We start from the raw sequence: 72089 nt of genomic DNA, 5'->3' as shown, positions 1-72089 counted from the left end.
GCTCTAGAGAATAAGCCATGGGCTGAACTGATAAACAAGCTGTGAGGAAAGTCATGTATCTATCCAGGCTGGATAAGAAATGGCCTACTTAACGTATCCAATGACAATTAAGATCCTCAGAGGAGGACAACCTAAGATAGGCACAGCCACCTGGATAAGAGATGGCCTACTTAATGAAGTTTCATGATGAACTTTCAAACAATCTGTCCTTGATCATGTAACATCCTATGCTTACTGCAGGAGCTTGGGGACATAAGTAGCTTAAGATTATTAACATTGTTATAACTTAGATGATATGTGATGCATCGTGCATGTCCTATATAAACCATTTTCTAAGAATCAATAAACAGAGAACTGCTTTGCTTCTCTCTGCACAGTGTTCGTGTGTACATGATATCACACCACTGACAGAGTATCCCCCTTTTTATTACTTAAAGCAAGGAAACATTCCTGTTGCACAGAAGCAAGCAATCCCATCATAACAAGAGTTTGTTGTTGAGCTTCCTGTTGCTTATGTAAATCACATATTCATTTTAAAAGATATAACAAGGTAATACAGATCAATATAAGCATGCCAATATTAATAGAAATGTGTAAATTAAGCCCATTAAACCAATTTTTAGGCTTAAGCCAATGCAATCCATTTTCAATTTGCTCAAATACATTTTGTGCAAAAGCATCATGGATATTATGTAACTGAGTCTCCAATTGATCTTGTAAAGAGTTCCTATGTTTTCCCAAAAAATCATTAAATGTTCCTTTTAAATGTTGTCTAGTCTTATACCATGGTGTCTCTGTTTTATTATATTGAATAAGAGTTACACATTGCATAGAGAATTGCCAGTCACATTTCAATTTTAATTTTTTTTTGATAATGTTTCTTGTTCTCCAATCCATTTTACGGCAGCCTCAAGAGCCTGTAGTCTAGCAATGATTTCACAATCAATGTCAACCTGTGTTTGTAGCTCTTGAGTTACATTAGTCAAAACCTTCTCAACTGTATGGGCAGCATTAATAGAAGATATTAGGGCTGTTGTAGCAGCTGCAGCCATGGCAATTATGATTATAGCTGATACAGTAATAGCAATGAGTGTAGCTATAAATCTTTTTGGCCTAACTTTCTTGAAAGTCTCTAATAGCACATATAAACTTTGCTCATTAGACCAAGTTCTGTTTAGGGTAACTGGTAGCCATACATGAGCTAGTCGTTTTAGTAGCATAACATAAGATACATTATAGTCACTAATATTTTATGACTCAAACGATCAGAATACCAGAAAGGAGGAAATAAATTGGTGCTAAAATCATGGTCAGTAGTAATATTAGGAGGGAAGGGACCCCAAACTTAAACATAAGGTTGTGCAGTGCAAATCATTACAGAATCAGAAACATTGGTAATTAATGACATAGAATAATTGCCTGGCCCATTAACATAGTCTCCATGATAAAGAATTTTGTCAATAAAAGGCAATCCGAGTATCCAAATGGTCTTATGCATAGGACTGAAAATAGTGTTGCCATCAAACAGTTGTAAAAATGGGTCCAAAAAGCCGATGTTCACTCCAAGTAATTGGTGCTGAAGAATTTTGTCCAAACTGAAGAGACATGTTATTACTTAACAAATGTCCATGGGGCCCCCAATCCAAGAGAGTTTCATTGAACAAGGAGCTATTACGTGGACACTGTATCCTGCAGGGTGACCATTGAACAGAATAAAACTTGTATCTCCAATCAGTTTTTGGTTTACACATGGGAACAGGTTGTACTTGTGATACATTCATAATTTTATAAGTAGTAGTTGATACAGCTGTAATAAAAGTTAAATTAGCTGCTTGATTCCACTGTTTAGGTTGATAATACAAGTACAATTGCTTCCGTAGATTAATACAATCAATATGTGACATATTATATACAATACATAAAGGTGGATTATGAGAATATAGTGTCAATGTTTGGCTGCTGTGCAGATATTCTTGTGTTGCCATGGGAGGTATCCATGTGCCACCTGTCCAAGCAGAATCGTTAGAGGCAAGAGGGGGATCTGCATGCCACCAAGTTAAAGGTGTGAATAAAGGAGGGTTTAGAACATAAGCCCAATAAGATAGATTAAGCTCAACATCCAAGCATGCAAATAAGAAAGAAGTATAAGGGTGTAGAACCATATTTTACCCATCTTCAGCTGTTCTTTTCAATGAACTTCTTAACGTTCTTCTGGGGTACCCATTTTAATACAACATACATATTATACATATATATATATATATACATAATATATCAATAAATAAAAACCCCTTCTCACAACATTTTACATCAAAATTCCGTTCCCAAATATCAGTAAATGGTTTTCTTACTTATACCTTAACTCCTTTTACATCTAAAGGTGGGTTTATAAACTTTTCAGCTGGTGTAAATCTATTTAGTCCTCGATTTAAAAAATTAAGTGTAAAAAGCTCATGATGTAATATATTATGGCATTCTTGTATTCTATAATTATCCCCCCTTTTAATTTATGTAAGTAAGATTTTAGTGTTTGATGACATCGTTTAACAATAGCTTGACCAGTGGAATATAAGGAATACCAGTAGTATGGTTAATTTCCCAATCTGGACAAAACTGTGAAATAATTTTTGCAGAAAACTCAGGACCATAGTCAGTTTTAATTTTGTGGGGTTTACCTAAAACATTAAAAGTAAATAACCAATGTCAAATGACATTGTGGGCATTACATTTAGTATGTAACATGGCATATATAAAATTAGAAAAAGTGTCCACAGAAACTATGATATATATTAAACGCCCAAAGGAGGGAAACAAGGTGGTGTCGGTTTGCCAAATTTGATTACTCTGAATACCTCTTAGATTAATGTCCTCTAAATTATAATTTGGTTTAGCAATTGTAAATTGATTACATTATGAGTATGCCTGTATGACTTGTTTTGCTTGTCTTTTAGTTATATCATAAATAGCTCTTAAGGCCTGGACATTGCAGTGGTGTAAGGCATGAAACTGTCTAGCCTTTATAAATTTACTAATAACAGGTTGGGTTTGAACGTAATTAAATATTATTTTATTGACATAATTGTTGTTTTTTGACAATGGTCCTGGCAAATTAGTATGAGATTGCATATGAGCAATAAAACAGGGATATTGTGTATTGTGTGGCCTAATAGTTTGTGTGTTAATAGTAATCCCAAGAAATTCCCAAGGATGCATTTTTTTTGTACTTTATCTTGAGCAACAAACAGTCCCTTAGTTTGTAAAATTGTAACAGTCTTTTGAAACAGAAGGAGATTAGGTTTGTTTTTCATAGCCAGTAAAATATTATCCATATAATGAAAAATATATGCCTGAGGACATTGTTGACGTATAGTTTCTAAAATTTTTCTTACTAACTGCTGACATATAGTAGGACAATTTTTCATACCCTGAGGAAGGAATTTCCATTGATAATGTTTAGGAATCTCCTGATTGCTATAGGTAGGAACAGTAAAGGCAAAAAATTTTTTAATTAGCTTTGTGCAAAGGTAATGAGAAAAAAACAATCCTTTGTGTTAATAACAAGTAAGGGCCAAGATTCAGGAATAAGTGAAGGATTAGGTAGACCCTTTTGTAAAGGTCTCATAGGTTGCATTTCAGCATTTATAGCATGCAAATCTTACAATAACTTCCATTTTTTAAAATTTTTTAATTATAAAAACAGGTATGTTTTAAGGACTAGTAGAATGTTTTAAATGACCACACTTTAGTTGTTTTGAAATCAACTTTTGTAATGCTTGTAGTTTTCCTTTAGGAAAGGGCCATTGTTCCACCCAAACAGGTTGCTGTTGGGTCCATGTTAGAGCAATGGGAATAATATTTGGGATAGTAGCAGCAGCCCCTATTAAAAAGGATCAACCTTTAAGGTCAGGTTTTACTGAGCAAGAAGATCCCTGCCCCATAGAGTGCAGCGTATTGGTAATATAAAAGGAGTTACAAAGGCCATTTTATTTTTAGACCCTCAGACCTTTAGTGGGAGAGAACTTATTTTAGGTGCCATCAGTTCATCAACTCCTTGATAGTAACATCAGATTTGTGTTTTTGCCAATCAGAAGGCCAATGAAAACTAGAAATAATAGTTTGGTCCTCTCCTGTGTCTAATAACCCTGCAAATTGCTTTCCTTGTATTGAAACTGTTAAAACAGGTCTGTTATCGGTTAATGAATGTGTCCAAAAACTTGCTGTCCTGTATGTCCGAAGCCTTTATCTCCTCTATTATATTCAGCAGTTTTGAGCAGGTAAATAAGGAATCAAAATAATTTGAGCAATTTGAGATTGCTTAGGAATAATGTAATAAAAAGAGGCATGAACCATAATTTTACTTTCTCCAGTATAATCAATATCAATAATACCAGGTAAAACTGTTAACCCTTTAAATCCCATAGATGATCTCTCTATTAGCAATCCAAAATACCCAGAAGGTAAAGGTCTCCAAACTCCAGTAGAGATTAAGTAGGTTTTATTACTGTCATTTATCAACTCATTTTCAATAGTCATTAGATATAAACTTGAGCTCCCATGAGAAGCTGTGATGAGATCAGAAATGGTGAGGTGGGACTTTGGCTGACAGTGATTTTCTACATTTGTTTTTTGAAGGGCACTTGGGAGGGTGCCCTGCTTTGAAATAGCCTTTAGCAATTGCTGCAGAATACGGAAATAAATTCTCTGCTGTACTGTCAGCTGCTGTCCCATGGTTACATTGTGGCACGCCTGATAGGCTGAAAGTCCCCGATATAAATTTTTCCCTTTACTTACACTTAGTCATGGCACTGATATCACGTCGGGGTCACCATCTGTCAGTGGCGCGATATAATGTACACACAAACACCATGCGGAGAGAAGTGAAGCAGTTCTCTTTCTATTCTTAGAAAACAGTTTATATAGGACATGCACGATGCCTCACATATCATCTAAGTTATAACAATGTTAATAATCTTAAGCTATTTATGTCCCCAAGCTCCTGCTGTAAGCATAGGATGTTACATGATCAAGGACAGATTGTTTGAAAGTTCATCATGAAACTTCATTAAGTAGGCCATCTCTTATCCAGCCGGCTGTGCCTCTTAGGTTGTCCTCCTCTGAGGATCTTACCCGTCATTGGCTATCCAGCCATCCATACTGGATACATTAAGTAGGTCATTTCTTATCCAGCCTGGATATGTGACATTCCTCACAGCTTGTTTATCAGTTCAGCCCATGGCTTATTCTCTAAAGCCTTCAGATGGGGGCCTACAGATAACATGGATGAAATTATTTTATAAGGACCCAAATAATGAAAAAAATGGTATTAACTTTGTTCTGGAATCTAACAAAGCAGATTAAACTGTCTATCCCTAGAGTGGGATAGGAAAAGAGTAAAGAAAAGTGTGAGAAGCCTTAAATATATATTTATCAAAATCATGTTTACTAATAACTTTGAGGAAATATCTACCTTAAAAGAAAAGAAAAAGAAGCAATGTATTATTTTTTCTAGGAGGTAGTAGAAATTCAACAGAAAAACATTATTTCTAGGGTTCTCTGAAACTTCAAAAGGAAAAAGAAAATTAGCTCAGAGATAATAAGAAACTGCTAAGAAAATATATAGCATCATAATCATGAATGAGTCAAATAATGTTAGAAAATAGAAATATGTTTTTAAAAACACACATGGCTACAGTGATGACTGCAATAAATCAGATTACAAGGCTAGAGAGGGAGAGGAGTATTTCAAGGCAGGAACACAGCAAAGAAATGTGCATGATGTATGTAATATATAATGTATATATAACAAAATTATATAAAGATTAAGCAAATATGACCTGAGTCTTACAGAAGTTTTAAGGGAAAGCCAATGGTTGCAATTATGTGTAAAATATCTATTTTGAAGAGAATGGTCCATGAATTATAAACCCTACAACATAAGTATTTGAAATACATAAAAGTCCTATGTCAGTGAGGAATTATCCAAATGGAATCAATTTTCAAATATCTGATAAATATTATCTAAAGGCAGAATCGAAAAATAATAACAAATGGCAAAAAATAGCCCATATTTCAAAGAAGTATAATCACCAAAATTCAAGAACTCAGGAAACGTTGGGAAAGTACAGGTAAGCAATTTTTCTTCTGATACAGTGTGAGCTGTTTATATGGGACCAAGAGCACTGATATAAATGACTAGTAAAATTCTAGAATTATTTAGAAAATATACTTTAGTTGATTTTTTTTTCTAAAAAGATCAATGAGTAATACAGTTTTACTAAGTAAAATTATGCCAAGCATAATTTTGAGTATGTATAAGATTATATTTAGATAATGAAACCTATGATATAGAGGTATATAGGTATAGTTAAGATTGTAAAATACAAGGTCTCTAATAAGACATTCCAGGACAAAATGAACACTCTAAAATTGGAGTTAAGAGTTTTAGTTATCTTCTGCAGGTCTATTCTTGCCTTTCATTTGTTCATCATAGTCAGAAACAATAAAAGTGTACAAATAAAATTTAAAGCTGATGCAGAATTCATAAAATCTTCATATTTTGGATTGGGCATGTCTAAACAACAAAACATGTGCTCCAATTAGAAATGAATCAGCTTAAAAATGTTACTTAGGAAGTTGCTAGTATCAGAGTTTTACCTCACTGAGACAAAAATATATATATAAATTTGTAGCACACATCTTATTAAGCAAGTGCATTTTATTTTAAATATCTTTAGTATATTTGATATATCATGGGCATTTAGCAAAGTGATATGGAACTTTCAACAAAGTGAGAATTCAGTATAGCTTTCTAAATGATTATAAGAGTTACTCTTGTGTATTAAAAGAGAAGAAATGAGAATAGAAAGCAACAGCAGGTAGATGTGAGACAGATCATGGAGGTGTAATCACCAAAATCAGTTTCCTGCCTCAATGTCATAGCAAGAAAAGCTGAGAAGTTAAGGCGATTCTTAAGTTTCAAGCCTTGATAAATAGAAGCAGTATAATATGCACTTTTAAACTACAGCAGAACTGAAGGAAGATTATTTTAGCTTGTGTTATTGTGTGTTGAATATCGCATTATTTTTTAATATTTTTTATTGATTTATAATCATTTTACAATGTTGTGTCAAATTCCAGTGTTCAGCACAATTTTTCAGTTATTCATGGACATATACACACTCATTGTCACATTTTTTTGTCTGTGAGTTATCATAACATTTTGTGTATATTTCCCTGTGCTATACAGTGCAGTCTATTCTACAATTTTGAAATCCCAGTCTATCCCTTCCCACCCTCCACCACCCTGGTAACCACAAGTCTGTATTCTCTGTCTGTGAGTCTATTTCTGTCCTTTATTTATGCCTTGTTTTTGTTTGTTTGCTTGTTTATTTTTGTTATTGTTTTTTAGATTCCACATATGAGCGATCTCATATGGTATTTTTCTTTCTCATTCTGGCTTACTTCACTTAGAATGACATTCTCCAGGAGCATCCATGTTGCTGCAAATGGCATTATGTTGTCGGTTTTTATGGCTGAGTAGTATTCCATTGTATAAATATACCACCTCTTCTTTATCCAGTCACCTGTTGATGGACATTTAGGCTGTTTCCATGTTTTGGCTATTGTAAATAGTGCTGATATGAACATTGGGGTGCAGGTGTCATCCTGTAGTAGATTTCCTTCTGGATACAAGCACAGGAGTGGGATTCCTGGGTCATAAGGTAAGTCTATACCTAGTTTTTTGAGGAATCTCCACACTGTTTTCCATAGTGGCTGCACAAAACTGCATTCCCACCAGCAGTGTAGGAGGGTTCCCCTTTCTCCAGAGTCTCTCCAGCATTTGTCATTTGTGGATTTTTGAATGACGGCCATTCTGACTGGTGTGAGGTGATAACTCATTGTAGTTTTGATTTGCATTTCTCTGATAATTAGTGATATTGAGCATTTTATCATGTGCTTTTTAATCATTTGTATGTCTTCCTTGGAGAATTGCTTGTTTAGGTCTTCTGCCCATTTTTGGATTGGGTTGTTTATTTTTTTCTTATTGAGTCATATTAGCTGCTTATATATTATGGAGATCAAGCCTTTGTAGGTTTCACTTGCAAAAATTTTCTCCCAGTCCGTAGGTTTTCTTCTTGTTTTATTTCTGGTTTGTTTGCTGTGCAGAAGCTTGTAAGTTTCATTAGGTCCCATTTGTTTATTCTTGCTTTTATTTCTTCTAGGAGAAAAATTTTTAAATGTATGTCAGATAATGTTTTGCCTATGTTTTCCTCTAGGAGGTTTATTGTATTTTGTCTTATGTTTAAGTCTTTAATCCATTTTGAGTTGATTTTTGTCTATGGTGTAAGGGAGAGTTCTAGCTTCATTGTTTTACATGCTGCTGTCCAGTTTTCCCAACACCATTTGCTGAAGAGACTGTCTTTATTCCATTGTATATTCTTGCCTCCTTTGTCGAAGATGAGTTGACCAAAAGTTTGTGGGTTCATTTCTGTGCTCTCTATTCTGTTCCATTGGTCTATATGTCTGTTTTGGTACCAATACCATGCTGTCTTGATGACTGTAACTCTATAGTATTGTCTGAAGTCTGGGAGAGTTACTCCTCCAACCTCTTTCATTCTCTTCAGTAATGCTTTGGCAATTCTAGGTCTTTGATGGTTCCATATAAATTTTATTATGATTTCTTCTAGTTCTGTGAAATATGTCCTGGGTAATTGGATAGGGATTGCATTAAATCTGTAGATTGACTTGGGCAGTGTGACCATTTTAACAATATTGATTCTTCCAATCCAAGAGCATGGAAAATCTTTCCATTTTTTAAAGTCTTCTTTAAATTCCTTCATCAATGGTTTAGAGTTTTCTGTGTATAATTCTTTCACATCCTTGGTTAAATTTATTCCCAGATATTTTATTACTTTGGGTGCTATTTTAAAGGGGATTGTTTCTTTACTTTCTTCTTCTGTTGATTTATCATTAGTGTAAAGAAACGCAACTGATTTTTGAACGTTAATTTTGTAACCTGCTACCTTGCTGAATTCTTCAATCAGCTCTAGTAGCTTTCGTGTGGACCTTTTAGGGTTTTCTATATATAGTAACATGTCATCAGCATATAATGACACTTTTAACTCTTCTTTTCCAATTTGGTTCCCTTTTATTTCTTTATCTTGCCTGACTGCTGTGGCTAGGACTTCCAGGACTATGTTGAATAGGAGTGATGATAGTGGGCATCCTTGTCTTGTCCCAGATTTTAGTGGGAAGCTTTTGAGTTTTTCACCGTTGAGTACTATGCTGGCTGTAGGTTTGTCATATATAGCTTTAATTATGTTGAGATATGTTCCCTCTATACCCACTTTGGCGAGAGTTTTTATCATAAATGGGTGTTGAATTTTATCAAATGCTTTTTCTGCATTGATTGAGATGATCATGTGGTTTTTGTCCTTTCTCTTGTTGATGTGATGTATTACAATGATTGATTTGCATATGTTGAAATAGCCTTGTGTCCCTGGGATGAACCCCACTTGGTCATGATGTATAATCTTTTTTATGTGTTGTTGGATTCTATTTGCTAAAATTTTGGTGAGGATTTTGGCGTCTATGTTCATCAGTGATATTGGCCTATAATTCTGTTTTTTTGTAGTGTCTTTGCCTGGTTTTGGTATCAGGGTGATGGTGGTTTCATAGAATGAGTTTGGGAGTATTCCCTCCTTTTCAATCGTCTGGAAGAGTTTGAGAAGGACTGGTATGAGTTCTTCTTTGTATGTTTGGTAGAATTCCCCGGTGAAGCCGTCCGGTCCTGGACTTTTATTTGTAGGGAGGATTTTAATTGCTATTTCTATTTCCTTTCTAGTCATCTGACTGTTCAAGTGTTCAGATTCTTCTTGATTCCGTTTTGGTGGACAGTATGTTTCCAGAAACTTGTCCATCTCCTCTAGGTTATCCAGTATGGTTCCATGTAGTTTTTCATAATATTCTCGTATGATATTCTGTATTTCTATTTTGTTTGTTGTAATTTCTCCATTTTCCTTTCTTATTTTGCTAATTTGTGCTCTTTCTTTTTTCTTCTTTGTGAGTTTGGCCAGAGGTTTGTCGATTTTATTTACTTTTTCAAAAAACCAGCTTTTGGTTCGGTTGATTTTTTCTATGGTCTTGTTAATCTCTATTGTATTTAATTCATCTCTGATCTTTATTACTTCCTTCCTTCTGCTGCTTTTTGGGGCTTTTTGTTCTTCTTTTTCTAATTCATTCCAATGGTGGGTTAACTTGTTTATTTGAGATTGTTCTTCTTTTTTGAGGAAGGCCTGTATCACTATAAACTTCCCTCTTAGCACTGCCTTTGCTGTGTCCCATACGTTTTGAGTGGTTGTGCTTTCATTATCATTTGTCTCAAGGTATTGTTTAATTTCAGCTTTGATTTCCTCATTGATCCATTGTTTTTTCAATTACATATTGTTTAATCTCCATGCTTTCCGCTGTTTGTCCTTTGTTTTTCTGTTGTTGATTTCCAGTTTCATGGCATTGTGGTCAGTAAAGATGCTTGAGATAATTTCTATCTTCTTAAAATTGTTGAGGTTTGTTTTGTGTCCAAGTACATGATCGATCCTGGAAAATGTTCCATGTGCACTTGAAAAGAATGTATATCCTCTATTTGGGGGTGTAATGCTCTGAAAATTTCCCCAAATCTAGTTTTTCTATTGTAGTATTTAATTTCTCTGTTGCCTTGTTTATTTTCTGTCTGGAAGATCTGTCTAGTGATGTTAATGCAGTGTTAAAATCTCCATCTATGATTGTATTCCCATCAATATCCCCCTTTATCTCTTTTAGTAATTCTTCTATGTACTTAGGTGCTCCTATATTGGGTGCATATATATTAACCAGTGTAATATCCTCATCTTGTATCACTCCTTTAATCATTATAAAGTGTCCTTCTTTATCTTTCTTTATGGCCTTTGTTTTAAAGTCTATTTTGTCTGAAATCTTTACTGAAACACCTGCTTTTTTGGCTTTTCCATTTGCATGGAATATCCTTTTCCATCCTTTCACTCTCAATCTGTATGTGTCCTTCTACCTAAAGTGGGTCTCTTTTATGCAGCATATTGAAGATTCTTCTTTTATTATCCAGTCTTCCACTCTGTGTCTTTTGACTGGAGAATTTAGTCCATTAACATTTACAGTAATTAATGATAGATGTGTGTTTATTGCCATTTTGAACTTATTTTTGCAGTTGAATTGGTATATCCTTTTTGTTCCTTTCTTCTTCCTTTTGTGGTTTGGTAATTTTCCTTTGTATTATCATGGATTTTATTTAATTTTTGTGACTCCTTTGTAAATTTTTGCCCTGTGGTTACCCTTTTTTGTAAGTCTATCAACCTATTACTATAACTGTTTTTATTAAACTGATAGTAACATGATCTCAAACCCATCCTACTGTTAACAAAATTTTAAAAAGAAAGAATAAATATTCTATATTTCCCTGCCTCCCTCTCCCACTCTCAGTGATTTGTATGTCTTCTTTTATATTTTCATGTTTACTTTATTTGTAATTCATGAGTTATCACCTTTACAGTTGTGTGTTTCTCATTTCTGTAGCATCCTGCTGCTTTTCTATTTAAAGTAGCCCTTTCTATATTTCTTTTAGCATGGGTTTAGTGTTGCTAAACTCCTGCAGCTTTTTTTTGTCTGTGAAACTCTATTTCTCCTTCTATCCTCAAGGATAGCCTTGCTGGATAAAGGATCCTAGGCTGCATCTTTTTTTCATTCAGGGCTTTGACTATATCTTGCCACTCCCTTCGGGCCTGTAGTGTTTGTGTAGCGAAATCAGCTGAGAGCCTTATGGGGGTTCCCTTGTAACTTACTCTTTGCTTTTCTCTTGCTGCCTTTAGGATCATTTCTTTATCCTTGACTCTGGCCATCTTGATTATGATATGTCTTGGTGTTGGTCTATTTGGGTTCTTCCTGTTTGGGACCCTCTGAGCTTCCTGTACTTGGATATCTGATTCCTTCTTTAAGTTTGGGAAGTTTTCAGTCATGATTTCTTCAAAAACCTTTTCAATCCCCTTTGATCTTTCTTCTCCTTCTGTGACCCCTATTATGCGAAGATCGGGATGCTTTATATTATCCCATAGGTCCCTTATGCTATTTTCAACATTTTTTATTTGCTTCTCTTGTAGTTCTTCTGAATGGGTGCTTTCTATTGCCTTGTCTTCTAGATCACTAATTCGTTCCTCTGCATTATCTAGTCGGCTTTGCACAGCTATTAGATCATTCCTCATCTCTGTCAATGGGTTTACCCATTCTACTTGGCTCTTCTTTATAGCTTCAATTTCATTTTTGACATATTTTATATCTCTAAACACTATCTCTTTTAATTCCTTCAGCAATTCGATCACTCCTTTTTTGAAATCTTGATCTAGTAGGCTATCGATGTCTATTTCATTTATCTTTCTTTCAGGGGATTTCTCTTGTTCTTTTAATTGGGAAATGTTTTTCTGCTTCTTCATCTTGCTCATACCTCTTTGGCACCGTGGTTTATGGAGTATCAGTTGTTTATTTTGGTCCTTAAGGATTTTATCTATCTGATGCCTATTTAGGAATAGAACTTAGGAAAAAAAGAAAAAAAAATAAGAGAGAGAGAGAAAGAATTTTAAAAGAAGGGAGAAAGAGGTTTTGAAAACAGTGTATAATGAATAATAGAAGAGTGAGTTGAAGCAGAGTATTAATCGGGTTGAGACATCCTTTTAAAACCTTTACAAAAAAGGGGGGGGTGATGAATAGATGTATTTGAAACCTGTGTCTAATCAATACCAAGACATCAAAAAGCAAGAGAAATAGAAATGAATTAAGAAGTAAAGATTAAGAGAGTAATAGAAAAGAGAACAGGTAAAAACAGATTTAAAAAAAAAAATAAGGAGGAGGGGTTTGTCGGAGTGCTCCTGGAGTCTGTGTGCTTTTAATGTGAAGTCTTTCTGTCTTTGTCCTGTTTTGGAAGCTCAGCTTGCTGTTTTCAGAGGCCCTCCTTTGGCGCCCTCTTCTGTGCTGCTCCCAGCAACTGTCTGCAAGCCGATCGCGCCTCCTCCTAAAACTGGGTCAGGTGCAGCTCTCCTTTGCTGTGGGCGGGCAGGTTGCTTCCCCTCCGGATGCCGCAGTCAGATGTTGCAGACTGGCCATGTAGGAGGGCAGGTCGTGCCCTCTCCCAGCACCTCGGTCGGGGCTGTGTTCCTGCCCAAACGGCAGGGGGGCCGCTCTCCCTCTACCTGCGCCGCCGCCGGTAGCTCCGCTGCTCTGTGTGGCTGCGCGCTCCGCCCTGGTCGGCACTCCGCAGCTGGGCTCGGGGAAGACCGAGGGACAGCCTTGTCCCTGCTCTGAGCCAAAACCCAGCTCCTTGTTTGTTTTTGTGGAGCAAGTTCTCTGAGGGACCAGGATGGAAGGATCCTATCTGCCCCAGGCTGCAGGCCAGGCTCAGTCTGGCCTTTGAGGCTGCTAAGCCCTTCGCTGCGGATGCAGGTTTCACACCCGCACCCGCCTGATTGCTAAGTGCGGAGGATATGGCGGCTGTGCCTGAGCCCCGCCTCTCTTTCCCTGAAAACTTTCTGCGGGTTTTCAGAGATGGGGGTGTGCACCCTTCCCCCGAGAGCACATCAACCTTGCTGTTTTATGGAGGGCCAGGTTGTTCTGCCCTGTGCACCCACAGCCAATGCACGCAGCCCCTTTTGTTCCCCCAGGGCTGCCTCCGTGCAGCCACTTCCATCCTCCGCCCGGGTTGTGCAGCCTGTCCCTGCCCGCCGCTGCTGGCCCGCGTCTCAGGCTGGGTGTCGGTGGGACGCTCTGTGCCCGTTTAACTTAGTTCTGTTAGTCAAGGGCTGCTCTGTACAGATTCGAGCCTCGGAGGCTCCCCCTCCATCCCGCTGGCCGCTTAGTTGGAGAGGGGAGACCCAGCGAGCGAGCGCCAGTCCTCCTTTGCCGTTCCCTCCCCTCAGGACCCGTCCAGCGCTGCTTTGCCTTTTGTTCTTTCTTTTTTCCTTTTCTCCTACCAGATTTTTGGCGTCTTTATCTTTTGAAGAGGGCGATGTTCTGTCGGAGTTCCACAGGTGCTCTGGTTGGCTGAGTGGGTCTGTAGATGTGGGTCTTGGTGTATTTGTGGGAGAGGGTGACCTGTGAACATCCTTCTACTCCGCCATCTTCCTCCCTCCTCCGAATATCGCATTATTAAATGCACTGAATTTGCTAAGCTATGGAGATAACTAGACACATTCATCATTAATTTAATAAGCCAATTTATGTAACTTTCATGAATAACTCACTATGTACAAAGAACCCTTGTATGTATCAGAGTGGGAAAATACAAAATTTATTAAGAGTTTAGCACTTACAAAGCATCACAAATTAACAAGGGTAGGATTTAAACTCCTACCTATTTGACTCCAAATTTCATGTTCTTTTTCTCTAACCTAGAATTAATTGTTAAAAATATGAGTAAAATATGTATTCATTCATTTCTTTATGTCTAAATTGTAAGCTTTTATCCTGGCATACATAGAGTTAATTCACCTTTTATCAGCAGCACAATGTCTTTGGAGCCTTCAAAGCTCAGTGTGGAATTCCTTTCAAGTCATATGTGAGTTTGAAAACAGACTTCCTGTTAAATAGGTTTATGACTTTAAGCAACTGCCTTAACTTCCTTAAGTTTGAAAAAAGCTGTTAATGATCTCACAAGAAAGGACACTGAGGGGAGAGAGGCCAATATGGCAGAGTAGAAGGATACACATCGCTCACCCTCTCCCACAAATCCACCAAGACTCACATCCACAGATCCACTCAGCCAATCAGAGCACCTGTAGAACTCCGACAGAACATAGTCTTCTTCAAAAGATAGAGATGCCAAAAACCTGGTAGGAGAAAAGGAAAAAAGAAAGAAGAAAAGGCAAAATAGAGTGGGATGGGTCCCGTGGAGAGGGAGCTGCAAAGGAGGACTGGCGCAGGTTCGCTGGGTCTCTCCTTTCCAACGGAAAAGCCAGCGGATCAGAGGGGGAAAATCTGAGGCTCGCATCTGTACAGAACAATGACCTACAGAACTAAGTTAATCGGGCACAGAGGGTCCCCATGACACCCAGCCCGAGACGTGGTCCAGCAGCTGGGGGCAGTGCCATGCTGCCCAAGACAGGTGGAGGATGGAGATGGCTGCACAGAGGCTGCCCCAGGGAACTGCAGGGGGCTGTGCGCCATGGCTGTGGGTTCACAGGGCACAACAACCTGGGCCCTCCATAAAACAACACAGCTGATGTGCGCTGGGGGGAAGGGTGCATACCCTCATCTCTGAAAACCCATGGAAAGTTTTTGGGTGAAGAGAAGCAGGGCTCAGGCACAACCCCCATATCCTCTGGCACTTAGCACACAGGCAGAGGTGGGGAGAAACCTGCATCTGCACCTAAGGGCTTAGTAGCCTCAAAGGCGACACAGAGACTTGTCTACAGCCCGAGGCAGATAGGATCCTTCCGTCCTGGTCCCTCAGAGAACTTGCTCCAACAAGACAAACAAGGAGCTGTGTTTTGGCCTGGAGCAGGGACAGGGCTGTTCCTCAGTAGTCCCTGAGCCCGCCTGCAGAGCTCTGACTCGAGGCAGATCGTGCAGCGGCACAGAGCAGCAGAGCGACCGGCAGTGGGAGAGGGCAGGCGGCCCCCCGCCTGTTGGGTGCTGGAAGGGGCATGACCCGCCCTCCTACCTGGCCAGTCTGCAACATCTGACTGCGGCATCAGGAGGGGCAGTGACCCGCCCGCCCACAGCAAAGGAGAGCTGCACCTGACCCAGTGTTGGGAGGAGGTATGATCTGCTTGCCGACAGGCACTGGGAGCAGCACAGACATGGGCGCCAATGGAGGGCCTCTTGAAACAAGCTGAGCTTCCAAAACATGACGAAGACAGAAAGACTTCTCATTAAAAGCACACAGTCTCCAGGAGAACACCTACCCGCCATTTTTCTTTTTTTTAAATCTGTTTTACTTGTTCTATTTTCTATTACCCTTTTAATTTTTACTTCTTAAACAATAATATATACACCCAGTTTTAATCTGTTTAAAATTCTTTAAAAATATTTTTATTATTATTATTATTTTTAAAAATTCTGCTTCAATTTGCTCTTCTATTATTCATTATACACTGTTTTAAAACCTTTTTTCTCCCTTCTTTTAAAATTCTTTCTCTCTCTTACACTTTTTTTTCTTTTCTAAGTTTTATTCCTACATAGCCGTTAGATAGAATCCTTAAGGACCACAATAGATAACTGATACTCCATAAACCACAGTGACAGAGAGGTACGAGCAAGATGAAGAAGAGAAACCATTCCCAATTAAGAGAACAAGAGAAATCACCTGAAAGAATGATTAATGAAATAGACATTGATAGCCTACTAGATCAAGACTTCAAAAAAGGAGTGATCAAAGTACTGAAGGAACTAAAAGAGATAGTGTCTACAGATGTAAAATATGTCAAAAATGAAATTGAAGCTATAAAGAAGAACCAAGGAGAATTGGTAAACTCATTGGCTGAGATGAGGAATGATCTAAAGGCTGTGCAAAGCAGACTAGATAATGCAGAGGAACAAATTAGTGACCTAGAAGACAGGAGAACAGAAAGCACCCAATCAGAACAGCTACAAGATAAACAAATAAAAACAAATGAAAATAGCATAAGAGACCTAAGGGATAGTATAAAGTGTGCCAATCTTTGCATAATAGGGGTCCCAGAAGAGGAAGAAAAATCAAAGGGGATTGAAAAGGTTTTTGAAGAAATCATGACTGAAAACTTCCCAAACTTAAAGAAGGAATCAGATATCCAAGTACAGGAATCTCAGATGGTCCCAAGCAAGAAGAACCCAAATAGACCAACACCAAGACATATCATAATCAAGGTAGCCAGATTCAAGGATAAAGAAATGATCCTAAAGGCAGCAAGAGAAAAACAAAGAGTGAGTTACAAGGGAACCCCCATAAGGCTCTCAGCTGATTTCTCTACACAAACACTACAGGCCAGAAGGGAGTGGCAAGATATAGTCAAAGCCCGAATGAAAAAAAAGGTGCAGCCAAGGATACTCTATACAGCAAGGCTATACTTTAGGATAGAAGGAGACATAAACAATTTCACAGACTAGAAAAAGCTACAAGAGTTTAGCAACACTAAACCCATGCTAAAAGAAATATTGAAAAGTCTACTCTAAATTGAAAAGCAGCAGGATGTTACAGAAATGTGAAACTCACAACTTGAAAGGTGATAACATGAATTATAGATAAAATAAACACGAAATTATAAAAGAAGACATACAAATCATTGAGAGTGAGAGAGGGAACAGGGAAATATAGAACTTTTTTTCTTTCTTTTTTAAATTTTTTTAACAGTAGGATGGGTTTGAGATCATGTTACTACCAGTTTAATAGAAACAGTTATACTAATGGGCTTTACAAAAAAGTGTAACCACAAGCGAAAAACTTACAAGGGAGTCACAAAAATTAAATAATCCATGATAGCACAAAAGAAAATTACCAAACCACAAAAGGAAGAAGAAAGGAACAAAAAGGAAATACAAAATCAACCGCAAAGATAAGTTCAAAATGGCAATAAACACACATCTATCATTAATTACTGTAAATGTTAATGGCCTAAATGCTTCAGTCAAAGGACATAGAGTGGCAGGCTGGATAATAATGCAAGAACCTTCAATATGCTGCATGCAAGAGATCCACTTTAGGGAGAAGAACACGTAGAGATTGAGAGTGAAAGGATGGAAATGGATGTTCCATGCAAATGGAAAAGCTGAAAAAGCAGGTGTTTCAGTAAAGATTTCAGACAAAATAGACTTTAAAAACAGGTTATAAAGACAAAGAAAGATATTTTATAGTGATTAAATGAGTGATACAAGATAAGGATATTACACTGGTTAATATATATGCACCCAATATAGGAGCACCTAAGTACATAAAACAATTACTAACAGAGAAAAAGGGGACATTGATGGGAATACAATCATAGTTGGAGATTTTAACAACACATTAACATCACTAGACAGATCTTCCAGACAGAATATAAATAAGGCAACAGAGAAATTAAATAATACAATAGAAACATTCAATTTGGTGGATTTTTCAGAGCATTACACCCCCCAAAAATAAGATATGCCTTCTTTTCAACTGCACATGGAACATTTTCCAGGATTGATTGTCTACTTGGTCACAAAAGAAACCTCAACAATTTTAAGAAGATAGGAATTATCTCAAGCATCTTTACTGACCACAATGCCATGGAACTAGAAATCAACAACAGAGAAACAAAGGAGAACAAAAGGAATACATGGAGATTAAACAATATGTTATTAAAAAAACAGCGGGTCAATGAGGAAATCAAAGCTGAAATTAAAAAATACCTTGAGACAAATGATAATGAAAGCACAACCATACAAAATTTATGGGACACAGCAAAGTCAGTGTTATGAAGGAAGTTTATAGAGATACAGAGCTTCCTAAACAAAGAAGAACAATCTCAAATAAAAAATTTAACCCACCAGCTGAGTGAACTAGAAAAAGAAAGACAAAAATCCCCAAAAGTCAGCAGAAGGAAGGAAATTATAAAGATTTGGGAGGAAACAAATAAAATAAAGGTTAAAAGGACAATAGAAAAATTCAATCAAACCGAAAGCTGTTTTTTTGAAAAAGGTAAATAAAATCAACAAACCTCTGGCCAAACTCACAGCAAAGAAAAAAGAGCATAAATTAGCAAAATAAGAAAGGAGAATGCAGAAATTACAACAAATAAAATAGAAATACAGAATATCATATGAGAATATTATGAGAAACTATATGCAACCAAACTGGATAACCTAAAGGAGATGGACAAGTTTCTGGAAACATACTGTCCACGATGACTGAATCAAGAAGAAACTGACCACTTGAACAAACCGATCACTAGAAGTGAAACTGAATTAGCAATAAAAAACCTCCCTATAAATGAAAGTCCAGGACCGGACGACTTCACCAGGGAATTCTACCATACATACAAAGAATAACTCATACCAGTCTTTCTCAAACTCTTCCAGAAGATTGAAAATGAGGGAATACTCCCAAACTCATTCTATGAAGCCACCACCACCCTGATAACAAAATCAGGCAAAGACACTACAAGAAGAGAATTATAGGCCAATATCACTGATGAACATAGATGCCAAATCCTCACCAAAATTTTAGCAAATAGAATCCAACAACACATAAAAAAGATTACACATCATGACCAAGTGGGGTCCATCCCAGGGACACAAGGGTGATTCAACATATGCAAATCAATCAATGTAGTACACCACATCAACAAGAGAAAGGACAAAAATCACATGATCATCTCAATAGAGGCGGAAAAAGCATTTGATAAAATTCAACACCCATTTATGATAAAAATTCTCACCAAAGTGGATATAGAGGAACATATCTCAACATAATAAAAGCTATATATGACGAACCTACAGCCAACATAGTACTCAACAGTGAAAAACTCAAAAGCTTCCCACTAAAATCTGGAACAAGACATGGATGCCCACTCTCACCACTCCTAGTCAACATAGTCTTGGAAGTCCCAGCCACAGCAATCAGGCAAGAGAGAGAAATAAAAGGGATCCTAATTGGAAAGGAAGAGGTAAAAGTGTCACTATATACTGATGACATGTTACTATATATAGAAAACCCTAAAAGGTCCACACAAAAACTTCTAGAGCTGATCGAAGAATTCAGCAAGGTACCAGGTTGCAAGATTAATGTTGAAAAATCAATTGCACTTCTTTACACTGATGATGAATCAGCAGAAAAAGAAAGTAAAGAAACAATCCCCTTTAAAATAGCACCCAAAGTAATAAAATACCTAGGAATAAATCTAACCAAGAGGTGAAATATTTATACACCAAAAACTATAAACCATTGATGAAGGAAATTATAGAAGACTTTAAGAAATGGAAAGATATCCCATGCTGTTGAATTGGAGGAATCAACATTGTTAAAATGGTCACACTGCCCAAGGCAATCTACAGACTTAATGCAATCCCTATCAGATTAACCAGGACATATTTCACAGAACTAGAAAAAATCATAATAAAAGTTATATGGAACCATCAAGGACCTAGAATTGCCAAAGCTTTTTGAAGAGAAATAAAATGGCTGGAGGAATAACTCTCCCAGACTTCAGACGATAGTATAAAGCCTCAGTCATCAAGAAAGCATGGTATTGATACTAAAACAGATACATAGACCAATGGAACAGAATATAGAGCCCAGCAATGAACCCACAAACTTTTGGTCAACTAATCTCCAACAAAGGAGGCAAGAATATACAGTGGAATAAAGACAGTCTCTTCAGCAAATGGTGTTGGGAAACCTGGAGAGCAGCATGTAAAGCAATGAAGCTAGAATACTCCTTTACACCATACACAAAAATCAACTCAAGATGAATCAAAGAATTAAACATAAGACAAGATACAATAAACCTCCTAGAAGAAAACATAGGCAAAACATTATCTGACATACATGTCAAATAGTTCTCCTAGAAGAAATAAAAGCAAGAATAAACAGATGGGACCTAATGAAACTTACAAGCTACTACACAGCAAAGGAAACCATAAGTAAAACAAAAAGATAACCTACAGTGTGGGAGAAAATTTTTGCAGATGAAACCACCAAAGGCTTGATCCCCAGATTATATAAGAAGCTTATACGACTCAATAAGAAAAAAAATAAACAGCCCAATCCAAAAATGGGCAGAAGACCTAAACAAGCAATTCTCCAAGGAAGAAATACAAATGATCAATAGACACATGAAAAAATGCTCAACATCACTAATTATCAGAGAAATGCAAATCAAAACTACAATAAGGTATCACCTCATACCAGTCAGAATGGCCATCATTCAAAAATCCACAAATGACAAATGCTGGAGAGGCTGTGGAGAAAAGGGAACCCTCCTCACTGCTGGTGGGAATGCAGTTTGGTGCAGCCACTGTGGAAAACAGAATGGTGATTCCTCAAAAGACTAGGAACAGACTTACCATATGACCCAGCAATCCCACTCCTGGGCATATATCCAGAAGGAACCCTATTTTCAGGATGACACCTGCACCCCAATGTTCATAGCAGCATTATTTACAATAGCCAAGACATGGAAACAGCCTAAATGTCCATCAATAGATGACTGGATAAGGAAGAACTGGTATATTTATACAATGGAATACTACTCAGCCATAAAAACTGACAACATAATGCCATTTGCAGCAACATGGATGCTCCTGGAGAATGTCATTCTAACTGAAGTAAGCCAGAAAGATAAAGAAAAATGCCATATGAGATCATTCATATGTGGAATCTAAAAAAAAATAATAAAAACGTAAATACAAAACAGAAATTGACTCACAGACATAGAATATAAACTTGTGGTTGCCAAGGGGGCGGGGAGTGGGAAGAGATAGACTGGGATTTCAAAATTGTAGAATAGATAAACAAGATTATATTGTATAGTACAGGGAAATATATGCAAGTTCTTATGGTAGCTCACAGAGAAAAAAATTTGACAATGAATATATATATGTTCATGTGTAACTGAAAAATTATGCTCTACACTATAATTTGACACAACATTGTAAAATGATTATAAATCAATAAAAAATGATATTAAAAAAAAAAGTCACTGAGTGTAGTCTTCACAAAGTGAAATTAGGGAGAGGAAGCAGGCCAATTATTAACCAGTAATTGGAATTGATTCAAATAAGCATCAGAGAGCACATTCCTGGGTTATGTTGATCAGTCAATCAGTCTGGGTTAAGAGAGGAGAAAGAATCATGAAAGGTCACTTGGAGATGTGTGTACTAATTCTGACTTCTTTTGTATCTTAACTCCATGTCACCTGTTTTTAAGGAGTGTTTATCTGTGATGCAGTGAAGTATTTGAAAAACTAGTGCACTGAACTAAGTGTAAACAATGTAATTTACCTTAAAATATGATTTGCTCATTGTCAGTATTATGGATTAGATTATAGAAATAGCAATGGATTGGAAATAAATTTGCTTCCCAGTATTTATCTATTAGGAATATCTCATTGACCTCAACTGGCTGACCTTGAATATCTCTGAACCCTATATTTATCTACTGTATAGAATGAACGTTTTGGATAAATAATTTCCAAAGACCCCTTAGACATAAAATTTCTGATTTTATTCTTGGGTTCTAAAAAGTCACAGAGATAGAAATGAAAGCTTTAAACAACTAAATACATGCAAATATTAAAGATAAGCTGTAATTGAAAAAGAATAGTCCCACATTAAGAAAATGATTTTAAATAAAGTTGTCCTTTAATCAATCATTCTACTGTCGATAAAGAGTGCGTTTTATTTATAATATACAAAAGATATATAGATGCAAAAACCCAAAAGTTGATATTTTGAGATATTAATTGGATAAGTATAAGAATACTTACAGAAATGATGTGTAAATTTGTAGCAGATTAAAAAAAATCCTACCAAATAAATAAATATAAAAAAATTACTGTTATAATTAGCATAAAAGGATTTAAATATTATTATATGTAAAATAATGGTACACATGCTATGGTTTATCACCTTTAAATGAAAAGATTAAAGCTTCTGACTAGTAATAGAAATAAAGATAAAACAGAGATCTAAAATTTTAGACGTCTTTAGTAAAATTCCACTGAGACATAAAATGGTATCTAAAATTGTGTTTCCTCATTTTATCACATAATTCTAAGAATTAAAAAAAATCAAGTGCACTGCATTTCAATCATTTTTTTTTCATCATTTTATGAATCACATAATGCCCAAACATGATACTTATATTCTGGGGTTGTAAGATGTTGACAACGAAATATTTGTCACCAGATTGCAATTTCATTATTCAATACTTACTTTATTTGCTATACATGGGATTTCTTTTTTCTTTCATCCTATTTAATTCAACATGAAAGAGTTGTTAAAAATGCTATGCTTGCTATTCCTGTACCCTACCAGCAGGGTTGGCAATGAGGCATGGTTTGAAATTGAATTTCATTAATAACTCAGCAGCCCATTATTACCCTATCTATATGAAGGCATGTCAGATATACAGAACAAGCAGGGACTGACTTAGTTTAATCTCACAAGAACTGTCCCTCCTAAAATAAGGTAAAATGCATAATCAAACCATGGGCCTTGATGCGTCCTTCTTTCTGAAGCCCCAAACCCCAAGCATATGAGTTTGTCTCATTTTTATTTATTTATTTTATTATTAATATACTTTATTCTTTTAGAGCAGCTTGTTAGAGCAGATAGCTAGATATGAGCAGAGAAAGGGAAACACAGACCAAATGGCAGGAATTGGGCAGAAAGGAGGGGCACAAGCCAAATACACACATCATGTAAGCACCAGGTGTCCCAGGGCAGAGAAAGAAAAGCAGGAAACTTTGGGCTGATAAGGGATTACACATTTTGGGGTGATAAGTGGCCTGGAGACAAACAAAGAAAGGTGAGAAAAGGCAGGAATTTCCAGTGTCCAAATGTAACCCAAACACTTTTGTGGAACATATTGTATTTGCAAGCCACTTTATTAGTCAATCAGCCCCAATACCTGTAGAAAGCTTCAAAAACTTGCCATAGGGCCCCAAATCCCTCTTAACCATCTTATTGACATAGCCTTCATGGTCTTTAATAATAGAGACCTTGCTGAGGAGGAAAAAAAGGACAGCATGACTTAAGAAGGGAATGACACCAAGCCAAGCTTTTGACAGCTGTCATGACAAGACATAACCCACCTCCTCATCACCCTGAAAGTACCCCCAGAAGATCCCCATCAGAAAGGGGAGCCTGTTTTGGCTGTGAGAGCCCTGAACACTGCAGCAAGGAATGCCCCAGAAGCCAGTCTCAGCCTCCACCCAAGATGCCATGTCCACTCTGTAAAAAGATGGGTCACTGGAAGAGGGAATGCCCTCAGCTCTGAAGGGAGAAGGGAAATGCCCCCACACCACTCATGACAGTGGTTGATTGATGGGACCCAAGGTCTCCCAAAACTCCTGAGAAGACAGTCATCATCACACAGGATGAACCACGGGTGATCATTGATGAGGCAAGTAAGCTTGTCCAATTTTTGTGGACATAGGAGCCACTTACTCTGTCCTGACTTCTCATGCTTGGTCCCTTTCCACTAAAACCTGCTCTATTGTTGGGGTAGAAGGAAGGACAAAGCTAAAAATCTTTCAACACCCCTCTAACTTGCACCGGGGGAAATACCCTTATAACTAATAAGTTTCTTGTCATACCTGAATACCCGAGGCCATCAGAGGGAAGAGATTTTCCTGTCAGCCTTGAGGGCAACTCTTTCTCTCCCTGAAAACCAAAACCAGGGCTTATTTTTGGCTAGACTTTATATTATACAAGATACAAACAGTCCAGCCAAGAGTATTCCCCCAGAAATGGACAAACTTGTAGATCCAAGGTCTGGGACCAGGGAATCCCAGGGAAGGCAAAGTTTGTCACTCCTGTAAAAATCACTTTAAAAGAAACTAATAAATTCCCTTCCAGGTGCCAGTATCCCATAAAACCAGAGGCTCTATGAGGCCTCCAACCACTAATCTCAAAATTCATTAAATATGGGCTTTTGTTGCCATGCCAATCCCCCTGTAATACTCCAATACAACCTGTCCTCCAAACAAATGGTGAATATATAACTGTCCAAGATCTTCAAAGCTTAAATGAAGCCGTAATTCCTCTCCATCCAATTGTTCCCAACCCATTCACAATCATCACTCACATCCCTAAGGGCAAAGTTTCATTTACAGTCCTAGATATTAAACATGCCTTCTTTTGCATACCCATTCACCCTGATTCCCAGTACCTTTTTGCTTTTGAGTGGAATGATCCAAACACTAATGAAACCCAACAATATACCTGGACTGTCTTTCCTCGGGGATTCCAGGATAACCAACACCTGTTTGGTAATGCCTTAGCAAAGGAACTAAGGGTACTCAAGTTGGAGATGGGGGCATTATTATAATATGTAGATAACCTCCTTATCTTCAGCCTTTCAAACGAAGCTTCAGACCGAAACACTATACAAATCTTCAACTTCCTAGGTTACAAGGGATATAAAGTATCTCCACAAAAAGCCCAAACTTTCTCCCAGAGGATTACCTATCTGGGACATGTTTTAATCCGAGGAAGGTGTGCCCTTATGATCCAGCACAAAGAGGCAATCCTCCACTTACAGCCACCACACACAAAATAAAACCTCTTAGAACAATCTTAGAAATGGCTGGGTTTTGTAGAATTTGGATCCCAGGGTTTGGTCTCATGGCAAAACAATTATATGAAGACTTAAAGGGACCAGATATGGAGCCTCTAGAGTGCACTAAAAATTTACAAAGAGCATTTGATCAGATTAAGACTGCCCTTACTTGTGCCCCAGCCCTGGGGATTCCAGATCTAAACAAGACCTTTACTCTGTTTACCTCAGAAATACAGGGAATAGTCCTGGGAGTTCTCACCCCAAAAGTAGGGCCAATTCCTAGGCGAGTGGCATATCTCTCCAAGCAATTGGACCCAGTCATCTCAGGATGGCCAGACTGAGAGCTGTGGCAGCCATAGCCCTGCTAGTTGAAGAGGCCACAAAACTTACCATGGGCCAGCCTCTGGAAGTACCAACTCCACATCAGGTACAGGGAGTATTAGAAATTAAAGGGCATCAGTGGCTGACTGGGGGACACCTCACAAAACATTAGGCCTTCCTTCTTGACTCTCCTGAAATGACTTTTAAAACATGTCAGACGTGAAATCCAGCCACCCTTATGCCAATAGAAAACTCAGAGGTACTGGCTCATTCTTGTAATGAGACCATCAAGCAGGTATATTCTAGCAGGCCAGACCTTAGGAACCAGCCCCTTGAGGACGTCAATGCTGTCTGGTTTACTGATGGAAGTACCTACATGCATGATGGCATCCAAAAGCAGGGTATGCCATAGTGGATTTGTACAAAATCATAGAGGCAGATGCCCTGCCACCTCAGAGCTCAGCACAGAAAGCTGACGTTATAGCCCTAGATCAAGCTGTAAGACTAGGAGGAGACAAGAATATCAATACCTATACAGATTCTAAATATGCGTTTTTGGTGTTATATGCTCATGCTGCCATTTGGAAACATAGGAGACTCCTAACTGCATGAGGCTCCCCAACCCAACACAGCCAGGTGTTCTTAGAGTGCCTAGAAGCAATACAAGACCCTGAGGAGGTGGCAGTGATCCACTGTAAGGGACATCAAAAGGGAAACTCAGATATAGTAAGAGAAAATAACCTGGCAGACAGAACAGCAAGGAAGGCAGCTCTTAAAACCCCTTCAACCCAAGCTGTCTTTGTCCCCTATATACCAACCCCAGCCCACTTTCACCACTTCAGTATACCGACAAGGAAATAAAAGGGGCTAGAAATAGGGGATACCAGAATGGCCCTGATGGTTGGTGGATTAAGGAAAAAACAATGCTGCCCAAGGCATTACATTGGAAAAATTTAGTCACTCCAAGACTCCTCTCATCTAGGGAGGGAAGCTTTGACTAGCCTGGTAGAAAAGCTTTTCTCAGACATGGGCCTTCCACAGACTATCTTAGGACTCATGAAGCCCTGTATTATATGTTACTATACCAACCCACAGGGAAAACTTAGGCCCCAACCCATTCTCTAGCCTAGCCAAAGGAGAGATACTTATCCAGGAGAGGACTGACAAATAGAATTTACCCAGATGCCATCCTCCCAGGGATATAAATAGCTTCTGGGTTTTATTGACACTTTCACCGGGTGGGTGGAAGCCTTTCCAACAAGGACCAAAAAAGCTCAAGAAGTCATAAAGACATTATTAAAAAAATAATTCCTCAGTTTGGACTACTATGGTCCTTGCAAAGTGACAATGGCCCCTCTTTTGTGACTAAGATTATGCAACAAGTTTCTACAGCCCTAGGCATTTGCTACCACCTCCATGCTGCTGGGGGCCTCAATCATCAGGAAAAGTAGAAAAGGCAAATCAAACCTTAAAAAAAGTCCTGGCTAAGCTTTGTCAAGAGACATCAATCCGTGGACAAAGCAATTACCCAGGGCCCTCCTTAGAATCAGGGTGGCACCTAAAGTGGGGCTAAGGCTCATCCCCTTTGAAATGACTTATGGTAGACCCTTTTCATCTTCTGATATATTGGTTTACTCTGAAACTACTGAGCTTGTTAAATACCTAATTAATCTGGGACAAGTTCAAAAAGCGGTTACAGAACATGGAAATCAGATTTTACCAAGCCCCAGCCAGGACACAGGTTTCATTCAGGTTAAACTGGGAGACTTCATCCTCCTAAAAATGTGGAGAGGATTCCCCTCTGTCCAACTGTTGCCCAAGTGGGAAGGTGCCTTACCAGGTCCTTCTCAGCACTCCTACTGCAGTAAAGTGACAGGGTATCACTAATTGGGTACATCTTTCTAGAATTAAACCTACCTCTCCCCAGAGTCTTCACTGGACACAGAGGATCTTGGACAGCCAGAGGAGCCAAGGTGGATGAGTGAGCCTCTACAAGACCTAAAATCCTTATTCATGAAAAACAAAGACACTTCACTGATCCCAGGCCGAGAACCAGCATATCCCCTTGTGTCTGCTCTTACCATCATCCATCCACCTAACTAATATGTTCCAGTGGATTTAAATACTTACTGTCCTCCTCATTCTTCTGTTCACTCTTGTATTTTTAACTACCTAGTAAAATTTCTATCCTCTAGAATACAACTTCAAATTCAAATGATGATGTAGCAAAGAATCCAACCCATCCCACCTAAAGTTAAAGACCATCAACATCCACTGGACAAGGAAGTGCCTCCTTCTACTCCCCACTCTCCATCCATGCTACTACTAACAATCCCAAGACCCCTATCTCTGACAGACAGCAATGAGATCTGGGCCCACAAGCAGGGGCTACGTCCATGTTCAGCTTGAAGTAGTTACAGAAGACTGACAATCGTCTCTTTTCCCCTTAAAATATTTTAAGTGTCCAGACTCCTTGAGGGGGAAATGTTAGAGCAGTTAGATAGCTAGATATGAAAAGAGAAAGGGGGACACAGACCAAATGGCAGGAATTGGGCAGAAAGAAGGGGCACAAGCCAAATGCAGGAAACCACATATCATGTAAGCACCAGGGGTTCCCTGGGCAGAGAAAGAAAAACAGGAAACTTTGGGCTGATAGGGGATCACACCTTTTGGGGTGATGAGTGGCCTGAAGACAAACAAAGATGAGAATAGGTAGGAATTTTGTGTCCAAATGTAACCTTTTGCTCATTATGTCCTCATTCTATAAAATCTGCCTTGCAGATTAGAAGTACCCATCATGCACTGATGCCATGACACTTCTGTTCCATACTAAGTAAGGACAAAAATCCCTCCTCCCTTTGGGAAGGTGGAATTGGGATGATCATCAGGGAATACAACTCCAAACTCTAATCTCCCAAATAAATATACTCCCCACTCATTTTCACACCCTATGTAACTAACTTGCCAAAAAACACAGGGCAGCCACTCACCTGAGCCTGCCCACTCTCCCCTTGAGAGTGTACTACCCATCCTTTAATAAATCCTCACTTTACTTTTCTTAACCACTACATCTTGTCTGAATTCTTTCTGGATCAGGACAAGAACCTAGAACACTGGTTTCATCTACCAGCAATAATTTCAGGTTCACAACAGAATTGAGCAGAAAATGGAGTTCACACATGGCCCTCCCTACACACATATATATATACTCCCCTACCTTCAACATACCTCTGCAGTGTGGCATATTTGGTACAATCAATGAACCAACATGAGCACATTATTATCAACCAATGTCCATAGTTTACATTAGGGTTCACTCTTGTTGTACATTCTACGGGTTTTGACAAATGCATAATGACATATAGTCACCAGCATACAGAATAATCTCATTGACCGACAAATCCCTTGTTCTCCATCTATTTATTCCTCCCTCCCTCCCTCTCCACAAACCCCTGGAAACCACAATCTTTCGATTGTTTCTGTAGCTGTGCCTTTGCCAGAATGTCATTTGGTTGGAATCATACAGTTTGTAGCCTTTTCAGACTGGCTTCTTTCATTCAGTAATATGTCTTTTAAGTTTCTTCCATGTCTACATGTCTTGATAGATTATAATTTTTAAACTGCACATATATTTTTGTATTTACATATATGTACTGTTCATTATTTCTAAGAACATTTAGAGTTTCAGATTTTATAACTTAGATAGTTATCAAAGGAATACGTCCAACCACAAAATAAGAATTAATTCAAAAATATACATACACCCTGCTATTAACAACAACATTATTTATAATTGCCAAGATATGGAAACATCCCTAGTACACAACAAAATTTGAATAGATAGTGAAGATGCAGTATGTATCTTTATAAAATCAGTATATATATAAAATATATATATATTTATATTTGTATTTATATTTATATATAATGGAATACTACTCACCCATAAAAAGAAGGATATTTTGCCATTTGTAGCCCTTCATTCACTTTTTTCTGCACTTCAAAAACTTTAAAAGTTTATAACTGGCAGAGACATTTCCATTATATCATAAAAAGCAAAATACCTAGAAATTAACTTAATCAAGGAGGTTACCTATACTCTGAAAACCACAGTGACACAAAGAAATGGAAAGATTTATTGTGCTCTTGGGTCAGAAGAACCGATTCTATCAAAATGGCCACACTACCCAAAACAATCCACAGATCCAATGCAACCCCCATCAAAATATACATGACATTCCTCACAGAACTAGCACAATTCCAAAACTTATAAGAAACCACAAAAGACCCCAAACAGCCAAAGCAATCTTTTGTAGGTCTCTTTTTTTTTTTATCTCTCTTTCTTCTTTTTGTTCTCTTTTCTTATGGTTTGATGACTAGAGAAGTTATTTTAACATTTGTTGTAAAGCTGGTTTTGGGGGGTGCTGAAATCTTTTATCTTTTGTTTATTTGTGAAGCTTTTGATTTCTCCATCAAGTATGAATGAAAGCTTTGCTTGATAGAGTGTTCTTGGTTATAAAGATCCCTCTTTCATCACTTTCAATATATCATGCCACTTCTTTCTGGCCTGTAGAGTTTCTGCTGAAAAATCAGCTGATAACCTTATGAGAGTACCCGTGTATGTTATTGGTTGCTTTTCTCTTGCTAATTTTAATATTTTCTCTTTGATTATTATTTTCAATTTGATTACTAGGTGCCTTGGTGTATTTCTCTTTGGATTGATTCTGTGTGGTACTTTCTGCATTTCCTGGACTTGGGTGACTATTTCCTTTCCCAAGTTGGGGAAGTTATCAGTGGTTATTTCTCCAAAATTTTTCTCAGGCCCTTTATCTCTCTCTTCTCTTTCTGGGACCCCTATAATATAAATATTAGCATGCTCCATGTTATCCTAGAGTTCTCTTAAACTATTCTCATTTCTTTTTATTCTTTTTTTCTTTTCTGAAGTAGTGATTTCCACTAATCTGTCTTCTAGCTCACTGATCTGTTCTTCTGCCTCATTTAGTCTATTCTTGGTTCCTTCTAGTGTATTGTTCATTTCAGTGATTTTGTTCTTCAACCCTGTTTGGGTATTCTTTATATTGTCAAACTCTTTGCTAAAAACTTCACTCTGTGCTATACTCCTCTTGAGTTCTCTGAACATCGTGGCCACCATTACTTTAAACTCTTTTTCAGATAAATTGTCTATCTCCTCATCACTTATTTTTCTTCTGGGATTTTATGTTATGCCTTGGCCTGGGAGATATTCCTTTGCCATCTCATATTGTCTATCTTTCTATGTATTTTTGGATTCCTTCCACAGGCTTTGGGATTATTGTTTTCTTATTTCATTATCTGCCCCTGGTGGATGAGTCTGGGGTAGAGGCTTATGCAGGTTTCCTGGCATAAGGAGCCAGTGCCTGTCCACTGCTGGGTGAAGCTTGGTCCTGGACCTCTGGTGGGTAGGGCTGTGTCTGGAGGTTTTTGTGGCTTAGGAAGTCTGCTGATGAGTGTGGCTGTGCTCCCAGCCTGTATGTTGTTTGGCCTGAGGCTTCCCTATAGGCTGTTGGGTGGGGCTAGGTCTTGGTGCTAATGATCTAATCAAGATGTCAGCTTCCAGGAAATCTCATGTAAATGAACACTCCCAGAATGTCTGTCACCAGCCTTTATGTCCCCTGAGTGAGCCATAGACATCCTCCACATCCACAGGAGATCCTCCAATTCCAGCAGGCAGGTCTATTCCTTTGAAATTACTGCCTCTGCCCTTGAACCTGGTGCATGTGAGTTTCTGTATATGCTTCACAAGCAAACTGAGTCTCTGTTTCCCCTAGTCCATGAGTCTCCCAGAGCCAAGTCCCCTTGACCTTCAAAACTAGATGTCTTGGGGTCTCCTCTTCCCAATGCCAGAATCTGAGCTGGGAGCCTGACATGGGGCTTAGAGTTCCCACTCCTGTGTGAGGGCCTCTGCAACTTAACAAATCTTCAGCTTGTAGGTCACCCACCCAAGGGGTATGAGGCCCAATTATATCACGAGTATGCCCCTCCTACCATCCTACTGTGGTTTCCACTTTATGTTTCCAGTTGTAGAAGATCCTTTTTGCTAAGTTTTTGTCTTTTTTCAATAGTTGTTTAGCATTCAGTTGTGGTTTCATTGTAGTCATGAGGAAAGGCAGGCTCATCGTCCTGCCACTTTGCCATCTTGACTGGAAATCAGAGTTTGTCTCATTTCTAGATACACATAATAAAATAATAATTCTGAATGTTCATTCATGTATGTGTGTCATCTACTGCTGACACAGTAGACTTGCATTCTTTTAGAATATGGGGCACAGTGGGTGCTTGCAACAGGCTCCATTTGCTAGTCAGCTCTCACAATGGATCACAGTCTAAGTCCTTTCTCCCTAGGTTTCAAAATTGAAATGTAAGTCCTCTGATAAATCTTTCATGTATTTGTTTTAAGGAAAGCTGCAAAAATAATGAGCAATTAACTTTGTAATGATGCACTGCTGTTTAAATGGACAACTTGTAGATATTTCAAGTAGCCCATTTGGATATGGGAGGAAAGAAAAGAAGTCTACCTAGAATGAGTCTTCTCATTTAGTCTTCAAATGAGAAGGCTGCTCACCACCAATCTGAGCTTCTGAATAAAATGGTTGCTTTTAGCCTCCACAATACGCTGGCACCCTGTCTGAATCATGTTTTTCAAGTTTAATTTCCTAGTGCCAAATTTTCATGCTATGTAGCACTTTAGGTAGCCTCCAAGAAAAGTCAAGGCTTTAATATAGAAAACTATGTTCCTTTTCTATAGATTTAATTCTATTTAACAGATTTTTTTGTAGCTTTTATCAGAAGTAAGACTTTCATTTGAATAAAAGGAAATATAGTGCCAACTGGTGCCTTCCGAGGCTCTGTGGCTCCCAAACTTCCAGCCCTTATGGATCTGCCTGCTCTTCCTTAGGAGATAAAGTACTGACATGCATTTGCCTTAGCAGAATTAAGAGCCCTGGGAAATGGCTAGCCTTGACTCTAGCTCACACCTATTTGTCACAGTCCACATGTCCTCCTATCTGAGTCATAAATTCCACCACCTTGCTTATGTCAGTTCATGTAACCATCTTACTGGAGTCATAAATCCACTATCCTCCTATTTACCAAAGCCCTGTTGTTCACTTATAGCCAAATATCTGTTCCCCTATCCCTTTGTGTTTACAGCCACTTCCTCAATAAAAAGCCCTGCACAATTACAATAGGTGAACACACAGGCTCTTCTCATTTGTATGGCCCACTGTTGCCTGTAGCAGTGCACCTATTAAACTTTCCTTTGATCTTAAACTTCTCTTGGTTTTTGATCAATTATTTCACCACCCACAATGCCACCCCTGTGAGTTTTATCCAGCAAAAGTCCCACTGCAGAAGAATGAAATTACTCAAGACATTATCAAGTCAAGAGAGTGAGAGGGAGCTAGAGACTAACTCCCAGAACTCCCCCAGGACTCTTGTATTTATTGAGAATAATCAAAGTGTTACTGAGTCCAAACTTGTTTTGCTCACTGCACACCAGGACAATAAATCAGGAGACAAGTTGTTTGGGCAAGGAATAATGACTTTATTCAGAAAGGCAGCAGGCCAAAAAGATGGCAGGCTAATATCTTGGAGAACCATTCTACTCCAGTCAGAATGCAAGGTCCTTTTATAAAAATAAAAAAAAAAATAAAAAAAGGGAGGGGGTGTGGTTGGTTGTTGCAAACTTCTTGCTGCAGGAATTCTTTGTTCTTGCAGCAGTACATGTGGGTCAGGCCATGGTGTTCCTTTAAACCTTGAACAAAACAAAGGTTATTCTTTATTTTGCAACTTGCCATCTTTATGTAAGCGCAGAAGTGCTAACATTCTTAAAGGTCAGAGACTTGAGAATAGGTTATCCTGTATATTTCAAGCTAAAGGCAACATTGTTCTACAAATGGTGCAGAGCTAGCAAGACTAAGCCTAGAAAACAGGGTGCAGTGGTTAAAACTAAAGGAACAGATCCATTATAGAGTCAGATTTGTTCTCCTCTATTACAAAAGGATTAGAGTAAATCTTAGGAATGTGAAAAGAGAGTAAGGGGCATGGTGCATGTGCAGGGATACAGATCAGCAATTTTTTCAAAAACAGAACCATAAACCACAATCTCATACTACAGAAACATCACAATTTCTTTTGGAACCAGAAAGTTTACAATAGATAATAATCGGCCCAAAACAGGGGGTTAAAGTATAGCAGAATGTATAAAGTTTAGTAAGTACATAAATAGGCAAGAGTTTTAAATTCTTCCAAAGAGGCACAAACAATTGTTTTAAGCCCTAAGCAGTCATGAGAAGGGTACTGAGGAACAGACCACCACAGTTTCTTCACAAGTATCAAAGATAATCTAAGCAAGCAAAGCAGCCCAGCTGTTCCCAACTAAGGGCAAAGTCATAGTGTTCTGTGAATGTCAGCAGCTCTTCTCTATCAACCTACACCTTAGATAAGTGAAGCTTGTCCTGCTAGTTAGAGCAAGGGACAATTAATGGTTTTCAATTTGTAGAAGCAGTCCTCGATCTATGACCTCAAGCTATGCAAGCAGGTAAAGCATGTGTCTGCTTTTAAAACCAAGGAGACAGATTGTAGCAGTGTTCTGCTAGTGAAGCAGCTTTAGAGCAACTAAACTTATTTAATTGTCAGGGTGGTATTTTGGTCTGTTAATCAAGGCTTGCATTCTTACATGATTTTCACAAAGCAACATATAAAACATATTCAATTAACAAAGTGATATATTCAATAGCATTAGAGGTTTGTACTTCCATAAAGATCACAGAATAATACATGTAATTTATTTAATTAAACATATCAGTTTTTTAACCCAACTTTGTACTCCCACAACACCCACCCCATGTTTTCCTCAAGGAAATAATCTATCCTTGAGCCCTTTCTTTAAAAGCTGGTCAAGGATATATCTGGTAGCTAATGTTTTTTGTTTTGTTTTGTTCTGTTTTCTTGTCAAATATATATTTTTTAAAAACACATAATTAATTTAAATCATTAGATTTTAAAAATTATATCAAACCCTTTAATGCCAATTTATATATTTTAGTAATCCATATTAATTAATCAACTTCACTTTGATTTTTCCCTTTTATAAAAAGTGTGAATACTTTTGGAAAGTTTTAATATTCCAGTATTAGAGTTTAGGTTTGAAGTTTAGGTTTGAAGAGTATTAGAGGAAAATAATTTTTTTTTTTTTTTTTTTTTTTTTTTTTAGTCAGGAATACTTGTTTTGAGAGAAAACAGATCCTCATGGTGAGTGATACTCTTCTGTTTCTTATTTTAGATAACTGTTACCTCAAAATAGAGTCTAATGACAGACAAAGGAGTCAGAAACGCTTTCTCTATGCACTGTCATTTAATCAATTATTGATAACCATAAAGCAGTGATTCCTATGATACAAATAGCTCCTCTTCATTAGAATCTATATGTTTTGCATCTTTACCTAACACAAGCTACATCATTCAATCTCTAGCACCTAACATTTAGAAAGGAATCAAACTTTGCTAAATTAAGAGTGTGTGACATTTTTTTAATGAAATAGTCTTCTGGTAAAGTGTTCTGATTGAAGATGGAGTACAGAAAGTAGAATGGGGTTCTAGTAGAATTGGGTGCTATTATCAAATGATTTTTTCCATTATATTCTTTCATAGATAAATTTTTATGTATGATTTCCTTTCTGTGACTATTAAGAAAAAGACCTATCAAATATCCACCAAATTCTCTCTAAAATCTACTCTATTTGAATGGAAAATCATTTTATTTTTTGCTCCCTGGACATTGCTGATGACAACATAATGTTCAGTGCAGGAAGTCCTGTTTGAAGCCATATAACACCTAGGACAGTGGGGAAGGCACAATTAGAGAAATTAATGACTGCAATGCTACAGAGTAGGAGTTGGAGAGAAGTTCCCTACATAACAGTCTTCATGTTTTCTGTAAATTAATTTAATTTTCTCCAGGGAAAGAGTCAATATAAATGACATCATTTGGATTTCTGTAAGCAAGAGTTTCTCTCTAGTGGAGGATTAAGGTCTGAGAAGATTAGAAAGACTCCAGGAGATGAAGAGGGTAGGAAGGTAATAGATGGTGAGTAATGGAGAGATCAGAACAAAAGGCCTGGGGGGATTATGAGTTTAAAGATCACTTCATTTGAAGTGAAGAAAACCTATTAAGTAGGAAAGCACCTACAAAAGCAACTTCAGATGATTTGTATAGAGGCTTTCTAAGCAAAAAAAAAAAAAAAAAAAAAAAAAAAGTAGTGTGGGCACAGCAAAAACTGTACACATGAAGAATCAAACAGAATAGTAAATCTACCATTTTTCTGCATTGTGGGGCTTCAACATTAGAACATTCCTGAAAAAGAAAACACAAGGCTTATACTCTCCTTGTTCTGCCCCCAGTAATAATCTCATGTATTCTAGAGCTATGGGTATGTAGAAGCACAAAATGCTTACACCTGGGAGATAAGTTTTTGGCATCTCTAAGCTTGTAGCAGCATATATCTGTCTTATTTTAGATATGTTTATCTATCTCAAAATATTAATATGCCAAACCAGGTTTCCTGAGCAGAGTTTCAGTACCATTTTCACCCAACTACTTATAAAATAAATAAATGTTTTTTGGTTTTGTTTGTAATTTCACTCAAGCAGATGTTGAGCTCACCATTATTTGTAATCATAAAATTCCTGGAGGAGAGATTTGGTAGTGATCCGGGAAGCGGTGGATGAGTGTGGCTTGTGATTTCCCCATATCAGTTACAAGCAGATTCTTTGTGTTGTTCTGGCTCTTCAGTCTTTCTAACAACCAGTGATGTAGTCCCTCTCTACTTCCCAAGTGGAATTCCAATTCAAATATAAAATTGCCATCCTCGAGCAAGTACTGTGGAACAAATACAAATGGATAAAACATGTCTGTCACTTGACCCCTCACAAAACCAGCTCCATTTTTTACATTTCCCAAATATCAGTGAGTATGAGGAAAGCAAAATGAAAATGGCTTTTTATCTTAACATTTCCTGAACCACACATCTGGACAATATAAGGGGAAATGAAAGTATGAAACTCTTATACCATATCCTTAACCCTCCCATTGCTGACTCCGATCCTGTAGCTTTCAGTTTCTTTTTTTTTTTTTTTTTTTTTTTTTGACCATTTTTCCCAAGACCCTGCATTCATATTGTACCTCACAGGAAAATGTGGACATTTGTGATTCTAGATAACAGTAACTTTGCCTGGCATGACAAAAAGTTTTCTCCTCATATGTAAAGAAGAAAATAAACAGTGATTTGATAAAGGTGATTTCTTTTAGGATTCTGAGGAGTCAACTAAATTTTAATACACCGTTAATTTACTTCTAAAAGAGAGTTGAAGCACAGTTGGTAAAATAACTGAAAAAGAAATTCCATTTTATTTCATTAAAATTATCATGAGTCATTCTTCATTTAATTACAGTCAGTCATGAAATGGAAGTCATTTGAACCTTGAAACAACTACCTGGAAATAGAAGTATTTTTCCAACTACCATTGGAGATAAGTTCTATACACTTAATTACTTGAACTTTTCTTTAAAAGAAAACTTAAAGCCTAAGTCAACATGAGTATTTAACTGCCTCCTCAATGAGAGAGCCTAAGACCAAAGTATTAAAGAGAAATCAGATGAAGTAGACTGGTTAAAAGGGGAAATGCCTATTTCATCTTTTAAAGTCTGCTTTGAACAATTTCATATTGAGTACTGTTTCATTTCAAGAACAAATTTTTTTAAATGGCAGGATTGACACTGAGAGTGCCATTGTTGTTGACTAAGGACAAAGACTGTACAACATAGAAATATTTTCCTGGTTTTTCCACCAGCCTGAAGTCAGACTTATTCCTCTCATTTTTACTCTTGAAGTTTTCTATCTTATTAGAGAATATTTTTCTAATTTTAATGATTGAGACTTTCATAAATGAAAATGTTTCCAGGAAACAGATCTTGAATTTTAAATGAGAATATCTCAGACCTAAGGGCAATGAGATCAAGCTCTGTAAACAAATCAGGATTATCCCAACTATTGTACTATTCCTTTAATCTTTCTGTATTGTTTTGTTTCTTAGCAGAAGGAGCTCTGCTTATTAACATTCCTCCAAAAGTCATAGTGACAAGAATCTAATTTAAAAGGACAGGATGAGATTTCAATATGTTATATGCTACTATTTTAGTATTTACTTTTACATTTTACACCTATTAAAACCTTTTAATATTTTTTTTCTGTTTTTCTTTCTCTTTTTACTCTTCTTTTCATGTGGTTCTTATATACCTGCTAAATTGTGTTCTTTTTATTTTGGGGAATGTTAAGATATAAAGGGAGATTTCCAGTGCATAAGTATTCCTCTCTGATTGAATTATTTTTCTTTCTCTGACTGCAAATGGCTATCCTTTACACTCCCTTAAACACCTCCAATCCTAACAGAGGAGTGTGTTTGTTGGCAACCTTGGGAGTCCCTAGGGTAAAATTCATTTGAAACTGGTCCCTGGAGGGCAAGCAAAGAGAATAAAGAAGCAGACCACTCCAGATTAGTAGGTGGTGGTTTTAATAAGCAAGAGAACTTACATAGGAGGTTTGTCTTGAGTAAATATAAGATGAGTAGATCTGTACACTCTACCCTCCTCCCACATCACTAAATCTTAAAAATTCTTATATAGGTCTTTAAAAGAGTTCAGTCACATATTCAGTCCATATGGTCTCAACAAAACGTTTCTCTTAACACTGCATCCTTGAAGTGTCTCCTACTGTGGGAACATTCCAAATATGGGGAAAGGATAAAGAGCCTCTGACTGCCTGGGTCCAGACCACAGGGTAACATCTTCTTGATGACCTCCTCCAACAGAATGTTTAAGAGCAAGATAGTTGGGACTCAACTTTTAGATTGCCCAGTTGCAGGTTGTCCTGTGTTACAGTGAACAAGCACTCTGCTTCTTTCATTTGTCATTTGTTTTCTTATCCCTATTTTATTAATAATAATAATAATAATAATAATAATAATAATAATAATGCTTACCTCATTGTGATATTGCTAAAAATGGATTAAGATATTCCATTTAAACTCTTAGTTTAATGTGCAGCACCTAGAATGTACTTAATAATCAATTTTATTAGTAAGACTAAAGTGTGGGGAAATGGTGCCAATACAGTCTTGGAGGGCCTAGAATGCAGTGTGTAATCTATAAACATGTAATCAATTGGAGCTAATGCACCACATCTGAACTAGAGCAAACCTAGAGAATAAAGCACGGGGTAGCTGCATGATACCCAAAACCTCTGTGTAAGATGTTTTTGTCACATGAGTTAGAGATAACAAATAGTAAAAAATAAAACTCAAACTTTGAAAACAAAATGTACCAACCTCTGTTTTGTTATAGTTGTAATGGGTTATAATGTCAAGTAACACATTTAGTCAATAAAGACAGATTTCTGGAGTACATCATTTGGTTTAAATTGCAAGACCATGTTAACAAATCACAGCAGTTCTATGGCATTGGTTTTATTATTGTATTCTTTTTCTTGATGAGATCACTGAGGGTGAGAATGAGAGTCATAGTAGCTTGGCCAAAACCACAAAACCAGTATAAGGCAGAGCTGTGTTGAAATTCAGTGGATCTAACTCAAAAGTTTGTGTTCTTAAACATTTGTGAAATGACCTCCACATAGTTTAAGGGGAAATTAAAGGCTTGATGGCATTAGCAGCATTTAAAATATGCTACAAAAAAATGGATGGATTTTGCTCATGAGATAAAAAGAATTGTGACAGGCAGAAATATGTGGGTGTATGAGACAAAGTTTTATTTTATGCAAATAATATGGCATCATATGGCTCTGTTAGGTAAAGGTGATATTTTGAGATATAGTTTGGTAGTTCAATTTGGCTGGACTGTAATTTACACTGTGAACTCTTTTAAAGGCCTATATGTGAATTTTTAAGCTTTGGTGGTGGGGAGGAAGGTGGAGTATACAGATCTATATACATATATATATGTGTGTGTGTGTGTGTGTGTGTGTGTATATATATATATATATAAGTAAATTATTTTACATATATAATTGGTGGGATATAAGACTGAAAAGGCAACTTATAACTAAAAATGGAAAGCTCCAAAATGAGTGACTACAGAGTTTATAAATGACTTACTTGGAGATGTGGACTCGTTGAATTATTTAGAATAAAAAATTTGATAGAAATAGTGTTACATTTTAAATTTTTCATATGGGTAGCATGAAGGATAGAAAAAGGGTGAGAGGATATGTGTAGCCTGGGGGAAAAAAGATGATTGAAATAATATGATTAATTTGGAAAATGAAACATAAGCATACATGAGCAAGTTATTACTGATACAGAATCAATAACATTGTCGAGTACTGGGTAAACACAGCAGGGAAAGAAAAAAGTTCATGAAAAGCTCAAGAATTCAGTGACTAAAAGAAGGGAGACACCATTAAGAGAAATTAACAATCAGCATCTCTCAATAATATTGGCTGTCTCTTATTAAGAGCTATTTTGTACTAATTTTAAGCTAAGATTTTTTAGAAACTCAGTTTCATTGAATCTTTAATATAGGACAATGTAATAAGTAAGTACACTATACCCGTTTTACAGATATGAATTTCAAGGCACAGAAAAGGTAAACATATTTCCTCAAATTGCAGAGCTAATAAATGGTAGAGTCTAGATTTTTATTACAGAATTTTATTACCTGACTTTTAAAATTATAACCTGATTGTTGTTACATAAATTTCTATAGCATTTTTGGAGAATATAATGAATGTAAGTGTCAGTATTTTGAGTTTGAGTTACCAGTATAATATTTAGTTTGTAACCTATAGGCACCTAGAATTAGGAGAACAATAAGGCTTTTTTTGTGAGTTGATAAATATAGATACTATTTAAAGTTCAGGAGTTGACAACAACTGAAAAGAGTGCTGGAAAAGAAGAATGCAAGGAAATAGTTTTATGGGGATCCCTTTATTATTAATAAAAAAAAGAAAGAGGGAAAGAATATGAAAGGGGAGGAGGGGGGATTTAATACTTGTGGCAAGATAAGAAAGAACAGCATGAAAAATAGGTGGATAATTATAAATGCTATTTTCTTACAAAGGAAAAAAGGGGGGGTGAGAAGGGACAAATTGGGAGTTTGAGATTTGCAATTATTAACTACTATATATAAAAGAGATATAAAACACATTTCTTCTGTATAGCACAGGGAACTATATTCAATATCTTGTAGTCACCTATAATGAAAAATAATATAAAAATGAATATATGTATGTATAATTATGACTGAAACATTATGCTGTACACCAGAAATTGACCCATTGTAACTGACTATCCTTCAATTAAAAAAAAGAAATCATAAATGCAAAAGAAAAGATGAAAAGTATTATCTAAAAATATAGATTAATATCATGCTTATGGTCTTCATATCATTATTTAGTTATTATCCTAGCTCTTTTGATATTTCTACATTAAATTTTAATAGTTAGCTTACATGTTTAACTAAATCAACAAATGTAACATTTAACTTATCATGCTCCAGAGTTCATGGTGAAATCCAGAGCTAACAGGATGACATGGCACAGTTCAAAGCCTCTCATTGTTCACTCTACACTATCCACCAAGGGAGACAGATATATTAACACCCAGTTGTTCATTTCACTATGGAAAATGCTATAGTAGAGATCTATAAATGAATTGTATAAAGGTAGAAAGACGGTCTTCATGGAATGATGATATTTTAGGTCATTCAGAGGATGATTCAGAAGAAATCATAAGGAAAATTGGGCTTTTGAGGGAGGGACGTTTATGAATGACAGATATACATGTGTTGCAGGGATTCTGTAATTTAAGAAGAGGAAAATGGGGGAAAATGGAAAGATAAACAATAGCCAGAACATTGTGGGCACTTTTTATTATGCTCAGAATTTCTATATGCAAAAGTGAAAAATGAGTGATTTTAAATAGAACTGTGACATGAAGAAATTTACATTTTTAGAAAGATCATTTTTCAGACATTGTTACCTTCAGATTGGGCATAAACGAACACAGATTAAACCAAAACAAAAAGACAAAGACAGCAGTAAAGGTCATTGGGTGAGAGAAGTGGAAATGTAAGACTACAGTAATTACAGTGGGACTATTGAGAAACTGTAAAGTAAATATGGTTTAGATAAAACTTCTACCTAGGTTTTCCAAACATGATGGTTTGTAGTTGTGAGTTAGAATATATGTAAATGTGTGCTTACATACTCCATACATTATTATTTTCAGGGAAATGGTAGTCAGAATTGAAGATTAAATCTCAATTTAGGGCACTTATTTAAGATGTTATCTATAACATTCTAAAAGTAAATACATGAATTGAAGAAAATACATCAATTTATCCAGGCAGCCATAGAAATTGTCTAATATATGAATGACCTTGCAACTCACTGGACACGTGAAATGTCTTACAGGACCTAACTGTTTGATTGTGGGAGCCTGAGCCTTTCTGCCCAAAAATGAATTTTCTATGGTAAACTAAATGTACAGAAGAGTAAGTGGCAATAATGAAACTAACATATTGCACAAATAACATTTTTAGATATAATACATTTTTAATCATTTTTGCAATAGTATTCATGTGTTGTGAATAATGAATGCATTTTGAATGCAATTATTTTTCACTAAAGTTCACAGCATCTTGAAGGTCAGTTCTACATTTCAAAGCCAGTGTTTTTTTTTTTTTTTAAGGGTTCACGAAACTTTATTTTATTTATTTATTTTTATTTTTTTAACTTTTTTATTGATTTATAATCATTTTACAAAGTGTCAAATTACAATGTAGAGCACAATTTTTCAGTTATACATGAACATATACATATTCATTGTCATATTCTTTTCTCTGTGAGCTAACATAAAATCTTGTATATATTTCCCTGTGCTATACAGTATAATCCTTTTTATCTATTCTACAATTTTGAAATCCCAGTCTATCTCTTCCCACCCCCTGCCCCCTTGGCAACCACAAATTTATATTCTATGTCTGTGAGTCTATTTCTGTTTTGTATTTATGCTTTGTTTGTTTGTTTCTTTGGTTTTTTAGATTCCACATATGAGAAATCTCATATAGTATTTTTCTTTCTATTTCTGGCTTACTTCACTTGGAATGACATTCTCCAGGAGCATCCATGTTGCTGCAAATGGCGTTATGTTGTCAGTTTTATGGCTCAGTAGTATTTGAATGTATAAATATACCACCTCTTCTTTAGCCAATCATCTGTTGATGGACATTTAGGCTATTTCCATGCCTTGGCTAATGTAAATAATACTGCTATGAACATTGGGGTGCAGGTGTCATCCTGAAAATAGGGTTCCTTCTGGATATATGCCCAGGAGTGGGATTCCTGGGTCATACGGTAAGTCTATTCTTGTCTTTTGAGGAATCTCCATACTGTTTTCCACAGTGGCTGCACCAAACTGCATTCCCACCAGCAGTGAAGGAGGGTTCCCTTTTCTCCACAGCCTCTCTGGCATTTGTCATTTGTGGACTTTTGAATGATGGCCATTCTGAGAGGTGTGAGGTGATACCTCATTGTAGTTTTGATTTGTATTTCTCTGATAATTAGTGATGTTGAGCAGTTTTTCATGTGCCTATTGATCATTTGTATGTCTTCCTTGGAGAATTGCTTGTTTAGGTCTTCTGCCCATTTTTGGATTGGGCTGTTTATTTTTTTTCTTATTGAGTCATATAAGCTGCTTATATATTCTGGAGATCAAGCCTTTGATGGTTTCATTTTCAAAAATTTTCTCCCATCCCATAGGTTGTCTTTTTGATTTACTTATGGTTTCCTATGCTGTGCAGAAGCTTGTAAGTTTCATTAGTTACTATTTGTTTATTCTTACTTTTATTTCTTCTAGGAGAACTATTTGAGATGTGTGTCAGATAATGTTTTGCCTATATTTTCCTCCAGGTGGCTTATTGTAACTTGTCTTATGTTTAATTCTTTGATCCATTTTGAGTTGATTTTTGTGTATGGTGTTAAGGAGTGTTCTAGCTTCATTGTTTTACATGCTGCTCTCCAGGTTTCCCAGCACCATTTGCTGAAGAGACTATCTTTATTCCATTTTATATTCTTGCCGCCTTTGTCAAAGATTAGTTGACCAAAAGTTTGTGGGTTCATTACTGGGCTCTCTATTCTGTTCCATTGATCTATGTATCTGTTTTTGTACCAATACCATGCTGTCTTGATGACTGTAGCTCTATAGTATTGTCTCAAGTCAGGGAGATTTATTCCTCCAGCCTCTTTCTTTCCCTTCAGTAATGCTTTGGCAATTCCAGGTCCTTGATGGTTCCATATAAATTTTATTATGATTTGTTCTAGTTCTGTGAAATATGTCCTGGGTATTTTGTTATGGATTACTTTAAAGCTGTAGATTGCCCTTGGGCAGTGTGACCATTTTAACAATATTGGTTCTTTCAGTCCAACAGCATGGGATATCTTTCCATTTTTTAAAGCCTTCTTTACTTTCCTTTATTAATGGTTTACAGTTTTCTGTGTATAATTCTTTCACCTCCTTGGTTAGATTTATTCCCAGATATTTTATTACTTTGGATGCTATTTTAAAGGGGAATGTTTCTTTAATTTCTTTTTCCATTGATTCATCATTAGTGTAAAGAAATGCCACTGATTTTTGAACGTTAATCTTGTAACCTGGTACCTGGCTGAATTCTTCAATCAGCTCTAGAATTTTTTGTGTGGACCTTTTAGGGTTTTAAATATATATTAATGTGTCATTGGCATATAGTGACATTTTTACCTCTTGTTTTCCAATTTGGATCCCTTTTATTTCTCTCTCTTGCTTGATTGCTGTGGCTAGGACTTCCAAGACTTTGTTGACTAGGAGTGGTGAGAGTGGGCATCCATGTCTTGTTCCAGATTTTAGTGGGAAGCTTTTAAGTTTTTCACTGTTAAGTACTATGTTGGCTGTAGGTTTGTCATATATAGCTTTTATTATGTTGAAATATGTTCCCTCTATACCCACTTTGGGGAGATTTTTTATCAGAAATGGGTGTTGAATTTTATCAAATGCTTTTTCTGCCTCTATTGAGATGATCATGTGGTTTTTGTCCTTTCTCTTGTTGATGTGATGTATTACATTGATTGATTTGCATATGTTGAACCACCCCTGTGTCCCTGGGATGAACCTCACTTGGTCATGAAGTATAATCTTTTTTATATGTTGTCGGATTCTACTTGCTAATATTTTGGTGAGGATTTTGGCATCTATGTTCATCAGTGATCTTGGCCTATAATTCTTTTTTTGGTAGTGTCTTTGCCTGATTTTGGTATCAGGGCGATGGTGGCTCATAGAATGAGTTTGGGTGTATTCCCTCCTTTTCAATCGTCTGGAAGAGTTTGAGAAAGACTGGTATGAGTTATTCTTTGTATGTTTGGTAGAATTCCCCAGTGAAGCCATCTGGTCCTGGACTTTTATTTATAGGGAGGTTTTTTATTGCTAATTCAATTTCATTTCTAGTAATTGGTTTGTTCAAGTGGTCGGTTTCTTCTTGATTCAGTCTTGGTGGATAGTATGTTTCCAGAAACTTGTCCATCTCCTCTAGGTTATCCAGTTTGTTTCCATATAGTTTTTCATAAAAAGTCAGTGCTTTTTATTCAATTTAGTAAACACTCATTGATTTCTTTTCATGTGATACTCATTGTACTAGTTCTAAGGCTATCAAAGGTCATGAAAGGAGATAAACTTAGTGAATTACAGGCAGTACATAAATTAATTCATTAAATTAAAACAGATTGTGGAGATATATAGTGTCTTCACTCTATTTATGGGAAAAAATTTGCCAAATATCAACTCTAGAGATAATCTCATAATCTCATGATTCATAATAATATTAATAGTGTCTCAAAACTTTTATAAGAAAGGGATTCTAACAATAGAAGTACTCAGGACATTAGATCCCCCGAAACAGAATATACATTCTTGTCAAGTGCACAATGGAATATTCTCTGAGATAGATCATGTACTCAGGCACAAAAGAAGCCTCAAAAAATTTAAGAAGTTAGAAATTATTAACAGCATCTTTCCTGACTACAATGCCATGAAACTAAAAATCAACCACCAAAAAAAAAAAAAAAAAAAAAAAAAAAAAAAAGGAAAAGAGAAAGAAAAAGAAAAAGAAAAAAATGACTGCAGGGAGACTGAACAACATGCTACTAAAATACCAGTAGGTCAGTGATGAAATCAAAGAAGAAATTTAAAAATACTTTGGAACAAATGACATTGAAAACACAACCACACAAAATCTATGGGTTGCAGCAAAAGAAGTCCAAATGGGATGTTCACAATTATACAGGCCTTCCTCAAAAAACAAGAACAATCTCAATTAAGCAGCCTAACCTATCACCTAAAATAATTATAAAGAGAAGAGCAAACAAAATCTAAAGTCAGAAGAAGGAAGGAATTAAATAAAATAGAGATTTAAAAAACAAAAGAAAAAAATCAATCAAACCAAAGGTGGTTTTTTGAAAGAGTAAACAAAATTGACAAAACTCTGGCCAGGCTCACCAAGAAAAGAGAGAGAACACAAATAAAGAAAATTAAAAGGAAAATAGAGAAATTACAGCCAGCACAACAGAAATACAAAAAGCCAGAAGAGAACACTGTGAACAGCTATATTGAAACAAACTGAACAAAGTAGAAGAAATGGACAAGTTTCTGAAAAATACAGTCCATTAAGACTGAGTCAAGAAAAACTGACCACTTGAAGAGAACGACCATTAGAAGTGAAATAGAATTAGCAATTAAGAAAAAAAAAATCTCCCTACTAACAAAACTCTTGGACCAAATGGATTCCCTGGGTAATTCTAACAAACATACAAGGAACTCATACTCTTCCAAAAGAATGAAGAGGAAGAAATACTCCCAAACTCATTTTATGAAGCCACCATCACCGTGATACCAAAACCAGACAAAGACACTACCATAAAAGAAAATTACAAGCCAATACCACTGACTAACATAGATGCAAAAATCCTCAACAAAATATTAGCAAATAGAATCCAACAGCACATAAAAAAAGGTCATACACCATAATGAAGTTGGATTGATTCATCCCAGGGACACAAGGATGTTTCACATTTGTAAATAAATCAATGTGATACCCCACATCAACAAAAGAAAGGACAAAAATCACATGATCATCTCAATAGATGCAGAAAAAGCACTTGCTAAAATTTAACACCCATTTATGATAAAAACTTTAGTCAAAGTGGGAATAGAGGAAACATATCTCAACATAATAAAAGCTATTTAGGCAAGCTTATGGCCAACATAATACTCAACAGTGAAAAACTAAAAGCCTTCCCACTAACAACTGGAATAAGAAAAGGATGCCCACTCACACCACTTCTATTCAACATAGTCTTGAAAGTCCTAGCTACAGCAATCAGGCAAGAAAAAGAAATAAAATGTATCCAAATTAGAAGAGAAGATGTAAAATTGTCATTATATGCAGATGACATGATACTATATAACGAAAACCCTGAAAGCTCCACATGAAAACTACTAGAGCTGATAAAAGACTTCAGCATCATAGCCGGATACAAGATTAACATTCAGAAGTCAGTTGCATCTTTATGCTAACAATGAATTAGCTGGAAAAGAAAGTAAAAAAAAAAAAATCCCTTTTAAAAATGTATCCAAAACAATAAAATTCTTAAGAATAAATATTACCAAGGAGGTGAAAGACCCATACATGGAGATCTACAAAACATTGATTAAGGAAATTAAAGATGACTTAAAGAAATGGAAAGATATCCCATGTTCTTGGGATGGAAGAATCAATATTGTTAAAATTGCCTACTACCCAAGACAATCTGCAGATTTAATGCAATCCCTATCAAAATACTTATGACATTTTTCACAGAACTAGAAGAAATAATCCTAAAGTTTATATGGAATCACAAAAGACCCAGAATTGCTGAAGAAAGATTGAAGAAAAATAATGAAGCTGGAGGAAATACCCTCCCAGACTTCAGGCAATATTATAGAGCTACAGTAACCCAAACAGCATAGTTTTGGCATAAAAACACACATATGGATCAATGGAAGAGAAGAGAGAGCCCAGAAATAAACCCACAGACTTACGGTCAATTAATCTTCAACCAAGGGGCAAGAATGTGCAATGGAGAAAAGAGTCTCATCAGCAAGTGGTGTTGGGAAAACAAAATAACATCATGTAAATCAATAAAGTGAGAACACTCCCTCACACCATACACAAAAATAAGCTCAAAATTGCTTAAGACTTAAGTAAAAGACAAGACAATAAATCTCCTAGAATAAAAAATAGACAAAACATCCTCTGACATAAATCTCAGCAATGTTCTCCTAGGGGAGTCCACCCAGACAACAGAAATAAAATAAAAATTTAACAAATGGGATCTAATTAAACTTACATGTTGTGCACAGCAAAGAAAGCCATAAGCAAAAAATGTAACAACCTATGCAATGGGAGAAAATACTTGCAAATGATGCAACTAACAAAGGCTTAATTTCCAGAATATATAAACAGCTCATATAAATTAATACCAACAACAACAACAACAAACCAATCCAAAACTGGGCATTAGACCTAAAAAAGGAGGTCTCAAGTGAAGACAAATGGCTAACAGTCACATGAAAAAATACTCAATATCACTATTTATCAGAGAAGTGCAAATCAAAATACAATGAGGTATCACCTGACACCAGTCAGAATGGTCATCATTCAAAAGTCCACAAATGATAAATCCTGGAGAGGGTGTAAAGAAAAGAGAACCCTCCTACACTTCTGGTGGCAATGTATTTGGTGGAGCCATTATGGAAAACTGAATGGAGGTTCTTCAAAAAAACTAAAGATACACTTACCAAATGATTCACCAATCTCACTTCCATGTGTATGTCCAAAGAGTACTCTAACTTGAAAAGATACATGCACCCTAATGTTTATAGCAGCACTATATACAATAGCCAAGACATGGAAGCAACCTAAATATCCATTGACAGATAACTGGATAAGGAAGCTGTGGCATATTTATACAATGGAATACTACTCAGCCATTAAAAAATCATAAAATAATGCCATTAGCAGCAACATGGATGGACCTAGAGATCATCATCCTAATTGAACTAAGCCAGAAAGAGAAAGAAAATGCCATAAGATATCACTTATTTGTGGAATCTTAAAAAAAAAAAAGAGGACACTATGAACTCATCCACAAAACAGAAACAGACACACAGACGTAGTAAACAACCTTATGGTTACCAGGGAAAGAGGGTGGGAAAGGATAACCTTGGGAGTTTGAGATTTGCAAATGTTAACCACTATATATAAAAATAGATTAAAAAATGTTTCTTCTGTATAGCACAGGGAACTATATTTAATATCTTGTAACAACCTTTAATGAAAAAGGAAATGAAAACAAATATATATATGTATATGAGTGACTGCGACATTGTGCTGTACACCAGAAATTGACACATTATAACTGACTGTACTTCAATAAAAAAATAAAAACAAAAATAATTAAGAACAATAGGTGATATAATCTACAGCTTTACTATGAGTCCTACAACCTCCATGAGTCCTGTTTAGTTTCTTTTCCATTTTTTCTTTTTTTTTAATGTCTAATTCTGAAGGGATCTATAAACCCACAGAACTGTTATAGGTGAATAAATGCAGAATTCACATCTGTGGCACTGGCACCTGTCTAGATCAAATCCATTCAGTTAAACTGCCATCTCTCAATAGTGAGATGAGAGAAAAGTATTTTTTTTCATTCTATTCATGCTGGCACGGTGTAAATAAATAAATAAATAAATAAATAAATAAATAAATAAATAAATATATAAATAAAAAGAAATCCAGAAATCTTTCTTAGCCCTTTGCAAAGAATAAAGTTACAGAAGTGCAGAGTGGAGCAGCAGGCCTTAGACACATTTCATGGCAGTTACTGAGGATGATTGTGCTTGCTCTCTCCAGGAGATGTCACTAAAGAGACTGACAAGGACACGCTTCACCTGTTTGTGGGAAAAGTATAACCAAGGGTGATGGAAGTAGCAGGGGAGATCTAAAGTTTCACTTGTACTGAAAATGCATGTGAACATTTTAGCTGCATTCTTTTTCTGAGTAAATGAAAACAGAGCAATATTTAGTTTTAATTATATGAGCTTTCAAATGTTTGTGCCTGTTAATTAAGGAAAGCCATTTTTATCTATATTTACAGATGTATTACTGGAAAGCGAAGTCCTTGGTTGTTGTAAACTGAAATAAAAGCATTACCTTTTTTCCAAAGAGAAGTCACATATACTTTATCAGAAACTCAGGGCAAGAGTTTGCTTGTAAGATTTCAATATAGTTTTATGCATTTATTTCCTTGAATATAAAGAAACAGAAATATATTCACTTGTAGAGCTGAAAGCTTATCTAGCTATTCAACTCAAGTGATCTTTAAAATCTTTAAAACATGTGCGATTCAGCTCTATAAAAGAGATCACATATTTTATCTACAGGATTTCAATCATATTTCCATAGATATTATATTGTAGATATTGTCATAAGAGAAGCATGTGTTGTGTTGATTGCAATATAAATGTCAGAATTAAACTGTATACTTCAGTTTTGAATTATCACAGGACTAATTTTACCTGATCTACTTAATTTACTTAAAATTTAGAAACAGTTCCACTGCTTTTTAAATATTTTGTATTTCTCAAAAAAATGTGAATTAATTGAGACTTAATTTAGATGCATCTAAAGAAAGATGAATAACATAAATTAAAAAATATTTACTATCATATTATTTGTTTTTCAATACTGTACACTTATCATATTGCTTAATGTAGTGAGGCACTCAATAAATATCTGCTTCTCGAATAAATGAATTAATGGAGGTGTACAGTCATATTAATAGAAGTTTAGTTTAAACTCACACATCCTCATCTCATAATTCTTATATGGGCCAAACAAAAAATAAGTTATAAGGAAAATTTTTAAAAATACTTTAAAGGTTATATTTTTCTCTAGGGATATGTCAGCTCATCTCTTGTCACTCATTATTTGTATCAATTCCTCTCTCAATTTGAGGGAACTGGGCTGAAAGTAACTGATTTTAGGAATTTCTCTTGAAATATTTTGTTTTTGCTTGTTTTTCATCAAAGTAATTATTTCATACATGATAAATGATTTGACATTTAGTAAACCCTCTAACATATCAATCACACAATATCATTTGTAAGGATTATATACAGTACTTTATAGTAAATAGAAGTAGCTTTTTCATTAATCAATAATTTACCTATATACCTATAAAATTTTTAAATTTTACTTTAGTAAATTAATATAAGCAACTTTCTTATATTTATGATGACATAACTAGAATTTAGATAGAAAACAGTATTTTTACAGGGATATTTATCATAGGTATGTTTAATTTAGGTGACTATGATTATATGTAGTAGTCAGAGACAGAAAGACAGAGAGAGAAAAATCTAAAGAAAGTGGACATGGAGAGAGATATTTGAATAGGGAAAATTCAAATGTAAAGTACTCAATGAACTTACTCTAGTGAGTAGGCACCTTAAAGAGATAACTGCTTTCTGTTGGTTAAATTCAAGTACAGCAAGATGTGTAAAGGTTTGAACATCTCACAATGTATTTTATAATTTGTGTTCACGTACAATACAGATTTTTCATATCAGTTGGTTACAAATTTTATCTCTAGTCATTTTAAGAAACTTCAGTCTGTTTCAATGCCAGTAAAAAAACTAACTGTAGAACCTAATGAATAAGGTTATTTATGGTTGACTTATGTGGCTTTTAGAAAGATTTTGCTTAAGCTAATTCATTTTGCATCATCAATTTCAAGATTAATTTCCACCTTTACATTTGCATTTGTAATTTCTAAGGTACCTTCTAAGGCAAGTACATAGTTATAATTTAAATTTTTTTATTTATTAAAAAAGGTCAGAATAATAGTATTATTTTCTTTATATCTCTGAAGAAAACATTCTATTGTTATACTGAAATGCAAAACAAAGAAGCAACATAAGTGGTATCAATTATTAATTAACAAATTAACATAGTGGTCCCCAAAATTTATTTTTACCACTCTGATAAACTAGATAAAAATTTCACAGTTCCCATTTTGCAAGTGATTTTCAAATTGGAATCAAGCACTCTGCAGTGAATATTAGAAATATGAAGGGACAGAGAACTATGATGTAGGGAAAGCCTTCACAAGTGATTGTTACACATTTCTTGGGAGTTCTCTTAAGATTCATTGCCATGAAAAGATTGGTAGGTGTGCTGTACAATTACAATTCATATGTGTGCACACATACACACACACATTTAGGAAAGAAAAATGACAGTAAGGGGAAATGAGGACACAATACAATTAGAGGCTAAAAAGCACACAAATCAAATACTAAGTACTTTATAGTTTTGACTAGTGGTGACATATTTGTATCATCTGTCTCATCTCTTCCATATATTTCATGAAAATGTGCAAAATTAAGAGATTTATGATAGGTTCTTTTTTTGTTTTACATTTTTATTGAGTTATACTGATTTTATACTGTTGTGTCAATTTCCAGTGTACAGCAAATTTTTTAGTTATATACAAACAAACATATCTTCATTGTCACATTCATTTTCACTGTGAGCTACCACAAGACCTTGTATATATTTCCCTGTGCTACACAGTATAATCTTGTTTATCTATTCTACATATGCCTCTCAGTATCTACAAATTTTGAACTCCCAGTCTGTCCCTTCCCATCCCCTAGCCCCCTTGGTAACCACAAGTTTGTATTCTATGTCTATGAGTCTGTTTATGTTTTGTATTTATGTTCTTTTTTTTTCTTTCTTTCTTTAGATTCCACATATGAGTGATCTCATATGGTATTTTTCTTTCTCTTTCTGGCTTACTTCACTTAGAATGACATTCTCCAGGAGCATCCATGTTGCTACAAATGGCGTTATGTTGTCAGTTTTATGGCTGAATAGTATTCCATTGTATAAATATACCACTTCTTCTTTATCCAGTTATCTGTTGATGAACATTTAGGCTGTTTATATATCTTGGCTATTGTAAATAGTGCTGCTATGAACTTGGGGTTCAGGTGTCTTTTAGAAGTAGGGTTCCTTCTGGATATATGCACAGGAGTGGGATTGCTGGGTCATATGGTAAGTTTATTTTTAGTCTTTTGAGGAATCTCTATACTGTTTTCCACAGTGGCTGCACCAAATTGCATTACCACCAGCAGTGTAGAAGGGTTCCCTTTTCTCCACAGCCTCTCCAGCATTTCTCATTTGTGGACTTTTGAATGATGACCATTCTGACTGGTGTGAGGTGATACCTCATTGTAGTTTTGATTTGCATTTCTCTGATAGTAAGTGATAGTGAGCATTTTTTCATGTGCCTATTGATCATTTGTACTTCTTCCTTGGAGAATTGCTTGTTTAGGTCTTCTGCCCATTTTTGGAATGGGTTGTTTGTTTTTTTCTTATCAAGTTGAATAAGCTGCTTATATATTCTGGAGATCAAGCCTTTGTCAGTTTCATATTTTGCAAAAATTTTATCCCAATATGATAGGTTCTTAATTGGAGGCCAGAGGCCCAAGGAAGTTGGATTAGCTCTGTAGCCTTAGCTGTTTTAGCCCTGTCCCCTAAGACTTGAACTGCCCAGCCATTTGCATTTCATTGTAAATATCTTATTATACAATTGCAGTAAAATACTTGAAACTTTTCTTACTGGTAAGCAAATTATTAGTGCCAAAATAAATTAAAAACTTTCCAGGTTTCAAGGCAGATGATAAGTTCAGGGTTACCACACAATAAGTATAAAATGCAAGATTTTTATGTGTACAATAATGACATCTTACCTCTTTAGCATTCAAAATCTTGGAAATATTTGATGTCACTTTAAACTTGAATTTATTGCTTTCTTCTCTATTGACCCACAATAGAAGCTGACAGAATATCAAAATCAACATATCCATGAATTTTAAACTAACTGAAAGAGATAATGTCCAAGATGGCCTTAACATTTCCTTCAACTTACCTCCCTCTCACAGCAGCTTTTATAGAAGCCAAATGTTCTAACCACAGAGGTCCCTCCTCTTTCATTTCTTAGACTATTTACTTTAGAAAACTTGTAAGTTTTTTCTCTGTGACTTAAAGTAGATGTAAATTCTTTCAAAAAGCTTCTTGCCAGTTTTATAATCCAGGAATGACTTTTTCAATGACCTGGGAGCCATTACTTTGAAATGTAACCCAGCAAGATAGTGTTCCTATCTGTCAGTTTCTCTGGGAGGCTAGGAGACTAACTCCTATGACACCCTTGCTACAAGTAGTAAAACTTCTTCCTGTCATGAGATACTTGGATAAAGTCAATTAATAAACATAGATAGCCTATAATCCCCTCCACCTCAGATCTTAAAAATAATCCTGCTCTTTGTTTCTGTGGAGCTGAGTTCAAACCACTCTCTGGTTTCTCTCTAATTACCATATCCTTGAATAAAGTTTTCCTTACTGTTTAAATTTTCAGTAAAATTTTTGCTTTGATGGTTATTATCAAGGTTTACAGAATACTCTAGTATATTAAAGGCCCAAAAGAAATTTAAGCCTTACTGCCTTCCAAATTTTACTGAGGATAATAATTTATTTGAAGTCCCTCAATGTTATGACTACTCATATATTTATATATATTTGGAATTAGTAAAAGTATATTAATTGATAATTTTAAAATAAATCTTCAGTGAATCTTCAAATAATTTCATAGAATATAAGTATCCAGTTAAAAACTGGTAACTGAAGCTAAAATTTAATAATTTGTCATGAAAAAGAAATTATGCCTAACAGATTTTGCACATTTTCAAATATAATCCTTGTACAACCATGTAAAGGAGATACTATTATCAATCCAATAAAAAACAGACCTAAAGTAGATACAAAAATTGACAGAGGGCACAAAGTTTGTAAATTTTGAGCCCACACAAACTCAAAGCCTGAAGTTTTCTAGGATTTTCTTTATTTGTAGAGAAAACTATAATATTTTACAATTAATTTTGGTTATTTTATAAAAATCACATTGGAACATATTTATTTCCAAAGTGCCAACTATACATTAATAGTATATACATTTGTTTATTCTAAGAATGATGCTTTCCATGTATCCTTGTTCTGCAAATATTTGAAATTGCACATTTAAGGCTCAAACTTGTTTTAATTATGTCTGATTAAAATCACTATATTTCACTGATATAATTATAATATTTTAGCAGAATGTGATATTTGATTCATTAAAGTGGGTTGTCCCCTCATTAAATGAGTCCAAATTGCTGCTGATATTTTTCCTATGAAGATTGGTATCATATTCCATTTTTTTTTTCTTTTCAGGTTTTATAAACATCAAATATACATGCTCCAGCTTTGAGTCTAGCATTCACAATGACTGGGTAAAAACTGAAAAGCCAAATAGCCATTTTGTGAAAAGGGTAACTCTAATTTATATAATATATAGTTAATACTTCTGTTTTAAAATTATTTATGGATATTTCTTTGACAAGTTTATAGCTATTATCCTAGATCCAAGTTTTTTGTTTTTGATTTTGTTTTTGTTTTTTACTTTAGAGCTCTTTTTAGTATTATAGATACTGTATAGACTTTGGAATCAAATGGAATTGAGTTTCAATCCTGTCTAATACATAGTTTCATGTGTCATAAACTTATACAGATACCAAAAAATCTTCTTCCATGTAGTAGGAATAATAATAATAATATATTTTCTATACAATGAGATTAATAAGATTGATTATAGTACATTACTATTCTTTGTTTTCATCTTTACTTAGTATCTTCTGCATTAGTTCACTCTGAATATGTATGATAATAAAATATATATCTTGTATAATCAGGTGTTTCAATTGCAACTAATGGAAATTCACTTCTAAGAAGCCAACACAACAGAAGGCAATTATATTTCTTAATTAAAAAACAAAACAAAACATGATGTCAGTCTTAGAAATGGCTAGCCCAAGGATTTTAATGAAATCAGGGAATTTTTATTCTCTTATCTCTGTTTTTCTCTGATGGTTTCACAATTTCAGCTCAGCTGGATACATGATTGACTTTTTCCAGATTTATATACTTAAAGTTCTATGATTATGGAGGTAAAAACACTACTTCGACCTCAAAAAAATTGTAAAATTCCTAGGAAAAGACACAGACATACTTGGACGATATCATATACCTAAACCTTGGACCAACATCATTATTGAGGAGGTGGTGCATATTTAACTCTGTGACAGGGCTAAAATGGAATGAATGGATGGCTGGTGTGTGAGCATGAGGGACTGGTTAGTGAAAAACAATGTCCCAAGTGTTTCATACTCTAGTAACAGAATTGACAAGGGACTATGGTGAACAACTGGACTTAAAATTTCCTCTGAAAAAGTATGCTGTGCTTAATTCTTATGTTTTTTTAATCAAGAATTAACATTTTACATACAGCATTGTTAATTGCAAATAAAATAACATCACCACTGAGTAATATAATTGCCATAGGCTAGCTTCATTAGATTAATGAGCCAATGACTCCAACTTTGATGTCTTTTCTAATTATGCATAATGCGCTGTTTCTTTCAAAAGAATACATCTATTTAATTAGATACAAATGTCATCTATAGGTCATTGAAAGCTAAGATGATCTCTGATGATTCAGTTTAGTCCAAGGTAAGTTAATATTCCCATGAGCTTCCAGAAAATGTCATCTTTGAATCAAAAATTCTGTAGAGAAAGGATTATAGAAAAGGAAAATAAATTTCCAAATCCTTAATTTTTATACAGAATAATCTAACCCAAGTGATAAATGAAGCCTTTCCCAGATATAGACATGTGATGATTTTCTCTTAGTCATGCAAACTAATTGTTTGAAAGAAACCATATGCTTGAAAAGAGGTTTTATTTAAAAATACTTTTAATATCAATATTTAATAAAATGTCCTTCTTAAGGAGAAAAAAATATGAAATGTATTTGATAGAGATATATCTGGATCACCAAATAGTCATAAAAATGATCCTTTCCAATTTTTTATGTTCATCTATAAGTATATTAAAGTGATGTTTTGGGAATATTTGCTAAATATATTCTTTTTCAAAAGTAATAAAATAATAGTACTTTGAATGATTGCAAGTGGTACAAATACTATTGCAAACACATAACAAAATGTCTATAATAAAAAGCACCATGTAAAGATTGCAATTAGGAACAGAACAAAATGGTTCATTTTTCCCCAATTTTCATATATGATGGAATTATTATTCTGTTTCCCTAGGAAATGATTTAACTAAAATTGTTTTTCTGATAATCTTTTCATTCAAAAGTCCAGTCTTATAACCTTTTTTTCTGTACCTACAATGCATGAACTTGAACAAAACACTCCTATAAGAAAATATTGCTATATATTAGATGAGTGGATTCTTCAGGGATTTCTGGATTCTAGCACCTGTTTCCATAGAGTTTTATCAAGCATCTCTCTGTCTACATAAAATAGATTAAGATCATATGCTCTCAAAAATAGCATGAAAAGTGTAAGAATAACTAAAAAAAAAAAACTTTCATAGAAGTTGCAATCTAAAGAGGTCACTAGACATAATTATATGTAATTAAAATACTGTGAAGACATTTTCTAAATCACTAGGTTAATTGCTAACTCCTGGAATCGGGGAAGATATGATAAAGGAATAAAGTGACATTTATTTAGAATCTTGATGAGAATTTATTACCAGATGTGATAGCATGTGGAGAATAATCTAGGTAGAGGGTTGAACCCTGAATAAGATATAAAATGCAAATGAGTAGTGACATTTTTAAGAAATGGCAAACATTAATTTTATTGGTCTCTAGAATGCATAAATGGGAGTATACAAGACAAAATGTTCATAAAATACATTGGAGATAAATTATGCTCCATAATTCCCTATTTAAAAGTTTGGTTTATTTTGGTCTAAGAGTTTTTATTGAACAAACAACTGATTTGGAGAACTTCTGGTGACTAATTTCACAATTCCATGAAGGATAAACTGAAGTAAAAGAAACACATGTAGTAATTCTCAATTATTTTAATATGCCTCCCCCCAATTTTAATAAATTGTATACACTTATGGCTTCCTTTTCATTATACTGTAACATGGATTTTATTTGAAATTTAAAATAAATACTATAATAAAACAAAAAAGTGAAATGGGCAAAATTACATGCATATACAAGCTTAACTTTTAACTAATTATAAAACTAACATTTGTGAATAATGCAAAGATATTCTTAAAATATTACTTCAATTTGCATTAGTTATTTTAACAATTTATTTAATGATAACATTAAATTTTCATTAAGAATACATGTATATCTGTACTTACTTATTTGTGTTTTATCTCAGGAGAAAGATCTTAGGCAAGATGTTATTTAAACAGGGAGCATGATCAACAAATAGTATACTGTTTACATTATGGTCTACAATTTTTGATTTATACACTATTATTTTATAAAAGAATTAATAATTTTGAAATATTAGGGATTAAATACTACTTTGAGTTTTATACCAAGAATTTTCCAACATAGATCATAGTTATTTTATTACTGAGCTCCCAGTATATTACTACATTAATTGTAATTGCTAGAAATGTAAAGAACAAAAGCATCATTGCTTTGTCAGAGGTTACAAACAAGAATAACTTATTTTGAATAAGAAAAAAATAATCAATTAATATAATGGAAGTGAAAACATGGAAAACATTTAATCTACTGTAAGGAGCCAAGAAAAACCTCTGTGAGAAAGTCGTATTTCAGTTGAAGCCTAAAGGAGTGGTTCTTAATGTATGGGCTCCTGGAAAACATGCAGAAACTTGTAAGAAATGGAGATTCTTTCACCTTAGCCCATACTTTCTCTGAGTGGTGAGATCCAGTAACCTGCGTTGATGAGTTCTAGGAGATTTTGGCATACAGTAAAGTCTGAGAATATATGACCCAGATTCCTAGAGGAAGAGTAGAAACTGAGTGGGAAAGATGCAGGAGTGAAATGTTCCAGGCATTACAATTCAGGTACCCAGGGAAATAAATATGTTCTTCTCAAAGAACTAAAAGAAGATCTGGGGACACAGAAAAGGTAAAAGGATGTGAAATGATGCTAGGTATATGACCAGGGGCTCCAATGTGAATAAATTTAAGAGGACTTTGTACTTTATGTTAAAAAGTGTCCAATCATGCATTCAAAGTATATCATTTTATATGGTTATAAATCTTCATTCCTTACAAAAGTAACATAAATAAGTTTATTAAAGAGACTATATCCTATTCTCATTATGACAACAAAAAATGATGCCTTTTTCTTTTTCTTTTGTTATATTCTCCTTTGTTGCTTTCTTATGTTTATGTGTTACTGATGAAAACTATTCTATATAGTAGATAGCAAATAGAAATTATTCTATTTTCAAAAAATGTATCAAATATGTACAGAAATTAAGTAAATGGAACAATTATTTCCATACTTACAATACTCTACAATATCCAACATTGTAGAGTTCTAAAGGCACTTTTGTATACATTAATGAGTTAATTTTGATATCCTTTATAAGATCTACTTTATACTTATGAATTTAAAAAGCCTTATTCAAGATTCTATACTAAGTAACATCTTTACTAAAGCATACACTCCATACAGATATGTATTTTTCATCTGTTTTCTTTACTGATGTACCTCAAATACCTAAGATAGTGCCTGACCTATAATAGGTACTCAATAAATATGTTGGTTGAATGAGTGAGTATTTTAATAAGTAATTGAGTCACTATAGAATTATAAGCTATTAGTATTTACAGATTTTAGATGTCAAAAAATTTTTGGTCATATAATTTTAAAATCTACCATTACAGATAATCATTTTACCCACCCCAGGCTTTCTTTGTTTATGTAGCATGATAGCTTACATAAATCTATGTGTAGAATGTTTTATCATATGTGTATTATTCACAACATTTGTCTAATTTTTCTGTACCTTAATGACTTTTATAGAAATTTTAGCTGGCTGGGGTAAAATAGCACTCAAACATTTCCTTAATAGCTAATATACATGTGTATGCAGTATCTAGTATACATACACATACATATATACATTTATATATAAACACATATTTATATTTTTATATCTAGTTCTTTTGTGTAGTCATGTGTAGTGAAAACATCATCTGTCATCTGCATAAAAATCAATCAGTGAGTAGTCATGCAATACATAGAGACGGTTATTTGTTCATCTTTTCAGTCATGGCAAGGAGAGTGATTAAAAAGAAAAGAGTAAAGGTGCACATTTTTCTGCTAAATGTTTTTGTATAGCTGCAAATAAGCTTGTTACAGCCAGAAGTTTCTTTTTTTTTTAATTTTTATTCTTTTTTTCCCCACTTGCTTTTCTTACATTAGATTGTATGAATGTCTTAGTAACTTTTTCTATACTTACATCTTATTTCCATTTGGTTATACAAGTTCCAAGTAGCTGATTGCATTGCAAGAAAGCATTGTCATACCTTGGATGAAGTCAGTGAACAGAAGTAATTTTGTACACTTGTAGCACATTAATAACATCTTCCTGTAGTCTATTTCTATCTTTTCTCTAAAATAAAATGTATGCAATCCAGTTAAAAGAATGATATTAAAGCAAAGTGTACAAAATATATAAGGAAATAAGACAATTGAAAAAGATGTTTACATTTGACAATATCTTTCATAAATGATAAACAGACAAACTCTCTGAGCCCCTAATTAGTCTTGATATATAATTCAACATACTCAGGCACACATATACACACAACTTATCTCCCCAGGACACCATATTATTTTTCTGTCATAAATTAAGGGTTTTGTGTGCGTGTGTGTGTGTGAAAAAAGAAGTGTATATACCTATACAAAATAGTGCATGTTTTTATTGTTTTGGCTCTCCTCTTTGGCATCATGTTGGAAAATGATTCTAAGCAGAGACTTTCAATAATAAGAATATATGGGTTAAATTTTAAGCATTTTTATTTATTAGATTCTGATTTACTTTTAGCACTAGAGATCTTTTAGCATAATGATAGAATGTCTGGCTTTAAAGTACATTTAACTGGATTCAGTATGGAATCTTGTTGCATCACTTAGGTGATGATGACAAAGCAAGTAACTTATTTCAAATAGAAATGAAAAACTCTAAGGAGCAAATGGGATGTGACATTCCACACTTTGCTGAAATATAGCATTTAAGAAATGTGTGTCAGAGACGGAGTAGATGGCGGAGTAGAAGGACGCTCGCAGGTCACCCTCTCTCACAAATACACCAAGAACCACATCTACAGACCCACTCAGCCAACCAGAGCACCTGCAGAACTCCGACAGAACATTGCCCTCTTCAAAAGACAAAGATGCCAAAAATCTGGTAGGAGAAAAGGAAAAAAGAAAGAACAAAAGGCAAAGCAGCATGGGACGGATCCCGTGGGGAGGGAGCAGCAAAGGAGGACTGGCGCTCACTCACTGGGTCTCCCCACTCCAACTGAGAGGCCAGTGGGATGGAGGGGGAGCCTCCGAGGCTCGGATCTGTACAGAGCAGCCCTTGACTAACAGAACTAAGTTAAACGGGTACAGAGTGACCCCCGAAACCCAGCCTGAGACGTGGGCCGGCAGCAGCGGGCGGGGCCAGGCTGCAAAAGCCGGGCAGAGGACGGAAGTGGCTGCACGGAGGCAGCCCCAGGGGAACACAAGGGGCTGCGTGCCGTGGCTCTGGGTGTACAGGGCAGAACAACCTGGGCCCTCCATAAAACAGCAAGGTTGATGTGCTCTCAAGGGAATGGTGCACACCCCCATTTTGGAAAACCCACGGAAGGTTTTCGGGGTAAGAGAGGCAGGGCTCAGGCACAGCCGCCATACCCTCCAGCGCTTAGCACCCAGGCGGGGGAGAGGGCGAAACCTGCAGGCTCAGCGAAGGGCTTAGCAGCCTCAAAGGCCAGACTGAGACTGGCCTGCAGCCCGGGGCAGATAGGATCCTTCCATCCTGGTCCCTTGGAGAACTTGCTCCACAAAGACAGACAGGGAGCTGGGTTCTGGCTCGGAGAGGGGACAAGGCTGTCCCTCGGTCTTCCCCTAGCCCACCTGCGGAGCGCCGACCAGGGCGGAGCGCACACCCGCACAGAGCAGCGGAGCTACCTGCGGCGACGCAGGTAGAGGGAGAGCGGCCTCCCGCCTTTTGGGCAGGAACACAGCCCCTGACCGAGGTGCTGGGAGGGGTCACAACCCGCCCTCCTACATGGCCAGTCTGCAACATCTGACTGCAGCATCCGGAGGGGCAGCGACCAGCCCACCCACAGCAGAGGAGACCTGCACCTGACCCAGTTTTAAGACGAGGCGCCATCGGCTTGCCAACAGGTGCTGGGAGCAGCACAGAAGAGGGCGCCAAAGGAGGGCCTCTGAAAACAGCAAGCTGAGCTTCCAAAACAGGACAAAGACAGAAAGACTTCACATTAAAAGCACACAGACTCCAGGAGAACACCGACAAACCCCCCCCCCCTTTTTTTTTTAAATCTGTTTTTACCTGTTCTCTTTTCTATTACTCTCTAAATCTTTACTTCTTAATTCATTTCTATTTCTCTTGCTTTTTGATGTCTTGGTATTGATTAGACACAGGTTTCAAAAACATCTATTCATCACCCCCCCCCTTTTTTTGTAAAGGTTTTAAAAGGACGTCTCAACCCGATTAATACTCTGCTTCAACTCACTCTTCTATTATTCATTATACACTGTTTTCAAAACCTCTTTCTCCCTTCTTTTAAAATTCTTTCTCTCTCTCTCTTATTTTTTTTTCTTTTTTTCCTAAGTTCTATTCCTAAATAGGCATCAGATAGATAAAATCCTTAGGGACCAAAATAAACAACTGATACTCCATAAACCACAGTGCCAAAGAGGTATGAGCAAGATGAAGAAGCAGAAAAACATTTCCCAATTAAAAGAACAAGAGAAATCCCCTGAAAGAAAGATAAATGAAATAGACATCGATAGCCTACTAGATCAAGATTTCAAAAAAGGAGTGATCGAATTGCTGAAGGAATTAAAAGAGATAGTGTTTAGAGATATAAAATATGTCAAAAATGAAATTGAAGCTATAAAGAAGAGCCAAGTAGAATGGGTAAACCCATTGACAGAGATGAGGAATGATCTAATAGCTGTGCAAAGCCGACTAGATAATGCAGAGGAACGAATTAGTGATCTAGAAGACAAGGCAATAGAAAGCACCCATTCAGAAGAACTACAAGAGAAGCAAATAAAAAATAATGAAAATAGCATTAGGGACCTATGGGATAATATAAAGCATCCCAATATTCGCATAATAGGGGTCCCAGAAGGAGAAGAAAGATCAAAGGGGATTGAAAAGGTTTTTGAAGAAATCATGACTGAAAACTTCCCAAACTTAAAGAAGGAATCAGATATCCAAGTACAGAAGCTCAGAGGGTCCCAAACAGGAAGAACCCAAATAGACCAACACCAAGACATATCACAATCCAGATGGCCAGAGTCAAGGATAAAGAAATGATTCTAAAGGCAGCAAGAGAAAAGCAAAGAGTAAGTTACAAGGGAACCCCCATAAGGCTCTCAGCTGATTTCTCTACACAAACACTACAGGCCAGAAGGGAGTGGCAAGATATATTCGAAGCCCTGAATGAATAAAAGATGAAGCCAAAGTCCTTTATCCAGCAAGGCTATCCTCTAGGATAGAAGGAGAAATATAGAGTTTCACAGAGAAAAAAAAGCTGCAGGAGTTTAGCAACACTTAACCCATGCTAAAAGAAATATAGAAAGGCCTATTCTAAATAGAAAAGGAGCAGGATGCTAAGAAATGAGAAACACACAACTGGAAAGGTGATAACTCATGAATTACAAATAAAGTAAACAAGAAATTATAAAAGAAGACATACAAATCACTGAGAGTGGGAGAGGGAGGCAGGGAAATATAGAATATTTATTCTTTCTTTTTAAAATTTTGTTAACAGTAGGATGGGTTTGAGATCATGTTACTATCAGTTTAATAAAAACAGTTATAGTAATGGGTTGACAGACTTAAAAAAAAAGGGTAACCACAAGCAAAAAATTTACAAAGGAGTCACAAAAATTAAATAAAATCCATGATAATACAAAGGAAAATTACCAAACCACAAAAGGAAGAAGAAAGGAACAAAGAGGATATACCAATTCAACTGCAAAGATAAGTCCAAAATGGCAATAAACACACATCTATCATTAATTACTGTAAATGTTACTGGACTAAATGCTCCAGTCAAAAGACACAGAGTGGCAGATTGGATAATAAAGCAAGAACCTTCAATATGCTGCATACAAGAGACCCACTTTAGGGAGAAGGACACATATAGATTGAGAGTGAAAGGATGGAAAAGGATATTCCATACAAATGGAAAAGCCAAAAAAGCAGGTGTTTAAGTACTGATCTCAGACAAAATAGACTTTAAAACAAAGGCCATAAAGAAAGATAAAGAAGGACATTTTATAATGATTAAAGGAGTGATACAAGATGAGGATATTACACTCGTTAATATATATGCACCCAATATAGGAGCACCTAAGTACATACAAAAATTACTAAAAGAGATAAAGGAGGATATTGATGGGAATACAATAATAGTTGGAGACATTAACACTGCATTAACATCACTAGACAGATATTCCAGACAGAAAATAAACAAGGCAACAGAGAAATTAAATACTACAATAGAAAAACTAGATTTGGTGGATATTTTCAGAGCATTACACCCCCAAAAAAGAGGATATACATTCTTTTCAAGTGCACATGGAACATTTTCCAGGATCGATCATGTACTTGGACACAAAAGAAAACTGAACAATTTTAAGAAGATAGAAATTATCTCAAGCATCTTTACTGACTGCAATGCCATGAAACTGGAAATCAACAACAGAGAAACAATGGAGAAAAAAAGGAAAGCATGGAGATTAAACAATATGTTATTGAAAAAACAATGGATCAATGAGGAAATCAAAGCTGAAATTAAACAATACCTTGAGACAAATGATAATGAAAGCACAACCACTCAAAACCTATGGAACAAAGCAAAGGCAGTGCTAAGAGGGAAGTTTATAGCGATACAGGCCTTCCTCAAAAAAGAAGAACAATCTCAAATAAACAATTTAACCCACCACTGGAATGAATTAGAAAAAGAAGAACAAAAAGCCCCAAAAAGCAGCAGAAGGAAGGAAGTAATAAAGATCAGAGAGGAATTAAATACAATAGAGATTAACAAGACCATAGAAAAAAATCAACCAAACCAAACGCTGGTTTTTTGAAAAAGTAAATAAAATCAACAAACCTCTGGCCAAACTCACAAAGAAGAAAAAAGAGAGAGCACAAATTAGCAAGATAAGAAAGGAAAATGGAGAAATTACAGCAAACAAAATAGAAATACAGAATATCATACGAGAATATTATAAAAAACTATATGGAACCAAACTGGATAACCTAGAGGAGATGGACAAGTTTCTGGAAACATACTGTCCACCAAAACGGAATCAAGAAGAATCTGAACACATGAACAGTCTGATCACTAGAAAGGAAATGGAAATAGCAATGAAAAACCTCCCTACAAATAAAAGTCCAGGACCGGATGGCTTCACCGGGGAATTCTACCAAACATACAAAGAAGAAATCATACCAGTCCTTCTCAAACTCTTCCAGACGATTGAAAAGGAGGGAATACTCCCAAATTCATTCTATGAAGCCACCATCACCCTGATACCAAAACCAGGCAAAGACACTACAAAAAAACAGAATTATAGGCCAATATCACTGATGAACATAGACGCCAAAATCCTCACCAAAATTTTAGCAAATAGAATCCAACAACACATAAAAAAGATTATACATCATGACCAAGTGGGGTTCATCCCAGGGACACAAGGCTGGTTCAGCATACGCAAATCAATCAATGTAATACATCACATCAACAAGAGAAAGGACAAAAACCACATGATCATCTCAATCGATGCAGAAAAAGCCTTTGATAAAATTCAACACCCATTTATGATAAAAACTCTCACCAAAGTGGGTATAGAGGGAACATATCTCAACATAATAAAAGCTATATATGACAAACCTGGAGCCAGCATAGTACTCAATGTTGAAAATTTCAAAAGCTTCCCACTAAAATCTGTGACAAGTCAAGGATGCCCACTATCACCACTCCTATTCAACATAGTCCTGGAAGTCCTAGCCACAGCAGTCAGGCAAGAGAGAGAAATAAAAGGGATCCAAATTGGAAAAGAAGAGTTAAAAGTGTCATTATATGCTGATGCCATGTTACTCTATATAGAAAACCCTAAAAGGTCCACACAAAAGCTACTAGAGCTGAGTGAAGAATTCAGCAAGGTAGCAGGTTACAAAATTAACGTTCAAAAATCAGTTGCATTTCTTTACACTAACGATAAATCAACAGAAAAAGAAAGTAAAGAAACAATCCCCTTTAAAATAGCACCCAAAGTAATAAAATATCTGGGAATAAATCTAACCAAGGAGGTGAAAGAATTATACACAGAAAACTATAAACCATTGATGAAAGAAATTAAAGAAAATTTAAAAAAATGGAAAGATATTCCATGCTCTTTGATTGGAAGAATCAATATTATTAAAATGGTCACACTGCCTAAGGCAATCTACAGATTTAATGCAATCCCTATCCAATTACCCAGGACATATTTCACAGAACTAGAAGAAATCATAATAAAATTTATATGGAACCATCAAAGACCTAGAATTGCCAAAGCATTACTGAAGAGAAAGAAAGAGGCTGGAGGAATAACTCTCCCAGACTTCAGACAATTCTATAGAGCTACAGTCATCAAGACAGCATGGTATTGGTACCAAAACAGACATATAGACCAATGGAACAGATTAGAGAGCCCAGAAATAAACCCACAAACTTTTGGTCAACTCATCTTCGACAAAGGAGGCAAGAATATACAATGGAATAAAGACAGTCTCTTCAGCAAATGGTGTTGGGAAAACTGGACAGCAGCATATAAAACAATGAAGCTAGAACACCCCCTTACACCATATACAAAAATCAACTCAAAATGGATCAAAGACTTAAACATAAGACAAAATATAATAAACCTCCTAGAGGAAAACATAGGCAAAACATTATCTGACAGACATTTCAAAAATTTTCTCCTAGAAGAAATAAAAGCAAGAATAAACAAATGGGACCTAATGAAGCTTACAAGCTTCTGCACAACAAATGAAACCAGAAATAAAACAAGAAGAAAGCCTACAGAATGGGAGAAAATTTTTGCAAGTGAAGCCGACAAAGGCTTGATCTCCAGCATATATAAGTAGCTCATACGACTCAATAAGAAAAAATAAACAACCCAATCCAAAAATGGGCAGAAGACCTAAAGAAGCAATTCTCCAAGGAAGACATACAAATGATTAAAAAGCACATGAAAAAATACTCAGTATCACTAATTATCAGAGAAATGCAAATCAAAACTACAATGAGGTATCACCTCACACCAGTCAGAATGGCCGTCATTCAAAAATCCACAAATGACAAATGCTGGAGAGGCTGTGGAGAAAGGGGAACCCTCCTACACTGCTGGTGGGAATGCAGTTTGGTGCAACCACTGTGGAAAACAGTATGGAGATTCCTCAAAAGACTAGGAATAGACTTACCATATGACCCAGGAATCCCACTCCTGGGCTTGTATCCAGAAGGAAATCTACTTCAGGATGACACCTGCACCGCAATGTTCATAGAAGCACTATTTACAATAGCCAAAACATGGAAACAGCTTAAATGTCCATCAACAGGTGACTGGATAAAGAAGAGGTGGTATATTTATACAACGGAATACTACTCAGCCATAAAAACTGACAACATAACGCCATTTGCAGCAACATGGATGCTCCTGGAGAATGTCATTCTAAGTGAAGTAAGCCAAAAAGAGAAAGAAAAAGAGATCGCTCATATGTGGAATCTAAAAAACAAAAACAAAAACAAACAAGGAAACAAAATCAAACCATAAATACAGGACAGATATAGACTCACAGACAGAGAATACAGACTTGTGGTTACCAGGGGGGTGGAGGGTTGGAAGGGATAGACTGGGATTTCAAAATTGTAGAATAGATAAACAAGATTGCCCTGTATAGCACAGGGAAATATACACAAAATATTATGATAACTCACAGAGATAAAAATGTGAAAATGAGTGTGTATATGTCCATGAATGACTGAAAAATTGTGCTGAACACTGGAATTTGACACAACATTGTAAAATGATTATAAACCAATAAAAAATGTTAAGAAAAAAGAAATGTATGTTGTCCTTGTTATTAAAGACAGAAATAAGAAGAATATGTAAGATTTACTATAGATGTTTTAAATTCATTAGATCCATTGTATTATTTCTTTTGTACTCATATGTAAATTAAATTTATTGAGTTACTTTTGATAGTATACAAAGCCTTTATCAGTAAAGAAAAAATAAATTTATGTTTTTTTTAATTATATTAGTGTAGAAATAACATGGTGAAAAATGTACATAAATTATGTTTTTATTTCTTGATTCTTTCATCTTTTCCCATTTTTCTACCCTCTGGAAAAAAACCCTAATTACTATTTAAAAAGTTAGATTCCTCATATTCCTTAATTTTATAGTTCTGAATCTGTAAGACCTTGACCTCTGTTGAACAAGTAAAAATTTAAGTGCTATAACACTAAATTCTATCATGATCTTGTGAAATTATGTATTTATCCTTTTGTTATGTTATAATCTATTACTTGTTTTTCATATTTTTATCTGTTTAGTTATGCACTTATTCGTTCTCCAAACTTTACTTTTTCATTTATAGTATCACCTTGGTACTCTGATTAATGATGTGATACTTAGTAATTTGCTTTGTGACTCCACACTTCTCTGCTTAACTCTGCAGGATATTGTGATGTCTTATTTTCTAAAAGAAAAGTCCATATATAAGTTTTGTAATGTTTAAAAATATATTTCTGATAACATAAAAGTAGTAGTACTAATTGGAGGAATATTTGGACTTCTGTTCTTCTTGATGACTTTTGTGTTCTTTGATTTTCGAAGAATGGAATCATTTTGTGAAGTTTATTGTTTTTGGTTCAAGAAAGATCAGCAAATTAATTGTACAAACCACACTTCATATTTTGTTATCACTGAGATGAATGCATTGACCAATTTCAAGGTTTAGAAGAAATGAATAAGAAACAATGTTACATTTGTTTAGAAGTGTGCAATGTGTTAGATAAACCAATCAATACCTAATTACTAGTCTTACAGTCTTCTTTATTTTAATGCTTAGACTTTCACAGAGATAAACCACCTGCTATGTGACCTGATGTATTTGTTCTGGTAGCACTTTTAAAGAGACTGTTCAAAACCTGGCAATAACTACATTATTCCTAGAGAAATAATTTTCCATGAGACTTAGTTCCACACATGTCCAAATAAATATACAAAGACAAAGAAATTCACGAACAAATAAATGTACAAATTCCAAATCTGCTATTTTATATAAAGTAAGTGAAATGTAATTTTTAAAAAGTATTTCTATATTACTATAATTTATCTTATTATAAGGGAGGGAGTTTAAGTATATTAGTTGTAATACACATTTCTTTTTATGACTTTATGTAGGTTGGTTAATGAATTGAAAACCAGTTTTAACTGTTATATTAGCTCAAATCTCAGTGTGATCAGTCCACATAGACCTGAAAGCTCTCACTAGTAATCTCAGTGATTTTACCAAAATATAATTTAAAAATAATTCAATGATTTTGTTTTGTGTTATTCATGCATTTCATCTATTACAAGCAAGACTCAGTGCTAAGCTCTCAGTAGAAATCATACATTCACAACTCATGGCCCTTATAACCTATTAAACAAAATAAATATATATTCAGATCATTTGATTACAAGACAGTGTTTTACTTTTCCTTGAAATTAAAAAAAAGGAGGGTTTATCAACCAAAGAAATCTTCAGGGGGAGGGAGAGAATGTGTCATAGGAACAATTTCTTCTCTTAGTTTGAAACATTTTTAATTTAATTAATGTTTTCTATGTATATACATAATATGAGTTCATCACCAGTTGTGGGTTCTGGCCAGCAGAACTCCCACCAAGATGGAATGAATTACTCAAGACTGTGGAAAAAGTCAAGAGAGCCAGAGGGAGTCAGGAGCCAACTCCAGAAGCCTGTCAAATCTCCCATATTTATTGAGTACAGTCAAAGGAGGAATGCAGGAATTTAGGGAAGGACAGGGTGGGATCACAATGAGTACAAAGGCTTTGTTTATTGTTGGTGTTTGTCTCAAGGTCAGAAGACCCTTTTTGGTGTATCATGTTTGTGTTGAGCCTTTCATCTTATCAGGGTGGAATGTATGAGAATCAGCTGCTTAACAACTTGGACTCAGGCAGCTGTGCCTGTCTTAGTTTGCCCCCCTCAGGGGATCTTACCCATTATTGGCTAACCAGCTTTCTCATCTCTGAGTCTGCACCTTTTTACAACTTGTTTATCATTCCAGCCCAAGGCTGTTTTGGGGATAGAAGACTAACAGCAAGCATGCCCAGCGTTTATAGCTGGGGGCCTGGGTCATTGCTAAAACCTCAAGGCAGTTACTAAGCACATCTTCTTTAAGGAGATAAGTGGCTGGTATCTGTTACAATTTGTTAACCCAATCATGGGTTCCCACAATAATATATATAATGTATTATAATTTGCATTACATGCATAAACTGTGAATCAGAATATACTTCATCTAGATGTTATATTCAAATCTCAATAAAACTCTAATTTAAAAAGTTACCCTAAAAATTCAGATGTACTCTGAATGGCAGATGCCAAAACAGTATTCAGTATTACTGCTCTATATTGTTTTCTTGGTGTTTCATATAGTATTTCTTATCAAGCTGTTTTTAAAAGTAAATGTTATCCTCATATTATGTCTTCAAAATTTTATTCATGTCTACATTTTCTTTCATTTTTAAACTATTATTTATGTATCCTTTACTTCTGGGAGAATTTTGCCCTCCTTAGCATTGATCATAATTTTCACAATGTAACTTTTGTCATTAATTACTTCAAATATTATGTGTATTACTTTATTTTTGATTTCTACAGATTTTTTTCCAAATTTACAAAACTTTGTTTTCAATTCAGTCAATTGTAGCCTATTTGAGGCATTGTAGCATCCTTATCCTATCTTAGAAAGTCCATATATTCTCACATTATTGAGAATAATAAAGTAAATACTCCCTGAATTTCACTTTGTACAGTGAAGTAATTTTTTCAAGTTGTGACTTTTCTAAGAAAATCTTCTTGTGATTCATAATTGCTCCATAAAAACATATTACTTTTTTGTTTCATTGCACTTGTTTTTGAATGAAGAGCGATTTAAACAAACTCAATGTTTAAACACTTGCAGATAATGAGGAAACTGCTTTCTTGGTGCTCTGAAATTTTGTTTCCCAGCGTGTGAACTGAAGTGGAGATTGAATTCTTTAGCTTTCAGTACACAGACTTTGATCTTATGTCAGTCTGGTGGAGCATAGTGAAATGAGCTCTGTCAGTTGCCTGCTTTGACTAATTTTGAAATTTGTATATAATGGTAGATATTTTGTTCAAAGAGAGTTTACAAAATTCTTCCATCCTATAACTAATGCACCAAGGTGAATTCCTCCTAGAAACTATTAGTAGCACTGTCATTATCTGCAATCATTTTTCTAAGACCAAAAGAGTGATTTCAGAATCTAGAATCCATTTTTCCCTATCTCTTAGCTATTTTTAAAGCTGTCAGCTATTAATATAGTTGTGAATGAAAATATTGCAATGGGAATGAAAATACTGCAACCATGTCAGTAAACAAAGAATGCTGAAACCAAGTCATCAGCAGCAGCTGCCACCCCCCAGTGAGGACAGGCCTGCAGTCCAGCCTCTGCAACCACTCACAATGGTGCACTCTGAGGGGACTCAGAATAAGAAAGGACAGGATACTGGTTCTAGATAGCTAGGTGCTTGTCAAAGAAATGAATTCAGTGAGCCCAAATGTTTGCTTCCTCCCATAAATAGAAAAAACACTAAATTCTTTAACTTGAGATGCCTGGTTTTCTTTGGATAACAAGTAATCTTTTATTGTTCCAACTACCAGGTCTTTGTTGTAAAGCTCCTATATGTCCTAGCTCCTCCCCTACCTCTTCAGAGCAGTCCCTCAGAGCTACCTGAGAGGCTGTCATCCTGGCTTGAGTCCTTCTGCCAAATAAA

At 35.6% G+C, this 72089-nt stretch overlaps 1 long non-coding RNA gene across 1 annotated transcript; it reads left to right on the top strand.

Moving 5' to 3' along the window:
* The first annotated feature begins 29363 nt into the window (after positions 1–29363).
* LOC116668739 lies at positions 29364–48945 on the top strand. The gene is made up of 4 exons (XR_004325985.1): positions 29364–29440; positions 35697–35705; positions 41463–41466; positions 48936–48945. It is a non-coding gene; the product is annotated as an uncharacterized LOC116668739 (long non-coding RNA).
* The last annotated feature ends 23144 nt before the right edge of the window (positions 48946–72089 follow it).

This window comes from Camelus ferus, chromosome 14 (assembly GCF_009834535.1).
Source record: "Camelus ferus isolate YT-003-E chromosome 14, BCGSAC_Cfer_1.0, whole genome shotgun sequence".
Taxonomy (NCBI): domain Eukaryota; kingdom Metazoa; phylum Chordata; class Mammalia; order Artiodactyla; family Camelidae; genus Camelus; species Camelus ferus.
Note: the sequence above shows the minus strand (reverse complement) of the source record. Positions and strands in the feature narration are given on the sequence as shown.